The sequence below is a fragment of the Lytechinus pictus genome, chromosome 6 (genome assembly GCF_037042905.1).
Source record: "Lytechinus pictus isolate F3 Inbred chromosome 6, Lp3.0, whole genome shotgun sequence".
Lineage (NCBI taxonomy): Eukaryota > Metazoa > Echinodermata > Echinoidea > Temnopleuroida > Toxopneustidae > Lytechinus > Lytechinus pictus.
In genome coordinates this window covers 9,443,344-9,508,587 of record NC_087250.1, presented here as the reverse complement: position 1 = coordinate 9,508,587, position 65,244 = coordinate 9,443,344, and the positions used below count along the sequence as shown (strand labels likewise).

At 36.5% G+C, this 65,244-nt stretch overlaps 1 protein-coding gene across 5 annotated transcripts; it reads left to right on the top strand.

The window, feature by feature from the left end:
- The first annotated feature begins 8,812 nt into the window (after positions 1–8,812).
- LOC129263400 (sorting nexin-33-like) lies at positions 8,813–64,770 on the top strand. Of its 5 annotated transcripts, none has more exons than XM_064100863.1 (16): positions 8,821–10,005; positions 15,144–15,305; positions 20,717–20,842; positions 23,466–23,495; positions 30,534–30,646; positions 34,299–34,395; positions 35,632–35,757; positions 36,845–36,959; positions 44,287–44,417; positions 46,826–46,929; positions 49,155–49,258; positions 50,881–50,958; positions 51,859–51,888; positions 55,115–55,281; positions 58,323–58,437; positions 60,108–64,770. In XM_064100863.1, exons 1-16 carry the CDS (start codon positions 9,994–9,996, stop codon positions 60,251–60,253), a joined length of 1,656 nt encoding a protein of 551 aa, XP_063956933.1. In that variant the 5' UTR covers positions 8,821–9,993; the 3' UTR covers positions 60,254–64,770. The 5 variants fall into 5 exon arrangements, with proteins under 5 accessions (XP_063956934.1, XP_063956936.1, XP_063956933.1 ...); XM_064100867.1 differs by lacking the exon at positions 23,466–23,495 and adding an exon at positions 21,528–21,872; XM_064100864.1 differs by lacking the exon at positions 23,466–23,495 and having other exon boundaries at positions 8,813–10,005.
- The last annotated feature ends 474 nt before the right edge of the window (positions 64,771–65,244 follow it).

The following is a 65,244-nucleotide window of genomic DNA, read 5'->3' as shown; positions in this document are numbered from 1 at the left end:
AATCAGGAAAGAGCACAGTAAACATAAGAAACACACAACTTAATAAAAATTTTGACACTTTTGGCTTCCCATAATTTTAGCACAGAGTTAGACCATAGTCTATTAAAGTTATTTTTGACTCACACGGTATACATCACACATTATACTGTTGTCCATAGTGACTGCGTAATCACTTCACATTTGTACGTCATCATGCTCCAATTGTTTGTCCATTGACATTTGTGGAGGAAGTTTTTCATTAACTTCAAAATTATTTATTTTTTTCTTCTGTAGTTTGAGCCGTGATGGGGCAGTGCACCCATGGGGTTTTTTCTGCTCGAGGTTGGCCAAGACGTCATTGTGGTATCGTAGTCTTTTTACCATGAAGATGCCCAGACCCTGGTGTATTTTATTGTCAATTTCATGACATTTGCACCTGTGGCTGTTTGTTTACAGTACATGTATGTCAGTAATTAATCACAGGAAAGAAAGAAAGAAAGAAAAAAAGAAAAAAGAAATAATACCTACCCATACATGTAGTTTGATCTGATAAGAAAACCTCTTGTACACGTACCACCCCTAACCCGCAAAGATAGTTGTATAGGCAAAGGCCTATATCATTTGCACTTGGCAGGAAGCCCAATAGTAGTACCTACATGTATCATTCTAATATTATCTTTTATTGGACTATTCAAAAGTTTTATTACGCGTAAAGATACTTTTAAAACTTACAAACTAGAGTGATATTATTAAAAAGGGATTACCGGTATAGATTTGGTTTCCCCCAACTTTCAAAAGCAATTAATTCAAGGTGACGTTTGTTGCTTTAGGTATACATGTGCATGAAAGCATCACACTAACTGATTCCTTCCAATGTTTGAATAATTGATAAATCAGTAACAAACAAACAAACAAGTAAAAAGTAAGTTGCATACACTTGTTAATCAGGTAGAAAGTTATATTCCCTATCAAGAATAAATTGCTTTATCAATATTTTCATATATCTTTGTCAACAAATGAATGAATATACAGTGTACATGTATGTACGTACGTACATCTACCTGCATGTTATTTAGATAAAACAAAAGATACCTTAATGAATAAAATATCTTTTTTAATGAATAAATGGGGAAATGAAAAAAGAGGAAGCGATGAAAAAGTAATGTTAAAACTGGCCAATCCATTTCCTTCAAAGAGCTGTAAACACACAGGAATTATTATAGTGTTTACTGTATTAAAGACTACCAGTACTTGTACTTCAAAACTCTCCAAGAATAAAACTGAACAAGATGCACTACATGTACTTCTCAACCAACTTAAATAACCATAATTACAGGTACTACATACAAATGCACATGACTTCATAGGCTTGATGAAGATGGATTTGTAATAGAATGCTTCCACAAAATCAACTCTTTGCACACTGAATTAATTTTTGGGGATATTAATGACAATTGTTTCCATGTTATTTTCTTTAGTTCAAGATATCCATATTGCACCATTGATTATTATATAGATGTCATAAATCCAAGAACTGTTGTCTTTTGTTAGCTTATCTAATTTGAAGGAAGGGGAGAAAACTAATTACTACAATTGTTGAATTTAATTATACGAATCTACAAATTTGCAACATCAGCGCGGAAAGGGTTAAAGGGGAAGCCCACTCTCTATAAAAGGCCCAGGGCACGGAATCCGCCCCCTTGACATTTTTCGCGATTTTTTTACCGTGTCGCTCGCTGACTTTTTACTTTTAAGTCTCCACAACTTTTGAGACCAAATTTGTGATGCCCGGGTATGCGGTTACGAAATTACGTAACATTATGTAAACTTGTGCATGTCAGACCCCAAATTGCTCAAAAACGTGAATTCATGTACAAATCCAATGCAAATTGTGTATTTAGCCAAAATTTATAAATGTATCATTATTTCGACTTTTAATGATGAGAATTAATTAATTTTGTCTTTTTTATGATCAGAATTAAGTGTACAACATTTTCCATCAAAAAAACAATACAAAACAAAAAGGAAAAAACAAGAAATACATAAGAAATTAAAAAAACAATAAAATACATAAGAAATGATTTGCGTTACAAATTTTTTTTAATGTACATTTGTCAGAATCCTACAAAGAGTCTTTGAATAAAAAATTAGCAATTTTGGGGCCATAATAAGTTAATTAGAGCAAATGTTTTATTTCATGCATAAATTAGCATAATTAATTCATTAAAAAAAATCTTATTTTTTAAGAAACATTAATCATTCAGCCTTGTAGATTTTATCGCACACTAACACTGTGCAAATTTTCGCGGCGCTCGTGCGATCGACGGCCGAGATCTCAGGGGGGGGGGGGCGGCTGTGAGATGGGTCCAAATAACCTGGCTCTTTTAGGGTTTGTACCTCAGTGATCTAATTCAGAAATATCAACCCAGTTGAGATCTTCGTTCACAATCAAAGGATCTTTTTTCTGAAATACGAGTACCGGATATTAAAAGTCCAAAACTTTTGGTGACAGAGCTTTTGTGGAAATGGCACCAACATTGTGGAACAGCCTACATGTACCTCATACAAGATCAATAGCAGATTTCAACAGATTCAAATCAGTGGTAAAAACATACCTTTTTATTTTAGCCCTACAGTATACAAAACAATAATTCTTTCACACGTATAGAGACTATTTGGTATTATCTGTCTCCACGAATTGCTAATTATTAACTACATGGAATTATAAAACCAATAATTTCTTGGTAATGGTTCAGTCAGGCTAATGAATACTTGCATGTATGAACTTGAATTTACTTCTGATTTAGTATCTTGCAATGAGGAAGTTTGATAGAAAAGAAATGAAGAAAACACTGAAACCTGTTGAATGAGTCCTCAAAAAAGTTAAATACTTTTATGACACAATAATCATTTAAAGTGTACTAGAGAATTGCTCAACAGTGCTAATGTTTTTGTAGTCAAAGTTTTGAAACCTTCACTGGGGAAAAATATACATGTAGGCTGTATTCTGAAGTCAGGTTAACTTTATAGACCATGGTCTAACTCTCTGCTGAAATCATGGGAAGCCAAAAGTGTCAAAATTTAAAGTTGTATATTTCTTATATTTACCGTGCTCTTTCCTGATTCATCGATGGTGAAGATAATCATCTATTTATGCTTTCTAGACAATTATGAATGATTTGAAAGCCAAGTGAGCTGAAATATGATATCTCTACTGTCAGTGGTTTATGTAAGAATTGGCTATCCATACTTAAACCACAACTTTTAACCCGAGTTTAATTTAACCCGACTTCAGAATACAAGCCATATTGTGCAAATCTACTGGGAATATCTATGAATTCACTTTTAATTGTCATGGTAGTTATGAAATCTGGATAATCCTGGAAAATTCTGTCACTTTATTACATAGTCACCACACATGGGAAATTTCTATACTCTGATGTTTCTATACAGCCACGGAAGTGTTGAAACTTGTTTAATCCTAAAAAAAAACTGTCAAATTGAACTCCTATGATATATCATTTGAACTGTACATGTATGTACATTCTCCGCACTTCCTTTTTCTTTTTAATAATCAAGGAAGTTTGGAAACCTACAGGTATGTATTTAATCCTAGAAAGAGAACTGTCAAATTTTGATACATGAGTATGACAATGCAATCATTTGAACTGATAGTGTAGGCTTACATACTGTTACAGTACATGCAATGTGGCCACTTCTTTTCATTTCCATGTTATTTTAATAGTCGAGGAAGTTTTGGTTTGTCTTTGTTATTCATTGATATCCTGGTTTATAGGCATGACTCATTCGGTCATGCAAAGTGGTTATTTTATTTTTGGCCATTGTTTTGTATCGATGATTTGGCAGCTCTAGGGTTTAAGTGAAGTGCGACTGTGAATTTATTTCCTGTGGAGAATTTTTATTTGAAATCATTCCACACCAATTTGCATAGAATAGAACTTTCTCATTCTTTCTTTTCTTGTGTTCCTCGGAATATAATATTTCTACATAGATGGTGCTATGTAAATGCCTGTATTATTATTATCATTATTATTATTATTATTGTATGTTTGTGTGGTAGAGAGTGTGGGGTGTGTGGGTGAGTGAAAGATTATTTAACCTCCCTCTTTATAAGGATCATAGAGTTTCATGAAAAAAGTAATTTATTTGATTTGACATAATTTTGATATTTATTAACATGATCAGTATAAATATTGAGGTAATTTTATTCTATATTATGTACTTTTTGGGGGGAAAAAGTTATAAGAGTTTTCATTAAAAAAAAAATATATATATATATATTTTCGGGTTAAAAAAACTTATTGTTTTGAAGAAATTGTACAGTTATATTGATTTGAGATAATTTTGATATGAATTTATACACTGTATGCTCTTATTTTTATTTTTTTTAATATGAGATACTTAGTTTGTGAATAACTTGTTTTGCGATATTTGGAATTGTGTCGATTGATACGGGTTTTATCCCTCTGCTTTCACATTGTTATATGAAGAGAAATTTGGCAGTTTAATTTCATTTGTAATCATTTAAAAAATATTTGTAATCTCATTGATATTGATATATTTATTTGTTTGATTGTTTGTTGATTGTATACATGCAAATAATCTTTATTTATATGAATTGTGATTGTAAACTTATTGATTTGAAAGAGGAAGAAAATAAAATATTATTCAAAACAAAAAAAATTATTAATAGAGGTCATCATGTGCAGAGAGTTGTTGACTGTGTCATCACGATGGGCACTTCAGGCTGAACAAATGTTTTTACATAACTTATATTAAAAGGTTTGAATAGCACAATTGTTATTTACAAACAAGGAAAACAAAGTCATTTGTCAAATTAGTAAGGATGAAATACAATTTGGAAACGATGAAATGAGTTTGAATTCAATAAAATTGAATATAAAAAAAGCTTACAAGTGCATCAAATGACTACGGTAGTGGAAAAAATGATGGTAGAGAATACTTGACTTCTACATGTATTACTGCTAATGATGATGATGGTGGTGATGATGATAGTGATAATAATAATGATAATGATAAGCAATAATAATGATAATAATAATAATAATAATAATAATCATAATGATAATAATAATTATAATAATAATAATTATAATAATAATAATAATAATAATAATAATATAATAATAATAATAATACTTATAATAACAATAACAACAATAACAATAATAAATAATTAATGACTGTCCATCGCATGGTGCACAGGCATTCCAAGAAATAAATATTCCTGCAAGGTACTAACTAGTCTAGATTCTAGACGTCGGTGCATGTACTTGTTATTTCTCTCCCCTTGCTTCATTCTCCCCTGCGCGCCATCCCCAGTGATCGCGCTATCCCCAGTGATCGCGCTATCCCCTCTTTCATCATGAGGGTAGGAAATTGTGGGGCTGTTTTCATTTCGGGCGTAGAGGTCGAGGATTGTGTTATTGATCTACTGGAAAGCAGAACTGGGGTCCGTTGCGGAAAGAGTTGCGTTTGAATGCAAGTAAAAAAAAATCAATCGCAAGTCCCAAATGCGCGCTGTTGATTGGTTGAAAATCAAGTTACGCATGAATTTTAGAGTTGCGATTGATTGCAACTCTTTCTGCAACGGGCCCCAGTCCTAACAAAGGACTAGCAAGGTACCCAAACGTAGATTGAGCACTGCGTAATGTTTATTTTTTGCTGGAGATGATTTGAACCCATGACAAGTATGCTTCTCTTTGCGTTCAAAGAACATTGAACAAATTTCCTGAAGAAAAAAATTATGACATTCATGGATTTCCATATTGAGATTGGATCAATCATAACTCTTTGTGAGACAGGGCCCTGGTCTCCAGCTGGCTCTCGACCTGAACTCGACCCATCGTCCTCGTGACTCAGCGTTAACTAGATACTTGACTACTTCCTAGATCTTGTCATATTGTCTGCTCTTCAATTTGTGCATTGACACCCATTTGAATAAGCAGTATTTGGTATTTTGCCTGTATGAAAGCAAAGTGCCTGTAATATTCCAGAAATTGGATTTCAAAGTTATTCCACTACGATTGCACTGTTTGCAGTTTCAAAGCAAAGTGGGTATATTACATACTGTAACTTGTTAGGCATTTTTGTGTGAAGCAAGAAGATTTTTATGAACTGTTTCTGGCCAGCTTGTAAACTTCATGTACAGTACTTGTAGTCTGCAGGCACATACTGTATCCTGATTGAAACTTTGATCACCAGTTGGGTCTTCACACAAGACTAGTTAACACATAAAAAAACGTGCTGTTTCAATTTCCCCTTTTACTCAAGTGAAGGGTTTGGACAGCAGACTACATACTGATACATGGTACATAAACTACAAAAAATGAGATATATCATTACTGAGCATGTCAGGGGCGGATCCAGGATTTTCCAAGGGGGGGGGGGGCACATTTTTCCGAGGAATAATTTGACAAGCAAAAAAAAAAGAAAAAACTTTTTAACCAAAAAATAAGGAGATTTTGTTTCAGAAAAAAATTGGACAAGCAAAAAAAAAGGTTTTAAACCAAAAATCAAGGAGATTTCATCCAAGAAAATTTTAATTTTGCTTCTCAAATGGGGGGGGGGGGGGGCACAGGCCGGCTGTGCCCCCCTGGATCCACCAGTGGAGCAGGTGTTAATGCGTATAAAGGAAGAAAAACATGTAGTTGTGTTAATCTGACAAAATTTCCTTTAGTTTTGACTGGGGCTGAAAAGTAAAGGTGTCTGATTGTTACTATTGTAAATGTCCCTCAAATCAGGCTTTGTCAGATAAAAAGAAGTCATTGTCAAACATTTAGTGTATCAAAACAGCACCTGGACTCTGGACAAACAACATTTTTGCAAATTTTTGTCAGCTCCGCAACCTAGGACGATATTCTGTTTCTGTTGATGGTAACTCCAGTAGGAACTGGGCAGGACAGCATTTTGCTGGTAAACGCCAAGCTGGTACTGTATAAGCTGTAATTTTCGCGGGGGTTTTATTTTCGCGGATTGCCGATAGGCCGCGAATTTAAAATATTGACACACTTCTTAGTCAGTGCCAATGTCCCCAACAGCAAAGCTTTGCTATTGAAAACATACTGTGTATTGAGAAAGTGGAGATATGCACCTCTATATGTACAAAAAATAAGGCTTAGAAAGTACAGTTAGTGATTCAAAAAGTTAGCTAGAATTTCCCTTTTTTTAATTTCTCAAACAAAATCAGAGCCTAAACTATTTACTAACATTATTTTATCAATATATATACACTCACTGTAATATTAAAATGTATTTTCCATGAAATAATTTGATTTTATTGTCATCTGATTGACTCTATACACACGTATTGGCAGCTATTTGCATACTCATTAATATTCATAAGTCACATGAAGATAGAGGTGAAGATTCTGTTCACAAAATTCCACATTTTTTCACTTTTACCAACCTTTTGAAAAATTAATAGAACAAAACACAAATTCTAAAGATTGCTTAACCCTATAAATTACAGATCAAACTGTGGCATGATGAATTTTCAGATCTAAAGGTAAAAAAATTGAAATTTAAACCACCTTTTTCCACAGTTTGTAACTGTTTTTACAGGGACATACTTTTGTAGAAAAGACACATCAGCACAGGTACTTTGAAGAGTAGTGATTTGCACTAGTTTTACTTCTTTTAAATGCTGTGGAAATGTTTACTACATCTTCCAATCGCGAATTTAACAACCCGCGATTCGCGAAAAATTCTGTACACGAAAATAACGGCTTCTACAGTATATAACCAATTACATGTACCTAGGAAAGCTTTTACGTGTAGGTTAATCAGAGTGGCTGACGTTATAGACGACGGATATCACTCTAAGGCCTTTTTATCAAACCGGAGACGATGGCAGAGTTGGGATTCAAGCTCACAACCAAGCGATTTTGAGTCCAATACTGTAACCACTGGACCACACGACCCGATATTGCTGTTCTGGTTCACTAATTTCGCCAAAGACCTTCCAGCTGTTCATTGTCTCATCTGTCCCACTACTTGAGGAATATAGCCGCATCAAAATTTTAGAAATTATAACCCGTTCTGTCCTAAAACTAGTTAAGTAGTGAAAATGTGTAGGCCTAATGAGAACAGGCGAAACGGTCTTGGAAGCGATCTTCCAAACCGAATGGAAAACCACCTCGGGATGTAGTGTTCAAGATCTCTTTGCATCATTAAACTGCTTGTAGTGTAAATGTGAGGACACAACCGTTCTTTGGGATGGGAAGCGAGCTTCGCACATGTGGTGTGTACAGTAGAATGCCTACACTGCGGTTTCAAATTTTGCGCGAAACTGAGAACGTACCCATTACATCAAGATGAAAACCACTTTCAGGTGATTTAAAGGGAATGCTAGCAAAGCCATCTTCCAAACTGGTCTCCTGAACCGGTTTCTGGTAAACTACATGTACATTTTAGGATTGTAATGAGAACGGTGTCTTGGTCCCATACTCCATGGGCCCGTTGCATAAAACTTTTGCATAAAAAATTCTGGCAATTTTTTGGCCAGAGTTTTTTAATGTGTAATTTTCAATGGCATAATTTTGTTTGCCAGCGTTTTGGTTTATAATAATAATAGTGTATATTTGTAGAGCGCGCACACCGTCAGTAGACGCTCATTTGCCAGACTTTTTTTTTATGGCAAAAGTTTTATGCAACGGGCCCCATGTCTGGCCCCTCTATCTTTTTTAGCTCGTTATGCTACATGTAGTAACTTTCACCACCTTATTTCCTTGACTCAAGTTCAAATGGGAAGAGCCCACTTTGAAGGGAATATGTAGTTCTCTCAATGTGTGACAGTTTAATGTAGACTTCTGCGGATGAGTCATAAACATGGGAGACTGTCTTTGAGGAAAAGCGATTGTCGCTTCTCTGGGAAGCCGAACTGCTTTTAGCCACAGTGACATCATAAGTGAAGGGAAGGCTCTAATCGCGGGATGACTGAGTTCCTTGATTGTTATACATGTGTACTGGACATGGCTTTATATAGAGCTCTCAACTGTACACTGTTAAACATTAACAGCTGTATGAGTTTTTCAAGTCCTCTGCATTGCTCTATATTTGTGACGTGACGTGGGCAGCATTAGAACAAGAATCGTGTGGTCTTGCAAAGTATCCTTGAATGAAGAACTTGCAACATCATCCGCATGTACGCTATTGTGAATCTGAGAGTGATACATGTTTTTCAGGAACTTCTAGAGATATTTTATTTTTTCAGAATTGGAGATGAACATATTGGAGAATAATAGCGAGTAACCTTTACTAATTTGCAAATGTGTCTGAGAGTTATAAAAGAAACTTCAATTTGTTTTTCTCAGAATTGAAGATGCAGGAACTTTTGCTATTATGAGTGATATATCAGGAATTAAGGTTTTTATTTCTCAGAATTGGAGTATCTGCTATTGTAGGTCTGAAACTTTGAAAGGAAGATTTGAGGAACTACCATAGAGGATTTCCCCTCAGAATTGGAGATTCAATACTTCACTTTGTATGATACTAAATAAATAAAAAAAGAACAAAAAAAATAAGTCCAATGTGTTCGAGGGATGTTTCTATAAAAGGAATAATCAAATTCACTTGAGGATGGCATTATTTGGCTGAGTTCTTCACATCCTTTTCTGGCTGGTTCTCAGAAGTTGTGTACCTGATACTGTAGGCCTACATCCTTCCTTGTGTGGGATTCCATACAATGTGTTCTGATCAATTTGGCCATTGACTCCCCTCCCTACATGTACACATCCTACATTGTTTGTTGCTGACATTGTTGATTTCGTATGTAAATGTACATGTACATGCTGTGAGCCCAAGGTTGTAATCAACATCTATTGTACATTTGTGAATTGAAGTGAACATTTCCTTGGAAAGGGACAAATACAATTATGGACTACATGTTTGCTGAATTTTGGTAATCGCAAGTTGGAAAACACTTAAACAAGTTTTAAAAAGTGGAATAGTGTGTACTATAATTCTTTCACCATGATGAAAAAGGTAAGGTCAAGTGCAATTAAAGTTCTTATTTCACTTTTTTTTAATTTGACCAATTTCATTAGTTTTTTTTGCAATGACAACATAATGTTATCTTTAATTTTCTTGGATTCTTTTGGGTTCAGTTTGTCCCAGAATACCACAACAGTTGTGTAGATTTTAACTTTAAAATGCCAAGTCTATCTCAACTCCTTTTAACTTTTACAAGGTTCAAGGGAGTTAAATGCCCTGATATTTTTTCTCCATAATTGGATGTGATATTTTTTTAGAAAGTTTATGGCATTTCTTTCAAGGCTTTGCTCAGTTCACAAAGTTTTTGTGCCCCACACCTGCAAATGAGGCACTAGATGTGTTTCTGTGCGTAATTGGCATTGTCGTAGCTTATGAATTGAATTAACATTTGCACATACATGTATTGCCCGTGTTTATGGGTAACTGTTTAGTGTTTTGTTGCACTTGACAAAGTTTTTCTTAAAAGTTCATTAGATTTTGTGGTGGAATTTCACCTGTTATTCCATTTGATTTTCTAAGTTTATTCAAATCCTCTTTATTGGGGTAGTGTGGCCCTTTAAAAACAAGTTAAATTTGTAATTGTGCACATGAAAGGGAACTATTTAGATCTGCCTTGTGTCTACAATGCATTGTCCAATGCAGGATACTGCCTTTGTTCAAGGAGAAATGATTTATCAGTTTCCTTCCTTTCAAATCTTGCCAAGTACGAGGCATCAATGCATGCATGGTCTGATGCCATTAATATATAATCCCGAGTCGAATCTCGAGTAATAGCAGGATAATTCGTAAATAGTGCGCTATTTTGCAAGTAATCCTATCAAAGTTAGAGATTAATCCAGCGAACTACATCATATCGCGATGATTGCGATTTTTCAAATCGGGATAATTTGCCGGATCAGAAATAGAGCGGTTGTTTGAAAACTCTGGCTGGTGCAGACCGCCCCATGTACCACTTAAGCCCTAATCCTCCTAAAATTTCTCATAATATTCCCTTCATTTAACAACTTTTCTTCATGGCTCATTACTTTTATCGTTAACAAAGTGGCTTGTGACAACAAGTGTAATAGCCAGAACGAAAGAAGACAGAAGGGAAAAAAACTGAAATACTGTACACATTTGTGCTTTATTCGTCCAAGGGTAAATTAATATTTACTCTGTATGCATGGTGTGTAATAATTCTCAGTTGCGTCCATGCGTCCAGACAATTGGTCATGGCGATTAGGTGCATGTGAGAAATGATGCTTACAAAAACATAGAATACAGATGTACATGTAGACGTACACATACTACATGTATCTATACATTTAAATGTAAATGCAAGTAAACAAGTATCAAACAGTTATTTCATCAGAAAGTCTTTATTTAAAATCAAGGTCAATATAGGCCTACTTGTTGATCTGGTACATTGAAATAAACTGATCTTTGTGAATCATGAAATCTTCGCTCAAAACCTATAATTCTGATGATCACTATAAACACAGAAAGGGATATCAGGCAGTGTACTAATATTGCTTGAAAAAATATCCGACATTTGAATTTTTGAGGGAATTCTGTGCTTCACTATATTTCTCAGCAATTACACATTTTCTTCCAGAGTAATTTGGCACATATTTTTTACAAACACTTGGGTGGTCATTTTATTGGATTCTGTTAAATAATTAAAACTGATTTTGAGATCATTACCACAACTGGTATTATATCTTTAATTATGTTTTTTAATTTTTCATTTGTTTATTTATTCATTCATCAATTTGTTATTTTATTGTATTTTCATTTTAATATATATCTAATTCATTATCACGCCTATAATGTAATAATAAATTAATATTACCATTTTTTTTTTGGGGGGGGGTGGCTGGAGGTTGTGCTAGGGATTCATCATACAGCTGACATTCTTGCAAGAGACCCCTGTTCTCCTTTACTTTCTTAAACTAGTTTTGTGGAAACCAGTTTAATGGGAACACTTGAAGCAGTCTTAGAAGTGATCTTAAAACCTTGCGATGCTGTGATTTTAAAGACCGTTTTGCGTTTTGCCTCATTGAACTTTTGCGTTGGTGAGGACACTGTAATGTTCGTCGGGAAGCGATCTTCGAGTGAAAGTGTGAGAGCATGCTACACACTGTAGTCAGAGCTCCATACTAACCCCTTTTTTTACTGGTCCAACCTGTTTATGTCGGACCATTAGATACCCATTATTTTTTTTTCATTTTTTACTGGTCCGAACCTAAAATTTATTGGCCCCCCCAAAAAAAAAAAAAAAAAACCCCTGAAGTTCATTTTACTGTCTTTTCCTGCTTATTGTTAGTTTGGTTACCCCCTCCCCCCCCCCCAAAAAAAAAAACAGTATACACACACAAAACGTAATGCATGAGAGCCATTTCTCAATTTTAGATTTTTTTTAGATGACAGAACCATTTTCATAATTGACAAAAGAGAAGAAAATATCATTTGTATCAGTTCGATATATGTTTTACTGGTCATTTCGTACCAGTAAATCTGGCTATTTCTGAATTGTTTACTGGCCCAACAACAACTTTTACCGGTCTGGGATCATCCGACCAGCGCCGGTGTCGTGTGCTGCTGTATAGTACACGCTGTGTGTATATAGTGGGGAGTGCTTACGCTGTGGTTTCGAATTCCGGGCAAAACATATTTTGACCACATCCCCATACACAAGACCACTTTTAATACCTGAATTGGTTTCGGACACCAGTTCAGGAGTTAGTGAAGTGAAAGTTCTTCAAAACTTGTTTCCTATAGGCACACTGGTTTAAGGGAACTGATTTAGGAAAGATTAGAATAGGGTCTGAAGAAGTGGAAGAAATGGGCGATGGAAGAGGCTACTGTTCAGCTACCTAGAGTAGCGTACGCAGAATTATTTTAACTTTTAAGGGGGGGGGGGGTTCAAGCTGTACATGTATGAAATGTTGACAACCCCCCCAAAAAAAGAACAAGGTCTTCACCACCAATTTTAGGTCATTTCCTACCCCCCCAAAAAAAAGGGTCTTCAACAATTTTTTAGGGGGGGGGGGGTTGGGGTATCAACAAAAATTAAGGGGGGGGGGTTGAACCCGGTTACCACCCACCTGCATACGCCACTGTTCATGAAGGGCCTGTATACTATGGCCCGTATTCTGAAGTCAGGTTTAACTTAAACTCAGGTTTAAAGTTATGGTTTAAGTATGGAAAGCCAATTGTTAAATAAATCACTATTAATGGTAGAGATATCATACTTCAGCTCATTTGGCTCTCAAATCATTCATAATAGTCTAGGAAGTATAAAAAGATTATTGTCTTCACCATCGATGAATCAGGAAAGAGCACAGTAAACATAAGACACATACAACTTAATAAAAAAATTGATACTTTTGGCTTCCCATACTTAAACCACAACTTTAAACCTGAGTTTCAGTTAAACCCGACTTCAGAATACGGGCATATGAGTGTACATTTATCACAGAGAGTCTGGATGGCTAGACTACACTTTGGAATGTTTATGATTTGGGGATGATGAAGGTCATATGGGGGAAATAGTTGAATTTTGCACATTTTTTTTGTTGTTGCTCAAATTCAACAAAGGTGCCTTGGGATCATTAGCATTCTTTCACGTTTGACATCATTTGACATGTTTGCCCCTGTCATCGGGATGAATAGATACACACAATTGTGTTTTTTTTTTCTTCAATCGTTATACTGTACATATGGTTGCACTGTAGTCTCGTGGTTCTGTCTCTTGGCTTTACGAAAGAGAGTCCAGGGCCCCGTCTTACAAAGAGTCACCATTGATCCAATCAATCGTAACTCTATGGAAATCCACCAGGGTCATAATTTTTTCTCCAGGAAATTCGCACAATGTCTTTTGTAACCAAAGAGAAACACAGTGAATTTTCAAGAAAACGATGAATGCATGAATATACATCGTAGCTAGAAAACATTTTGAACAAACATGTATAATAGATGTTGACGTTTCTGGCCATTCATAGTTGCAATTGATTGGATCAATCACAACTCTTTGTAAGACGGGGCCCTGGGTTTGAATCCCAATCACCGTCCCGTAACACAAAGGTTAGGTGATTAATCGTATGCTTGATTTTCACGATTGATTGTACATTGTAGTTCATGCAATCAATCGTAGGGAAATGTTCCACGATCATTGCTAAGCTTTGTGTTACGGGCCCCTGGATATGTTTTCCAATGATAAGCAAGAAATTTATTTACAGGCAGTGGCCACAGAACGGTTTTGAAAGTGGGGGGCTTTATAGCCAAAAGTGGGGTGGAGGGGGGGAGGGTTGCTGACCTTGCACGAAATCAGAATCAGATGGTCATTCTTACGTTTTTGTACACGGTTTTGGAAAAAAAGTGGGAGGGGGCTGAAGCCCACCAGCCCCCCCCCCCCCATTTTCGCTGCCTCTGACAGGGCTGCACTCGACCCCAATCCAAATCAGAATTCTATGTACATGTACAGAGTTCTGGGCCCCATCTTACAAAGAGTTGTGATTGATCCAATCAATCGCAACTATTATGGAAAGCCAGCAAAGTCAACATATAAAATGCATGTTTATTTAAAAATATGAATGTACATACAGTATGTATATCCATAAATTCATTGATTTCTTGACAATTTGGTGTGATCTCCTTTGTTTACAAAGGACATTTCGCAAATTTCCTGTAGAAAAAAATTATGACACTGATGGATTTCCATAGAGTTACGATTGATCGGATCAAACCCAACTCTTTGTAGGACAGGGCCCTGTTATGACTTTGGCAAAGTCATGACAGGGCTGCTATTATTTCAAGCTTTCAGCTTTAAAACGATAGCTGGCCTCTGCATTTAAATTTATTTGTTATTGTTTACATGAATTATGTCTATAAATAATTACTATACAATTGTCACCGTTGTAATTTGATCATTATGTACATGTATGTTTGATGTTATATCATTGTTATAAATTTGTAATTTTTATTTATTAATAAATGCAGAAATACCTGCTTAAAAAAAATCATGCATTTTCACTGTACTACTAAAAAAGTGTTATTTTGCTCTATTTTTCAATAACAGTGCAAAGTCGTTTTTTGGGGACGCACTGTACTACTAAAAAGTGTTATTTTGCTCTATTTTTCAATTACAGTGCAAAGTCCTCTACGACTTCACGGGCGAAGCAGACAACGGGGAGTTGACGATTTACGAGAATGAGGTCCTACAGATTGTCCGTCAGGACGTCGGCGAGGGATGGTGGGAGGCTCGGAACCCCGGCGGCCAGCTTGGCCTGGTACCAGAGGCATACGTTGAGGTGAGAATCGGTACCTGGACCCGGTCCTGGAAACATTGCATGAATATTACATTAACTTTGCTTTATATAGCATAAATGTTCAATTTTATCCTTGATTTTGATTGTTGTTGGTTGTGTTAAATACTTCGATAGTAACTTTAATTATTTATTTCCATTCGTTAAATACTGTAAAGCCAAAACTTCTATAACCAGGGGCCCGTAACACAAAGCTTTATAGCAATGATCGTAGAACATTTTTCTACGATTGATTCCATCGGCTACAATTGTACAATCAAATCGTTAAAATCGAGCATATGATTAATGGCTCACCTTTGTGTTTGGGGACCCCGTTTATTCAGCCAATCAAATTGAATGATTTTTGTAGCATTGAACTGATATTGCAAATTTGTTTGAAGTTAATAATGTGAAATGGACCCCTTGTCGAGTGGGAAGGTACATGACAGTACATGACTTGGTTTTACATGTACATAGTGCATTATCAGAGTCTGGAGTAATTAAACTAGATACACCCATGAAGTTCTACTTTATGATTTAATTTTGACCCCCCCTTGGATTTGGAAAGGGTACAGGTGTGGCCCCCACATCTGGAACCCCATTGAGAATGGAAGAACTTTGCTTGTGAAATGAAGGGGCTTGAACTCTAGCAAGTTAGGTGGCCCTCTGCAAATGGGGGGATGCTTGGGAACTGGAATTCAACATGAAATGATGAAGGGTTTTGAGAGCTGGTGGGTGTTTCATAAAGCTGTTCGTAAGATACGAATGACTTAATGCACGACTGGTGATCCGTTCCTGTGCTGTGGGATATCCCTATGTAATTGATTTATTACCTGAGAACATGTTCCAGTCGTGCGTAAAGTTGTGAGTAACTTTACGAACAGCTTTGTGAAACACCCTCCAGACCCCTGAAATGAGTGGCCTAGGGGAACGGGGGACAGCAGGTCGGTCAATGAAAAAAGAAAGAAAACAAACGCTTGGGAACGGGTGGCAAGACATGAAAAGGGAATCTTAAGAGCTGCTTGTACCCATGCTGCCATTATATTTGAGTGCCCCCCCCCCCTCTGCACATGTATGATACAGACAGGGTGTTTAATAGCATCCTAGTCTCTGTCTACAGTGTAGTCTGCAAGCACTTGTACTCATATTTGACACTTTAACCAATTATACCATGTCTAGATTGGTCTAGAGGGAAGACTAGACTCCAAAGTCTCTGTTTGTGATCAAATAAGGCAGCCACATTACAAAGTGAATCTAGTCTCACTACTTCAGACTCTACATTTAAATATGCACTAGTTATGCGAATTGCGAAAATCAAGGGTCTGTGTCTGGAGACTAACTAGTCTCCACCCTGGATGGTATAATTTGTTAGAGTGTCTTGTTGAGTCTGTGCTTGGAGGAGGCTTGACTTGGTTCTGTAGTTTTGAGGAAATCAACACAGATTGAATTGGAAGTACAATTATTAATGTGTTTTATTATCAAATTAGGGAAGGAAGTTTCACTTCTTGGTCGAGGGATCATTGTCCCATTTTTCCAAGTGAATTTAAAACCAAATTGGATCGATTCCCAGGAGGAATCAGGATTTGTGTTGTTTGGTCGGAAATTGACACAATTAGACTCAGTACCTTTCTACAGTGCAACAAGCAGGAATGCCCATGTATCGCCGTTACAATATTAAAGGTCAAGTCCACCCCATACATTTTTTATTTTATTTGAATCAATAGAGAAAAATCAAGCAAGTGTAATGCTGAAAATTTCAGTGGAATCGGATGTAAAATGAGAAAGTAATGACATTGTAAAGCTTCACTTTAATTTTCACAAAAACAGTGTATGCACAACTCAGTGACATGCAGATGAGGGTTGATGATGTACCTCACTATTTCTTTTGTTTTTTATTGTTTGAATTATACAATATTCTATTTTATACAGATTGGACAATTATGACCAACTTGACTCAATCACGAAATGTAAAATCAATCATAATTCTGCATGTTCAGGGAGGAATGAACTAATATTTTCACATGACAATGAGGAGAAAATTGAATATTTCATATGTCATATAATGGAATACAAAAGTAATAGTTAGTGGATGATGTCATCAGTCCCCTCATTTGCATACCGACCAGGATGTGCATAAAGAAATGAAGCGAAACTTTAAAATGTCATAACTTTCTTATTTTACTTCCGATTTAATGAAATTTTAAGTGAAATGCTTGTTCAATCTTTCTTCATTTATTCAAATCCACCCTTTGCTCGGGTGGACTTGTTCTTTAAATAAATCTATGAATGAATGAAATCAAAACCAGACTGAGTGAAAGCTCTATTATCTGTTCGATATAGGCTATTAATCTCAATTTACTTTAAAACAGGGACCAACTCGAATTGATGGGCTATAAAACTGACAATGAGATAAACAATTTTATTTGATGATTATCATTAACATTCTTTCATTCAGAACCACTGAAGAAAACAAAATGTTCATTATCATTGGTATTTGGCAGTAGCCCAAATAATGGTCAATGTGCCAAACGCAGACAGCAAAAAAATGATATCCAAACTTGATCCCTGACATACGCACATGTAATATAGTCACCAGGGGGGTGTTTCACAAAGATTTCAGTAAAATAGAGTCGCACTTAACCCTTTCCACGCGTACTTCGCACCAATGCACACTCGGTGCCGTGCGAACTACGCATTTCACACTCAACAAACAATGCATTGTTTCCCTCCCTGAAAATAATTCAGTACAGATGGGTTCATGGTCCAGCGCACAAAGAGTTAAATGCGGGCACGTTTATGATATGCAACGCGCAATCTTATTGATCAATACGCATTAATAGTGCTCGTCCTCTTGGCACGATCTGACCAATGCGGTCATGGATATTGCAAATAGGCATTATTTTAAGTGGGACTCTGAGTCATACTTGCATCTTTGTGAAACACCCCCTGGTCTATGCTATGCTTTCCTTTCTTAGAATTCAAATATCATGTGATGCTATGTCAGGAAAGCTACATGTAACTCATGTCTTCATATGAAAGTGTTATATTGCTCATCCTAATCAGAAATGGAAAGGTCATAAAATTGATCCTTTACATGTAAGCTAACTGAAAATTGGCTTTACATTTGAACAGCACCTAGATATAATTTGATTTCTTCCTTTTTCTTTGGGGGGGGGGGGAAGGGAATGATACAGACAGATGATTTTTACAGAAATGCCAGTTCTTCCCAATATACACATACTGTGAACTGTTTGACATCTTTCAGCAGTGGTAATGAACTTAAATTATGAAAAAGCAATTAGCCATGATGACAAGCATACATGTATGTGTGCTTTGCCCATCAGTCGTGCTTAAATTTGGAAATCATATTATTAGAAAGATGATATGGGCTGAACATGTATGCATATTGCATGTACACTGTATATAGGGTAAGTACATGTAGTCTGTAAGCACAGACTCAACTTCGATACTTTAAGAAATTAAATATCATGTCTAGGGTTGCCGCTAGACTCCGCTCCCTCTGCATAGTCTGCTGTCAAAACCCTTCACTTGAGTTGGTCTGAATGTGCATGACTTTTGCACTGAAGGCAAATTGAAACAGTAAGTTTTATGTGCTAGTCTTGTGTGAAGACCCACTTGTTGGTGAAGGTTTATAATCAGGGTCTCGGCCGACTCGTCCTGCAGTGTACCCTCTTTGCGTGTGTCAAGTAGATTTGATACTTAATTGATAGATTAGTATTTAGGCAGCCACAATTAGTGAATCTACTGCCCAGTACTTCAGACTCTGCCAAGATGCAAAAACAAATGGTCTGTGCCCTCACACTACCGGGTACTACCTGCTTTGACTTTGATTAGTCATTTTAGAAGTACCATGAGTTTCAAATAACAGAAGTAAGGATCACTTTCTTTTGATGGCCGCAGTCATCAGAAATTTAAGGGACTCAACAATTCTACAGTGCATCCCCAAAAAAACTATGCACTTTTGAAATGGCTGCCAAATAAAAAATATATCACTTTTGGGGAAAACACTTACATATATGGAAGCTAAAAAGTTAACTTTCAAATGACACCAAAAAGTTGGAAAACTATTCATGCTTGAGTGAGCACTGCCCACTGTAACAGATCTTGACCTTGGATCGTGCTATCTCGAAAAAAAAAAGGGAACGATGTAGAGAATGTTGTATTGTTTGCGGTTGCATATTTGTTTCAGTTGTTACCTATAAATGCTGAGGAAGTTGATTTTATGACTAATAATAGCTTCACACAAATGAACTGATATTAAAGTTGGTTGTCTGTTGCCCATAAATATTGATAAGTCTTTATGATACATAAAGTAGCCTGCACTGGATTTTCATGTGTTTATGAGTCATTTCTTGTTTCTGTATTGAGGAAATGTACAATGTAGAGCACTGTATAAAAATTAAAAGCAAAAAGGTATTGCACAACTGTATGTACCCTATAGACAAGGAAATAAACATGTACATATTTTATCCCATTACATACATGTATACATACTTTTATGTATACAGTCATTCATTACAGTAAACTTATAGCTTAACTTTTGTTATCCTTCCACTTTTCTGCTCCCCACTTTACCCCCCTCCCCTCAATTTCTTTTCTCTCTTGTCCCCCTTTCCGCCCCTCCCTTTTCACCCCCCTTTCCTTCCTGCCTCGTATTCCTATTCTCCCCTCCCCCTTTTTTCACCCTTTCCTTTCCCATTTCCCTATCTTCTCCCCTTTCTCTCTTCTTCATCTGTTCTTTCCTCTTTTCTCCTTTCCTTGTATTTCTTGCATCACTCCCTACCTGACCTACTCTTTCTTCCCTCCCCACTCCCCGACTGCCTACCCGCCCCATATATCCCTCCCCTCCCAAACTCTTTCCTTCCAATCTTCACCTCTTTCTCCTCATTCTCATCCTCCATTCCCACCTCTTTATCTCTTACCCTCTCAACCTGTCCTCCCCCAACCTTGCCTGCTCCCTCGTTCCGATCTCCATCGATTCCCAACCCCCACCCCTTCCCTTCTGTATTCCCGTCATGGTCGCCACCTATACCCTACCCCTTTCCTCTCCTCTATTCCCATCTCTGTTGATCTCCAACCCCAACCTTCTGTCTCCCCCATTCCCGACTGTCTTCCCAACTCCGTCTCTCACCTTCTGAACCTATCTCCCCCCACCCCTTTTTGCTGCCCCTTTCCCATCTCCATCAATTCCCAAACCCATCACTTTCTGCCCTTATTTTCCCCTCTCTTCCCACCCTCTATCTCTGACCCTCTATCTTCACTCCCCATTACCCCCCCCCCCCCACTTTCCATACACCACACCTCTTTCATTTTCACTCCCCTATCTCTCACCTTTTTTCACTTCCTTAAACCTTTCCCCTCTTCCATATTCTTGATTTCTGGACCCGTTTTCACAGATGATTGAGGACAATCAAGGCAGCCCTCCACTCACAACACAGCAAAGTACAGTTTCACAAGAAGACGATTGGGATGACGAATGGGATGATAGAGCTAGCCAATCAAGCTATGATGCTCAGCAGCAGGTAACATGAACTCCTATTAAACATATTGACCATAGACAACACTAATTAGTATAGGAGACATAACTGCTCCCTGTGGAACACCAGAACAAGAGGAATAGAATTAATGATCAATTTCAACTGTTAACTAAAAAAAATATTTACATAGTATTCCCATTTTGTAACTTTCGCTTTTCCTGCTGTTACCTCACCAAAACATGCCAAAAGTTCTTTAATTCAATAATTGAAAATTTTAATTACCTTTTCAGCATTAATTCACAAAATTTTTCTTCAAATCCATGTGGGAAAATGACAAGACATGTTTTACAATCTTAGTTTTTGTTGATATTTAGTTTAAGAAAAATAAATGTATTTGTGGAAATAATCAGTTCCATCATACACTGTACTTGTATTTATCCTTTTCGAATTATGAACTTGAATGAGATACAACTCGTGAAGCTCATGTTCTTCAATCATTAAATATGAGGGCGACAGGAAGAAATTATGATTTGAAAGGTACATGAAGGTGGTGTTTGTATTTTTTTGAAATTCTGTTGGGAACTAAAAAATGCATGATTCAAGTTGACACTAAAATGCCCTATAGTAGGACTACAGGTATGTTTTGATCTATTACTAACGCAATTTGAAGGTGTTGGACAGCTGAATAAGTTTGTCTTAATAACCGATTCCACCCCACTCCCTCTTGCAGCGGAAGAAGACCCTACGTATCAACCTAGCCAACAAGGTCCTTTCCCCCGCCCCCTCCTCCCCCTCTCCCTCCCCCACCTCCCCTGGCATCAAACGCCACCAATCAATCGACACGTCCCCTTCCCCGGAAATAGCCGGTGATAGGCACTTGTCCCCGCTGCAGCGTCGCTTTGCCGCGAGCCTCCGACACAGCATGTACCTCGGCTCGTTGGATAACGGCGACGCTGCCGAGGATCACGATAACGTGCCCGACGCGAGCAACGGCCGTTCGGTAGTGAGGGAGGGGAGGGGTCTTAAGAGGGGGCCTGGGAGGGGGCAGTCACGCACTCTGGATAGATACCAATCTGTGAGTAATTAGATTGCAAAACAGAGAAAAAGAAAGAAAATAATCTCTGAAACCAATGCCTGCCCTTTGGAATGGATTTGCGTTTGAAAAGCCTTGATGCTCGTTCAACAAATGACATCGTTTGTGTAGTTTCACCGGAATCCTCTATGGACTTCTGTTTCGAAAATACCACGCAGTGAAACCCCATTTGTGGTTTATGCTTTTACACAGCATGTAAAGGAAGTGCTGATCTCATCAGGAATGTTTCAACACTCCTTTTCATTTTATCTATAATCAATCTCATTTTATAGTTTTTGTTTTTTCAAAGATATCACCGAGATCAAATTGCAGTGGATTTGATTAACTTTGGGGTGGTATGCATTATGCATGTTATTCACAGTTGTTGTCTCTGCACCGTTGCATGACTGCCTCCCCAAACCTTTATTTTCTTCTAAGTTTTCCTACCAATCATTGTGCTTTCAATGAGTAATTTAATAGGAAATGAAAAGACAATGAAACGTAACATTATCCTCAATGAATTAACATTCATGACCAAATTAATAATATATTGCTTCTCCAATTCCTGTTTGCCAATTGACGTTGGTTTTGAAGACTTCAGAATTTCTTCCAAGGATCCCAACTAAACTCCCCAGTTTACTTCCTTCTTTTTCCATCAGTATTTTAGTACTACCCAACCCCTCTTTTTAACATTCTGATGGGGGGGGGGGGGGGTGACTGAACATGCGCAGGGTTCCCACAGTCTTGGAAAATCCTGGAAAAAATGTGGTCATGGAAAGTCAGGGAATTTGGAAAATTTGTGAAAAGTCATGGATTTGCATTTACCTCTTGGCTATGGCAGCTTTCCAGTTTGCCACGTCTCGCAACTCTCATACTCTGCTACTATAATTGGTGTTCTTGATTTCAATTTTTCCCAGTTTTGTGACTCCCCAAATTCTACATATATTTCTACTCCTGGGACGTCACAGGAAATATGGAAAGCAGCAATTTATTCATGGAAAAGTCATGGAATTCTGTTTTCTAATTTCTGTGGGAACCCTGCATGCGGCTCCTACCATCCAGATCCTTGCTGCCCCATCTACATACATTCGTGTATAATTGGGAATCTAAGTTTTTCCATTAATGAAATATGATATAGCATGTTCAGGTATGGTTTCATGAAATTTGCTCCAGCGACAATTACTGTACTTCAATGGAAAATTTGCACGTTAAGCGGCGTATAAAACCTTTTACCTCCATAACTAAAATAAACCCTTTATCATTATTCTAAAGTTCAGAACCTAAAGCTTTATAATCCTTACTCTAACCATATGCCCTCTGAGATATTATTACAGGAGCAAATATCCTGTCACCTCAGGTACATGCAGTTTCATATCTGAGCCCTTTAGTGTCGTCCTTACACTACTTAGAAAAAAAATGATGGGGGTCAGTTGCCCATGCAAAATTACTACGGATTTGTAGAGCCCCCTGTTGTTGACCCTTGACTTCATGGTATCAGTTTCGTGCTCGCATTTTCCCTCGATGATTCAAAGTGACGTAGAATAAATATGTTCTGTTACTGTTTTGTACCTTTTTTGTCCACTTGGCCAACGATAGCAGGAAGTTACCAATAGCAATAGCACACAGGTAAGAATACCTCCTACTCTTGGCTGTAAACTGTAGCAGGTCGTAAATACCATGCCAATCATGTTTGTTTGTTTGCATTCTACATATGTACAGTGTCTCTGGGTTCAGACTATTCTCCAAGGGGAAGGAACATTCTCTGACCTTTCACATCAGAAGGGAGGTTTTTCCAACTGCAACGGATTCAAGAACACAGTATAAAATGTATTGAAAATATCTGTCAATTGACAATGAACAGCTGGGAGGTCTTTGTTGAAAATTGGTGAACCGAAACAGCAGCTTCGTCCCAAGTTTTGGAGATGACAAACAACTGCAAATATGTCGTTATGTCTGGGGACCTGTGGGGCGTTTCATGAAAGGACTTGTCGGACGTTTTATCCGACAAGTCCTGTTTTATCCGACAGTTACCATAGTAACAGTGCTTCTCAGCCAATCAGAATCAAGGAAAGATGTCAGATCTGACAACTTGTCGGACAAAAATGTTGATGAAACGCTCCCCAGGACGTAACTGCAGCTTCGTTTCACCAGTTTCAAACAGACTTCTTGGTTGTGCCTTGACCTGAAGGGCATTCGACAATACATTTGCTATGTTTTTTAATCCGTTGTGCATTGTGGAGTGAAAAACTCCCCAGTCTCTTTGGCGTAAACGCAGATTCAGAGCCTTAATTTATGCAAATTTTCTGTAAGGGATGATATATATAAGATGGCTGTGTGTGAAAGGCAGGCAAGCCAGTCCCAATTTCAGAAATCATGCACACATTCAGTGAAAACAGCTGCGCCCTATCAATCGTGCACCCATGGTCGCGCTCTCTCCCTATGATTTGTCACTGAACCCCTTAACCAAGACGGGCGAGGGGTGAGAGTTTTCTCTGACCATTCAGATCACAAGATCGGAGAAAACTTTTCCTTGAGATGCAAGGAATTCCTTTCCTCTTGGATGTTTGATGTGAACTCAGCATGTACATTGTACAGTTTTAGGGATGTATGAACAAGCTGTCACATGTAGATACATACATGAAGGCCTACTGTCTGTGTGTAGTCTATTTGTATTATTTTTGTAGTTTTTCTGTACATGTAAGTGTAGGAATTTCATGTAGTTTACCATTGGTGCGAGTGTGCTAAAGTTCATAAGGTGGGTCTTCTGCTGCACACGCAACTTTAAAAGCTAATTTCTCAGTCTTAAAACTAGATATTCAAAACTTTGGTGAAGTTTTATTCAAAGCTTGCATTTTTCTTTCTCATAAAAAACCCATCGCTAACTGCCTAAAAATGGAAGGAAATTAAGGGATGCTAGCATTTCTCAGGCATTACTTTTTTTCTTGGTGGAGGGGATGAAACTAAAAAAAAATTTCGTAGCTGCAACCTGCAAATTGAAAAGCAATTATGGAGCTTTTTTCTATAAAACTACTTTTAATTTTTTTTAAACTTTAATATTAAAGGTTTTGGAAAGTTAACAGCATGAGTTTATGTTACAAAAAAAGCAAAAATAGTGTCATAGCTGCAACCTGCAAATTGTAAAGCAATTATGGAGCTTATTTCTATAAAACTACTTTTATTTATTTTTTACTTTAATATTAAAGGTTTTGGAAAGTTAACAGCATGAGTTTATGTGAATTTCTTTGGGAGCCTTCAGGCAATTATCTTCTTTTTTCTTGGGGGGGGGGGTGTATTTTTCAAACTTTAATAAAGTGAGACTAGTTTAAACTCGTAAAAGCATTAAAACTTGCTAAAAGTAAAGTATCTTATCCACAGCTTGCCTCTTTAATATCAATTGTTTGTCATTTCGAAAATGGACTTTTACATGTATTCAGCAAATTCTTTCCTTGGTAGGGATTCTCACAATCTGAATACAATCATGTGAGTCTGAAAAGTACTTGTGAATTGATGTTGTATTGAAATGTAACTTTGCTTTTTAAACTTGTCCAACTTGTGTTTTCTTTTTTTTTTAGTTTTTTTTTTTATATGATTTTCTTGTGTCAGATGTTTGAAGCTTTGGATTTACATGTACTTGTACTGAGTGGTTGATTTGACATTTATAGTCACAAAATATTTTTTTAGCCTCATATTCCATAGATTTCTTGATTTCTTTTTTATTTGTTTACTTTTGTTTTCTGTTATGTTAAAACTGCTCTTGCATTTCAAATATTTTTTTTTAATTCAAGCTGTGCCACTAGTAAATGACAACCCTGAGGCCACAATGTGCTTCTGGGTGACACCCCCAACCCCCCCCCCATTCCTCGCAATTCAAAGGCATCAGGGTTCATTCATTCATTGTTATATAATTTTGTGGATTGCATACTGTTCTAAATGTACTTCGTGTGAACACACCCTTTTTTCAGGTTTACCCTTGGCATCAAAAGTTACATGCATGTACATTACAATGTCATGAATATTCATTTTATCGTTGATTAGAAACCCCCAACCCCAATAGATTATCTTAACGGTTTACCCCATCAAAAGTGACACACATGATAATGTCATGCATATTATGCAGATTCATTTGTCCAATGTAGGTAGAAATATGTAGGATGTTTTTCTTCAGGTTTACCTTCATGCATATTCATGTTTGATGTCATGCATATTCATAATCAGCCTGTATCCCCAATATAGTGTCATTACATAGAGACGCATTGTAATTATTCAGGTTGAGCCCCCGCCAACTCAAACTGGCCAATGCCACCCCAGGTACATGAACAGATCCAAATCAGTGAGTAAGATAGTAGACAGGTTTTGCACTGCCATGTACTGAAAGGATGAAGCTATGCACTCTGGACTCAAATGCTGTCTATTACCTAGAAGGGATACTTGGAAAAAGTGCATGATCTTTTAGTTTTAACATTTGCGGTGGATTAGTAGGAAACAGGATTTAGCACTGCCATGTAATGAGGAAGTTATGTAGATAAATTCTGTCTATGATTTAGTAGGGGGATGTGGAAAAAAGTGCATGTTTTTTAACTTTGTTTACTTTGAGGCAGATAAGTTGTTTTTGCCTTGTAAGCTATTAAAAATATATTAGAATTAAAATGAGCTTCTATGCAGTTTATTTGCTGTCAACATGTACAGTAAATGTTTTTGTGGTTATTGTCTGCTGTGCCCACATTATACATTATTCATGAACTTTCAGTGTTAATACATATTCATGAAGTGTTTGATAGCCAAACTCTGCATGAATACACACTGTGTTGTAATGTGGTTACAAAATGTAGCTGCGTTTAGTATGTGTGTGGTGTTTGTTTGATGCATTTTCTTCATCTGTAAATATGTATACCCTGTAGAACTCATCAAATTTTGATTATACATGTACCTCTCATTACTAGGGAAGTGGGAAGTTAGAACCATTTATTGAAAAGAGAATAAAACCCTCAAATATAAATGGTTTGACGATTATTAAACGTTGTACCCCCAAAGCATAAATATTGACTTTATTTTTATCTTGTTCATAAACTTGAAACATACTGTATCGGCAATGAAGGAAATTATCAACATACATCTATTTACACACAAGTGAGCACACACACAAATTGTTGTTACATATAGCCTACATGGTCTAAATCGTGTCACAGCTTCTTTTAAAGGTGGGCTGTTAGTGAAATATGCACTGAGAGACATGTTTTGTGATAAGTGCTATAAAAACATATTGTTATTAGATATTATTATTAAATGCTCTGTGTTTACATGTTCATTGTATGTGGTTCCATTTTTTATGTGCCAGCCTTGTTTGTGTTTAATGTGTAGTGTTTTTGTTTTCTGTTTCAATACATGTACATTCTTCCTCTTTTTTTTCATAATGTAGGGGAAATTGGAAAACGAATGACATAAAAGCTTGGTTGCGCATTGTATAAATGGCTATGCAATGGCTAGCAGGCAATTAATCTTGACTAGTGTATTTTAGGCCACAAGTACTGATGGGTATTTCATAAAGCTTTTTGTACCGTTGGAAATGATTTTGCAAATGTCTAGTGACCATTTCTTTTGCAAATAGCCCTACATAATAATTATGTAATAAACTGACAATAGCACCAAAGAATGCATTCCAGTTGTGCCATAAGTTGTACGTAGCTTTACAAACAGCTATATAAAACACCACCCAGGGTGCCATTTCATAAAGCTGCTCGTAAGTGTAAGTTAAAGTGACTTTAAGAACGACTGGTGATCCTTTAATCTTGTGGTAAAAGATATTCACCTTTTAAAATGTAATTATAAATAGCACTTAAGAAAGGTTCACCAGTCGTTCTTAAAGTCGCTCTTTAACTTAATACAAAAACAGGTTTATGAAACACCCACCAGGGAGCCGTTTCATAAAGCTGTTTGTAACTTAAGGGTGACTTTAAGAACGACTGGTGAACCTTTCTTATGCGCTAAACCATCGCCAATTCAATATACTATTTACCACAAGAAAGGATTACCAGGAGTTCTTAAAGTCGCTCTGAATTTACCAACAGCTTAATGAAACACACACCAGGTATTATGTTTTCATGGTTTGAAAAAAGGGATTTTATAAGAAAGATGCATTATATTGAAATACATTTAAAAAGTTTATCTGTTTCAAAATGACTAGGAATCAAATGATAAATGATTAGTTTTCTGCATTATGATATCATTCTGAGGATCTGAAAAAACAGAATGTTTCCCCTGTTCTAACAGTAGTCTTATTTTGCCCTTTCTTTATCATTCCAATGATACTCTCCTGACTAAAATCAGAATTCTGATTTTTTAAATATTTTTTTTCTTCACATTTTTAAAAATTCATTTTTATTATTTTTTTACGTGAAATCCCTTGCCCAAGAACATTTTTACAGCTTTTTAAAAGTCAGATGCTAAAGCTATCATGCAGACTCACCTTGAAAAATCACTGTCGATTTCTTACTATGAAAGAGCTTGTAACCCCAACCGGGGCGTCTCGGACTTCAGCGGGAACCTACATGTAGCCCCCCATGGCTACTTTTCAGATTTTTTTCAGAGGGGAATATCATGTAAAATGTCTCTCCATACTAAAATTCAATACATATCAGTGCCCTCTTGTGTTTATTTGTGTTTTGGTATTGTTTCTTTGTGTCGTGTTGAAAATGGTCTTTTCTTTTTCCATCTTTAAGCTTGAAATTGTCCATATTTGATTTCAATTTGAGTTGATTTATTTTTTTGTTCATTAATCATACAAAAGCAAACAGAAAAATAGTGGTAATGAGTAGGCTCTGGCTGTTTGCATGGGTGATAAAACAAAATGCACGCTGCGTACGTGTGTAAATACTGTACATGTTGCATGGGTCAATTTTTGTGTACTCTTTGTTTTAGAGTTACAATGTATGATGCTTGTACACTGTTCTCAGATATATGTGTATGTGTACAAAATATACATTTTGTTATAATTGAATAAATAAATGTATACTCGTTTATGTACAATAATAAAACCATTTAAAATAGGGGTTTTTAATCTTTAAGGCACGATAATTCTAGTGAGGAAATACCAAAGGTTTTGGTTGGTAAATCACTATCAAAAGAAAATTCTTGATTGAAATTCATTCAGTAATCTACCGTAATCAATTTGATAAGTTGCCAGTCATTCTGTTATCTTAATTTCAAAAGTTTTACTGCACTTGTACTCTCCTATTAATTTAACATTGTTTTTAATAGTTTTTAATACTCTAATATTCATTATTACTGCATATCATCTCTTTTTTTCTTGGTATTGGCGTTGGTCAAATTTTGATTGATGAATGACCTACATGACTTCTTTGATGAAAGTTAGGATGAAGGGCAGCAGTGTTTATAAAGGAAAATCTAGCAAAACGGCGGAGGGGGTTGACGTGAGGGAAAATATGAAGATAGTTGAGAAATGTCCTGCATTTAAACATGAGAGAGGATTTGAAAAAAAACTTAAGTCTGTGATTCCTCTGTGTTATAGTTTGATATTTTGCCCTTTCTTTATTAAAATTAGTTCAAATGTGAATATTGTATCTCCCAATTGAGATCAATTAACCTTGGGTATTTTGGGGCCTTTTTCAATTGTCCTTTCCGTGCTGAAATATAGAGATGTGTTCTATTTAAGATTTTTAAGGGCGTGCGTGAAGTTGAAACCTCAAGATAGAAGTTTATATGAAGAGACAGCATCTGGGCCCCATCTTACAAAGAGGTATGATTGATCCGATCAACTTGAAGTATGGAAACCCATTTATGTTATAATTTCTTCTTTAGGAAATTTATGCAATGTCCTTTGAAAACAAAGAGAAGCACACTGAATTGTCAAGAAAACAGTGAATGTATGAATATATCATATCTAGAAAATATGTTGAACAGAAATGCATTCAAGATGTTGACATTGCTGGCTTTCCATAGTTTCCATAGTTGTGGTTTATTGATTCGATCGTAACTCTTTGTAAAACCCCCGTCACACTAGAGGCGGAATGAGCCGGAATGCCTCGGAATGAAAATTCTTTGTACATTCCTGGATATTCGAAGCACATTCTAAAAATTCTGACTGCATTCTGAGTGCATTCCAGACATTCGGGTCCATTCTTGTGACCGGCCCGAATGTTTTGCTCATGTTCAAAACTTTCGAAGTGCATTCGAAGTGGAGAAATATCGAACGACATTCAAAGTGCATTCTGACCGCTCTCTGACTGCATTCTAAATATTCTTGCTGCATTCTAACAGCATTCTTAATATTCTTCCTGTGTTCCGACTGTATTCGAGCTGCATTCGACAGTCAATACACCCGGAATGTGCAAGAATCATTCGAGGCGGGATCAAAGGACGTTCTAAGTATTCGAACGACATTTTTGCAAAAGTAGTGAAAATTTCAAATTCCCTCCCGACTGTGGCACGAATTTGGAAAGTTCTTCATTCTGGCTGGTTCTGCTCGATTCCTGCTGATTCCGAATAAGTGTGACGGGGGTATAAGACGGGCCCTGAACTGTATCGGTGTCTTTAAAAGAGGTGTGACTCCGACTATGTTGATGATTACATTTTATTTGTTAATATCTTATTGTTTAGTTCATCAACCCGTGTTAATTTCCCTTGCATATTTTGTTTTATTCTCACTAGGATTCAGGTTTAAACGGAAATAATTACGGGCTTTCAGCACCAAACCGACAATTCAAACAGAGGGGCAATGAATCAACGGCCCGGTCGGGAACGGTCAAAAAGAACTTTGCCAGGTGGGTATCAAAGATTATCGCTTGACACGATAGGAGAGTACTAGTACTCTCTGTGTCACCTGGGGGCCGTTTCATATAGCTGTTCGGAAGTTAAGAGCGACTTTGAGAATGACTGGTGATCCTTTCTTACGCACTAAACCATCGGCAATGAATATACCATTACCACAAGAAAGGATCACCAGTCGTTCTTAAAGTCGCTCTTACAAACGGTTTTATGAAACACCCACCAGGCAAAAATAAAAAGCGAATAGAGATATGGTTCCCATACCTACTATGTTTGGGCATATGAAGCAGTATATGACACAGAACTTCACCAGGTGGACAACGAAACTGCTTGACAGAATATGTTCATATAGTTTCTGAGCCACTGGGCTAGTGCAGAGTGCTTTTAGAGACATTGCTTTGATGTATTAAGTGTGACAAATGTGATTGCAGATTGTAAGTATTGTTTGCACATGTACATCTGTTTCTTGTCAAGGAAATTGTCCTGATCACAAAAAACTCAAAGTAATTTGCAAAAAAAAAATTTTATTGGACACTAGCCTGATTATGCTATAACATGGATATCCCACAAGGAAGCATCATAGGGCCATGCCTATTTAATGTACATGTAGTCATCAAGTTTAGGGTTTGACAAATAATAAATCTTGATATTCCATGCTGAAGTTTAAAAGAATCACCCCACCCAGGCTTTATGGAAACAGCATTCATAATAATACCAGGCTTTTCCCTGAAGAAAGCTGATCAGTCTAGAATCGGGGGGGGGGGGGGGGGGGGAGGACCCTGGCTGCTGGAGAACCACCTACTTTTCACTATGTCCACAAGTTAAAATATTAAACTACTTTCTATACACCTTGATTACAGTGTATAACTTGACACCACTATTTTCCTACACGTAATCTATATCTTGGGAAACTCTACCATCAAATGTCAATCTTCTTTTAGAACTACATGTATGTGTGATCTGATGCCCCCTCCCCCTTTCCTTCCCTAGTCCCACATATAGAGCATATCGTCTTCTCTTCTCTGTTTCTCCACCCATATTTAATTGCTAATCCTGTGTGAATCAGCTCATACACTGACACTAGCAAACGTCTTACAGTATTACCAGACGTGAACTGCCCCTGGAAATAGATCTTTATGTACCTTTATGTATCTGGTGGCACATATTATTTGGAAAAGGCTCATTTTTGTCCAAATTTAGAATGTCATGATCCTCCCTTAATTTGATATATCGGGATACATGTAGCAGTAGTTCTGTCTTCTTCATTTGTATGCATGTACTTTGTTTATAAATCAGGATTCGTGACTTGGTAAATGATGCTTCTGTACTTTAAGGTGTGGGAATTTCATTGATTTATAAGTGAGTTGTGCAACAAGAAATATGATTGGCCAAAATGGTAAGACTGTGAACATCAGGACCCAATCAGAAGCACTCTTTCATCAAGCATTGAGGAATCCAGAAGATTTGTGATCATTGATTTGTGTACACTTTTTGAGAAGTCGTTGAAACGTGTTCTTCTTTTGTCAAGTAATCAGTTGAGTTTCTTGAAGTCATTTTTTTGTGACAGTTTAGAAGGAAAAGAAGAAGTATTACCAGATCAAGTGGAATGCTCTTAATGTCAATGATCTTGAAGCTGCATCAATTGCTGATTGCTTCTTTCAACAGTAGCAGATTGCTTCCTGAAGGGAAAAAATATGAGATCTTGTTTCCTTTGGCAAGAGCAGATTAGTTTGATTATTTGGATATGAAACTAAGTATATAGTACTTGAACAGATGATTGCACTTCCTGCACATTCCTTCATCTATAAAGTTGTTTTTATTTATCTTGGCCTGGTTTATGACAACCTGGATGTATTCGCTATATTCTTCCTGCTTCGTGCAATAGAGGATTGAGACGAGAAATACCTTTGAGAGTCTTTGATGTGCTGAAGTTGGAACCACTATTGTTGCGGGCTTCAATATCCTATAGCCTTTGGGAATATCCTCAAGCATTTCTCCATTCAAGCAACTTTCTTTTATTTTATTGCTTGTCCAGGATACCTTAATGTCTGTAGCTTTTGTTACATCCAGATTTGCTGCATACTTCGCCATCAGGGCTGTACTATGTTGGTCAGTTCAACGCAGGCACTTTATCAGAATTTCTTCAAAGGACATTGAGAGTTGTTGATTATTGTATGAAAAGCATTTCTGATGTTTGTTTGTTCACATTCAGGTCTTTGGCAGTTTCGTAAAAAAAAGGAATTGTACATGGTCTATTTGAAGAACACCAAGCAATGAATTGATAGAAGTGCAGCATCTAGTTTACATACAGGCGCATTGGATAGTAGCGAAGAACCATCATCTTTGATACCTGGTAATTTAGAAAACTGGGTTAGACTTTTGTTATGGGCTCTGTCTTTAATCCGGAGATACACGCCAGAATTTGCGTGCGTGGGTGCTTTGTGGATACAGTTTGGATGTTGACTTAAGTGATATTCTTTAAGTAAGTCCTGGTCCACTAGAGCTCTCTGGATTCTTAAGACACTGAGCTTTGGAGTTGGGCGACACACTCGGTCCGCTCCGCTTGGGTTGATTGTTGCTTCCAGGATTCTTGAGCTTTGTCCGAACCTGACGGGGGAAGATGTTTCAAAGACAGCTCGCAATGATTGAGGAGAAGTTGCCATCAAAGTGCGTGGATAGCGTGCACAAGACAACTGCTGCTCTCAAGCTTATGGTGGAAAGGTGCGTTGTGTTCAGGGTTCCCGACCCATCAGGGAAATCAGGGAAAATTATTTTACTCTTTTCCAGTCAGGAAAAAAATCAGGGAATTCGACGAAAAATACCTCAGATCAGGGAAAAATTCTCAAATGAGGGAAAAATCAGGGAATTTTGATCGGCCCAACAGTTGAAAGCACGGTAGTCAGTCAGACTCTGTTATGTTTTGTTACATATCAAAACAACATCCGTTGAATGACTTGTTTTGGTGGTTATTGGGTATGGTGGATGGCTGTATTTGGGGGGGAGGCCATTACATGCCTGTGTAGTAGTACTAATTAGTTTAACATTATTGTTTTTATATACTGAAAATACTTGTAATTCACTGCAACAACTTAAACACATGCGAAACTGGGAATGGGTTTGAATAATTATCAGGGAATTTTTAAACTTCATCAGGGAAAAATCCGGGGAATTTGATTTCTTGAAAAGGTGGGAACCCTGTGTGTTTCATGCTTGTTAGAATATCTCTGGAAGCTGCCATTGTGCAGAAAGCTCTGAGCTGACTGCCGTCATTATATTGTGTATTACATGTTATGGAATTATGTTTGTTAGTAAAAAGAAGTCATTACAGATTCACCATGAATATGATATGGTTTTATTTTGTTACAGGGTTAGCTATTCAACAGATTTAACAGTGTTCAAAGCCCCTCCTCACTCGTTTAAATAAACTCAAATTAAAAAATGCATGCTGCTGAACTGCTGAACTGCTCTTACAGCTATTTCTGTACTGTTATTGGATCATATCCAGTTTGCCCTTGCATCTGAAAAATCTAGGTGGGGTTAAAAACATTTTAATTACAAGGACCTTTCGAGTCATGATCTTTGTAAGCGCGTGTCAAGCTAGATGTAAATTAAATTGTTTATCCTTTGGTGTTATTTTCTGTAATTTAGTCGTTTCTCAGTATTTGCGAAGACGGGAGGAGAAGCATATTTATTGGGAGCAGCATCGAAGAAGGGAGCATCGCCAGATGGAAATATCAGAATAATTGTAAGTAAATTTAATTGATAGAATGCTTGTCTTTATTATTAAGACTTGCGATTGATCCGATCAACTGCAACTATGGACGGCCAGCAACGTCAACATATATATATACAATGCTTGGTTGTTCAGAAAATTTTCTTGATATGAATATAAATCCATAATTCATTGATTTCTTGACAATTTGGTGTGTTCTCCTTTGTTTACGAAGGACATTTTACAAATTTCCTGAAGAAGAAATTCTGTAGAAGAAATTATGACACTGATGGATTTCCATAGAGTTACGATTGATTGAAAAAACTTCCATTATTTCATTTATACTACCCACTCCCCTCAGAAAGCTGTATGTATTGATGAACTGATAGAAATGAAAATGAGGTAATACAGAAAAGAATACTGATGGTGGTGAAGTAATATAATGAGTGAAGGAGCATATATAAAAATTTGGAAAAGAAATAGATGAAAATTTGCATTAAATTATTGAAGAATATGTATTACATTATTAGCTTGATGAAATTATTTAGTACCAAATTAATAATAATTGATATTGAAGAAACCATTATGCTAAACTTCCGTTGATTTAAAATCCTGTCTTAAAATTTTGTAAACACTCTATATGTTAATTGTGCTGGCCTGATTTTGCATTCAAATTTTACCCTCTTCATTTTGTTTTGCTTTACATTTTCTTTGTAAATTCTACTGATGTGATCAGATGTAAGAATATGATTCTCACACAGCATGAGTTTTTGATATATTTAAAAATGTCTCTGACATTACGTTACAATTTTGAGGATGGTTATAATATTCCACATTATGATGAATAAAGGAATGCTTTTTAATTCTCATCACTACTGTTTAAATGGTTTGTATGATCATTTCTGTTTCTGTTTCTGGTAACTCCCGTTGGAACTCGGCAGGACAGCGTTTTGCTGGTACATGTAAACGTCAAGCTTGTATATGATTAACCAATTACCTAGGAAACATTGTACGTCTAGGTTAATCAGTCATAGTGGCTGACCTTATAGATGACAGATATTACTCTCGGGCCTTTTTATCAAAGGGGAGACAATGGCAGAGTGGGGATTCGAATTTGTGAGACAAATGCTCTAACCAGTGGACCACACGACCTGCCATTTGTCTGAGCCTTGAATTATTTGTGCTCTACAGCCCTTTTGTACATTATTATTAATTTGTAAAATAGTAATTTGTTTATTTATTTATTTTTTATTGCTTTTCTGCCAATAGGAAGCAGAGGACGGTCCAAGATGGGAAGAGACAGTGGATAAATACACGTGCGAGATTAAGAATCCCAAAAAAGAAAGTAAACTGAAAGGAATGAAAAGCTTCATCGCCTACCAAGTTACACCATCAGTAAGTCATCTTGAACTAGAGTGATTGATAGAGAGATACTATAGATAGATTAAGAATCTTAAGATAGAAAGTAAACTGAAAGGAATGAAAAGCTTTATTGCCTACCAAGTTACACCATCAGTAAGTCGTCTTAAAATAGAGTGATTGATAGAGAGATAGGCCTACTATAGATAGAGAGAAATACAGAGATAGGGGCTGAGCAGGGGGGGGGGGGCAAAACGGGGGATAAATACACACGTGAGATTAAGAATCTTAAGATAGAAAGTAAACTGAAAGGAATGAAAAGCTTAATTGCCTACCAAGTTACACCATCAAAGTCAACTTAAAAGAGTGATTAATAATAATAATAGTCAGTTCTTGTATAGTGCATAACACATTATGAATAACGTCTCTATGCGCTTCCAAGGGACTTGGATATTATTACCCCGGCTGTAGCTCAAGCAGCCTTTCCAGCGCTCGGCATTTCAGGGAATAAATTCCTGCCAGGTATCCATTCACCTCACTTGGGTTGAGTGCAGCACAGTGTGGATAAATTTCTTGCCGAAGGAAATTACGCCATGGCTGTGATTCGAACCCACAACCCTCTGTTTCAAAGTCAGAAGACTATTCCACCGGGCCACAATGCTCCACAGATGGGGGGAACAGATCAAGGGGGGAGGGGTGAAACAGTGGATTGTGATTACATGTTTGACTGCACAACATTCAATGCAAGATCATTATCAGATTTGAGTTGTTGAAATGAGACTTCATTAGGGTCTTGTGATTGTTCAACCTATCATTGAATGCAAAAGAAGAAACATATAAAGCGTTCACGTATTTTTTCAAAATAGTTAGGCATGTATGCTTTAACAGAGTGATATACATTCGTGGGAAAGGCCTTGCAATGAATTGTAAGTAGATTTAAGCTCCCTGAATTGATTATAAGTCTTGTAATTAGTCTCATATTTGCGATTGATTACTTGTCTGCTTTTTATATCAACAACTATAAATTGGATTTGCTTTAGTTATTCATTGCCCTTTATCACTTGTAATTTTGCAAAGTGCTCTCAGGTTATGGTTATTGTTTTTTTTTTGGTTCCTTTTCAAGAATACTGGCATTCGGGTGAGTCGGAGATATAAACATTTTGACTGGCTGTACGAGAGGCTAGCGGAGAAGTTCACGCTTATCATTGTTCCACCACTCCCAGACAAACAAGTAACAGGTGAGGGAATGCAGTGATTTTGTCCTTTTTATGTGAACGGAACTATAGCTTTTTTGCAATATTTTTTGTCACACCATGATATTACTGTGACCGAATTATGATGTAGGGATGTATCTTCTCCCCAAATGATTGTTGATTTACATACATGTACCATTTAATGTTCCCTCTATTAAAAGCTGATGAAATGTGATTATTTATCTCATAACCAATGATAAAGTGCAAGTACGGGTTTTCAGAATTAAGCCAAAATAAAGCCCACAAAGAGTGACGAGGCCCCCCCCCCACGAAAAAAAGAAGAAAAGAAATGTTTTTATTTCCTTTCATGGATCAGTCATGCATAAATTAGCATAATCAAAGAAATCACATACATGTAATGTGGCAGATGCGTTATTCTCCTCAGGACTGTACTGTCAACAGCCAAGATCTCGGCGGGGGGAGGGGGGGGGGTATTAATCCTGCCTACTTGTAATCTCGTTAGATGTCTTTTGAGGATTTTATACTGAATGGAAACTGAAAATTAAGTGAAGAAGAGATTTCTTGTGCTCCCATCATTGTCTATCCATTGAAAATTTAGGTATTGGTTTTTGAGGTCAAAGGTCAACAGGTGCAGTGGAGGGCAAGGGGGGGGGGTAGTTGTAATAGGGTTCACATCTTAACGACCCTTTCTCCTGCATGGTTAGATGGTTTCAGACCGATTGAAAACCAGAGAATACCAAGAATTATCTGATCCACTCCAATCACAAAATGTGTGTTATTTTGGCAGTGCAAAAGCAAATTGCTTGTGATATTCTTAAAAGGTAATACCTGTTAAATAGTACTTGACCTTGTGAGAGTTGCATGTACAGTACAGTATGTGAATTGTTGCAAAAAGAAAGTACTTGTCGGAATTATGTTTACTTTCGATGGTACATGTATTTTCCCCAATGTCACAGTATTTTTGCAGTGTGAAGCAAATGACAGGAATTGTTTTGAATCGCCCTACCCATCTGTTACCAAGATCAGATTGCGCCTGCTCACAACTTTGAGAACTTGCCCCAAAAGGGTCTGGTCCGTATGGGTATGAATGCAGAAAAATAATTATGGGGTTATTGGGAGGCTTGATCTAGTTCTCTAAAATTTACAATTATTTTGGTAATCCAATCGATTCAAAAGCACCTCTTGTATGTATACTGTACTTGTATGTGTTCTTTAAAAAAATTATACAGGTACAAGCATTTTGTTTAAAATCCAGTCAGTTCAAAAGCACCTCCAATATGTTACGAAAGGTTTTATGTAAAATAATGTTGGGCTTTTACGACCGATTCTCTATGATTTATGGCAGTTGGAGACAGGTTTGTTAGCAGATAATGCAGAGGTGATTTATTGTGTAGCCGATACCTTCTACTCATTCAAAGTTTGATCATAACACACAGCATACTGGAAGGCCTTTGAGAAAGTACATCGTGTAAATACTCGGTTGTATTTGTTAAGATCTCTTTTTTATTTGTTTATATTTGTTGTTGTTTGTATCCAAAGGAACTGTTGCCGGGCTAGCGCCACGAGCGTCTCTGGACGGTGTGTGTGCCCAACAAGATAATACAATAATTATTAATATGAAATAAAGAAAAGTTTTTAAAAGAAGACAATTCCAATTTGATTCTTAATTGAATTGTGACAAACTCATGCCTGTACATGTATTTTCCGAATTTTTCTGCTTTCTTGCAAAACATGAAATTCAAGGATGGTGTTGCCCTAATAAAGTACAGTGAAACCTGAAATAAAGATAGAACTTTGCTAGATGGAGAAACGTGGTTCTGACCCTCGCCTTGTAAACACTGGTCGTGTGTTTGAATCCCCCCATGGTCTGGCGTCCTTTGACAAGGCGTTGATCCACACTTTGCCACTCTTGACCAAGGTGCTAAATTGGTACCCGCTAGGATGTGAAAGTCATTGTAGCTTGTGCAGTACTGTGTGCGCTTCACCGGCGACTGACTGGAATACTCCCTAGGGAGTGGAGGATGTGCACACATTGTGTGCGGGATTGACTGATAGTATCCAATGACGGGTAATAATGTATCTGTATACGCTTTAATAGACACGTTGTTCCGATGTATTAACCCTAAAAAGACTGGGGGGGGGGGCTGATTCAGCCCCCCCCTCGACATTTTTCGCGATAAATCTGTAATGCGAAAAGCTGGCGCCGCGCCGTTCCATGACTTTTTTCTTTCAAGTCTTGCGCAACTTTTGAGACCAAATTTGCGACCCCGGGTATGTGGTTCCGAAATTACGCAACATTTCGTAAGTACATGTCGACCCAAAATTGCTAAAAAACGTGAATTTGTGTACAAATCCAATGCAAATTGTGTTTTCAGCCAAAATTCATAAATGTATTATTATTTTCAAATTTACTAATCAAACTAAATTAATTTCATCTTGTTTATGGTCAGAATAAAGTCACGGATGATTTTCATTGAAAAAACAATAAAAAACAAAAAGTAAAAAAACAAAAAAATACATAAGAAATTTTTAAAACAATAAAATACATAGGAAAAGAATTGTGATGTTGAATTTTTTTTCATGTACATTTGATTAGAATCCTACAAAGAGTCTATGAATAAAAAAAATAGCAGTTTAGAGGCCTTATTTAGTTAATTAGAGCAAATCTTTTACGCATAAATTAGCATAATTAATGAATTTTGAAATTTTTCGGAAAATTTGATCCTACAGTCTTGGAGATTATGCCGTGGGTAATGCACGTGCCAATTTTCGTCGCGATCGCGCGGTCGACGGCCGAGATCATAGGGGGGGGCTGAATCAGCCCCCCCCCCCCAGTCTTCTTAGGCATCAAAATAGCCCAGTCTATTTAGGGTTAAAGGGGAATGAAACCTTTGGAACAAGTAGGCTTGTATCAAAACAGAAAAATCAAAGAATAAAAACAAAGAAAGTTTGAGAAAAATCTAACCAATAATGAGAAAGTTATGAACATTTGAATATTGTAATCACTAATGCCATGGAGATCCTCACATTGGCAATGTGACTAGGATGTGTGATGTCACATGTGAACAACTTTCCCTTTGATGGACTGTAATATACCCCCAAAATGTCTCTTCTTGCTTTTTCTTAAAGGAGAATGAAACCCTTGAAACCAGCTGAATCCATATCAAAGAGAAAAATCAAAGAAACATATTGTTGAAAGTTTGAGGAAGATTGAATGAATAATAAGAAAGTTATGAGCATTTGAAAATTGAGATCACTAATGCCATGTAGATCCTCCCATTGGCAATGCAACCAAGATCTGTGATGTCACACACGTACAACTCCCTCATTACTTTAGTACTTATTTCACTTATATTCTCACTTTTATAGAGTCTATCACAAGGTGAGGTGTTCTCTTTATGAGAGGACAAGTACAGAGGTTTCACAACATTATATCAATGATGAATCGTTTGTCATATGATTAGAATGAGCAAAAAGAGATGTTTTGGGGTACATTTTCAGTGTCCAAAAGGGGAGAGTTGTCCAGTTTTGGACACTGAAAATATACCCCAAAACATCTCTTTTTGCTCATTCTAATCATATGACAAACGATTCATCAATGATATAATGTTGTGAAACCTCTGTACTTGTCCTCTCATAAAGAGAACACCTCACCTTGTGATAGACTCTATAAAAGTGAGAATATAAGTGAAATAAGTACTAAAGTAATGAGGGAGTTGTACGTGTGTGACATCACAGATCTTGGTCGCATTGCCAATTGGAGGATCTACATGGCATTAGTGATCTCAATATTCAAATGCTCATAACTTTCTTATTATTCATTCAATCTTCCTCAAACTTTCAACAACATGTTTCTTTGATTTTTCTCTTTGATATGGATTCAGCTGGTTTCAAGGGTTTCATTCTCCTTTAAGGTGATACAAACTCTTTTAATATCTATGATGTATTCTTTAAAAATCTGTATTACATGCCCTCCTATAGAAAGAACACATGATATACTGATAGATGTGATAAAAGAGGCAGTTTAAGTGAAATATATACTAAAGTGTTAGGGAGAGTTGTTCACAAGTGACATCACACGTCTTTGTCGCATTGCCAATTTGAGGATCTCCATAGCATTAGTGATCGCAATGTTCAAATGCTCATAACTTTCTCGTTATTTGTCCGTTTTTTCTCAAACTTTCGTTGATCTGTTTCTTTGATTTTTCTGTTTTCACACAAGCTATCTTATTCCAAAGGTTTCATTCTCCTTTAAGTGCTATATGAAAGCGGATTATTATTATTATTTTTTTTATTAGCTTTCACATTACACCCATTTACCTACAGGTATTCAGGTTTAACCACTTGAGAAATATCCTTAATCAATTCTAAAGGGCTATATTCGTCCATTTTTTTTTCATAGCAACTTTCACTTTTACAGTTACAAAGCCAGTTATTGCCATTACACATTTATTGATATCTTATAATCATAATTCATATTTTTTTATAGGTCATAATAGTGATCATTTTTATTTCGAAGAGAGTAAACTTCCTTAAAGAGATGAGACTTTCACATACGTTAATGCATTTTACAAAGTCATAATTACCCTCGGTTTGGCTCTTTTTCTTTCTTTACTTTGTATTCTTTTTTGAAACTGATCTCTTTAGATTTAAATATATATACATGTACTTATACTGAGAGTGAATCTGAATTTTGTTGGCTTGTTGTTAATTGTCATAAAGATTGCAAAATTATAATGCATAAATTAGATATTCTACTTCATAACTTCTTGTACATGTAGGTCATCCTGAATATTTTTCTTATCATAAAGAGAATAAGATTGAAAGACAGTTGAAAAATTATCCTCTTGTGAATTTCACTTTAATAAACAGATTTAACCAAATCTTAATATCCTTTCATAAAAGGATATATAACTTGTAAATCCAAAATTTAAATGTAATCTTCTTTATAACTGAAGAGGTTGTTTGTAATTGTATATTTAATGATCTCATGTAATAATTAAGTGTCTTTCCTTTTTTTTTTTTTACCCTAACCTGTCAGATGTTGCCATTTTGCACATACATGTATGTGCAATTCCAATCAAAATAATGATTATTCTCTGCCTCTTGTGAAGATAAAGACGTTATCGATAACAGCCCTGACGGATTCATAGAAATCTTAATATCCTTTCATAAAAGGATATATAACTTGTAAATCCAAAATTTAAATGTAATCTTCTTTATAACTGAAGAGGTTGTTTGTAATTGTATATTTAATGATCTCATGTAATAATTAAGTGTCTTTCCTTTTTTTTTTTTTACCCTAACCTGTCAGATGTTGCCATTTTGCACATACATGTATGTGCAATTCCAATCAAAATAATGATTTTTCTCTGCCTCTTGTGAAGATAAAGACGTTATCGATAACAGCCCTGACGGATTCATAGAAATCTTAATATCCTTTCATTTAAAAGAATAGGCCTATATAACTTTTTGTAAATCCGAAATTTTAAAGTGAAGCAATGAATGTACATATTCTTTAATACCCACATCTGCATGTGGTATCACAGGCCTAATTCATTTCCCATAGACTCGTGTGTTAAAGTGGCACTTAAAAAAAATCATGAAAAATAAGGAGGAAATTCGAGGGTTGAATGTTTACTACCAGTGGACAGGATATATGTCTGAGATTCCATATCTGACCAGAAAAGGGTACCTCGACGGCTCATTTTGAAAATAAATCGGCATTTATGAAGACTACACCTGACAGGATCAAATTCATCGCTTGAGAGAGTAAAATGGCCCTAATTCTTCCTCCAGTAAAAAAAAATGGTTCCAAAGTAGTGATGTATCTTTTCAATTTGGAAAAAGGAAGTTCAGTAGGTACCCTCCCTAGAATCAGTGTTAGATTGTCAATCATATTCATTCATTTTTGTCAATCAGCAATATCAAATTTCAAAATTGAGCAATGGGTTGGCTCGAATGAATATCGTTGGCCTGCCAGTTGTAGTTAGGCCCGTGTGACCATGTACGTTTACATTGTCATACAGTGGTGCCCAACAGTTAGTGAACTCCCACCAAAAAATGAACATATTTGAAGAGTTCAAGTTCTGCCATGTTGAAGATATTTAATTGTGAAGTCGGGCGATATATGACATTCAGTAAAGTTTGTTTCTCTGGGCTCGCCAAACATTGTAGTGTTGTTGTCTACATTCAGCACTCGGCATGAAGGAGTGCATTTTGTGGTGGGGTTCAGTAACTTTAGAGCAAAAATTAAGTATCGATTCTAGATTCATAGAAAATATCATGATTTCAGTTGTCCTTTATCCCTTCAGAATGAAATCAATGTGCAAAGAGTCTAAATTATTTTTGTTTTCTTTGCCTTAAAGTTACTTGTAATCAGGCAGATAAAATATACATGTATATACTTCTGTTTATTTTGGGCGGCTACATGTACTTTTCACAAACTACACGTTTTACATAAATCTTCAACATTGGATAATATTGGATCTACAACATTGCAGTGAATGGGATTTTTTTACTGCTCTTTTTTATTTTCCAGGGCTTTAAAAAAACACTTCCACCCCTTTTGAGCATTTTGGGGCAAACTCGCCCAAGCCCCAATCTCTATTTTCCCCTGCTTGTAATTAATACAAAAGATGACGACCCAATGACTTATATTTTTTCATAAAGAAGGTCATTATGAGGAATGTAAGACTCTCAGTGTCACGTTCTTGTGTCTTATTATTCTCGGTAACGATAATTATTCAATAATATATACTGTAGCATTTGCGAGGCACTGATTATCTAGTTGCTTGTTCAACGGCACACTTAATATTATCCTGGCTATAGCTCCAGCTGCTATGAAATGCGCTTGGTGCATTCAAGGAATTAATCTTGCCGGGTACCCATTCATCTCACCTACAATGTGGCTAAATTTCTTGCTGAAGGGAAACACGCCATGGCTGGGATTCGAACCCACGACCCTCTTGTTTGAAAGGAGAGAGTCAGAAACACTAGACCACGACGCGCCTGGTTATGATGATTATTCAACGCTATAATGCTGTAGCATTTACGAAGCCCCAATTATCTAGTTGTCTATTCAATGGCAAACTACATGTATGTATCATCCTGGCTATAGCTCCATCAGCTAAAGGTGCTTGGTGCATTCAAAATATTAATCTTGCAGAGTACCCATTCACCTCACCTGGGTCGAGTGCAGCACATCGTGGATAAATTTCTTGCTGAAGGAAAACACGCCATGGCTTGGATTCGAACCCACGTCCCTCTGATTGAAAGACAAAAGTCGTGCTGTAACCATTAGACCCGACGCCCCCCTTTCAATGTTTTCCTTTTTATTGCTTCTATGTAGGTCGTTATGAGGAAGCTTTCATTGAGAAGAGAATGGATCAACTACAAAGGTGGATGAACAGAATGACCGCTCATCCGGTGATAGGGCCTAGTGACGTCATGATGCATTTTATATCTTGTACAGACGAAAAGGTAAGTGTCTCCTACCCCTTCTTCCCTCTTCCTATTCCGTCGTCCTTCCTCTTTTGATTTCTTGAGAAAGTCTGTAAAACCTTGGTTTATTGTCACTATATCGTCCAAAAATCCAGATCCGGTTGTACGCGAGCAAATGGGAGACTGAATGTCAAACATTCGTACCGTTGCACACACGACGTACCGTCCAAAATGTACCGTTGCGCGGCTTTGAGTCACAATACGATTGAATTCTTTGCGCTCAGCTCTGTAAAAATGAAGGTGCAATCCGCGTATAGCCCGCTGGCTTAATGCGCAATACTGCCCAAGGTCACGTGCGTTTGTGGGATTTTGCTTTTCGCTTTCAATATTTTTGCTCCCTTTTCATAGATTTCTGCAGGGAAAAACTCTTTGTTTTTTCATATTTCCGCTAGATTCTGAGGCGTTGTACAACACAAATAGCGAATATTCATATTTGTGCAATGGTGCGAGATTTCTCAGTCGGTGAAAGAGAGACGCTCTATTCAATTCGGCTAACGCCTCGTTAACGCCTCGTTGAATGAACTAAATGAACTTAGTAAAATCATAAAATCTAAGCTTAAAAAATAATAACACCTACCCCTTCTTCCCTCTTCCTATTCCTTCGTCCTTCCTCTTCCTATTCTTTCATCCTCCCTCCTTCCTTTTTTCTATTCCTTTGCTTCCTCACCATTTCTCCTTCTTTTCCTCTGCTCCCCCTTCTATACCTTACCTGCCTCTTTCCCCTTCTCATCTTGTGAATGGGACCAGTGATGTCATGATGCAGTTTATTTCTTGTACAGATGAAAAAGTATCGTAGTTTCTATCTTGTACTCCTTCTTCCCTCTTCCTATTCCTTCATCCTTCCTCTTTCTACTCCTTCTTTTCCGCTGCTTCCCCTTCTATACCTTACCTGCCTCTTTTCCCTTCTCATCTTGTGAATGGGACCAGTGATGTCATGATGCAGTTTATTTCTTGTACAGATGAAAAAGTATCGTAGTTTCTATCTTGTACTCCTTCCCTCTTCCTATTCCTTCATCCTTCCTCTTTCTACTCCTTCTTTTCCTCCGCTCCCCCTTCTATACCTTACCTGCCTCTTTCCCCTTCTCATCTTGTGAATGGGACCAGTGATGTCATGATGCAGTTTATTTCTTGTACAGATGAAAAAGTATCGTAGTTTCTATCTTGTACTCCTTCTTCCCTCTTCCTATTCCTTCATCCTTCCTCTTTCTACTCCTTCTTTTCCGCTGCTTCCCCTTCTATACGTTACCTGCCTCTTTCCCCTTCTCATCTTGTGAATGGGACCAGTGACGTCATGATGCAGTTTATTTCTTGTACAGATGAAAAAGTATCGTAGTTTCTATCTTGTACTCCTTCTTCTTCCCTCTTCCTATTCCTTCATCCTTCCTCTTTCTACTCCTTCTTTTCCGCTGCTTTCCCTTCTATACCTTACCTGCCTCTTTCCCCTTCTCATCTTGTGAATGGGACCAGTGATGTCATGATGCAGTTTATTTCTTGTACAGATGAAAAAGTATCGTAGTTTCTATCTTGTACTCCTTCTTCCCTCTTCCTATTCCTTCATCCTTCCTCTTTCTACTCCTTCTTTTCCGCTGCTTTCCCTTCTATACGTTACCTGCCTCTTTCCCCTTCTCATCTTGTGAATGGACCAGTGATGTCATGATGCAGTTTATTTCTTGTACAGATGAAAAAGTATCGTAGTTTCTATCTTGTATTCCTTCTCTCCTCTTCCTATTCCTTCATCCTTCCTCTTTCTACTCCATCTTTCCCGCTGCTTCTCCTTCTATTCCTTTCCTTCATCCCCTTCTCATCCTGTGATCGGGCCTGACGATGTCATGATGCAGTTTATTTCTTGTACAGATGAAAAAGTATCGTATTTTCCATCTTGTACCCCTTCTTCTTCCCTCTTCCTATTCCTTCATCCTTCCTCTTTCTACTCCTACTCCGCTGCTTCTCCTTCTATTCCTTTCCTTCATCCCCTTCTCATCCTGTGAATGGGCCTGGTGACGTCATGATGCATTTTATTTCTTGTACAGACGAAAAGGTTAGATAATTGTTATCTCCTTCCTTCTTTCCCCTCCTCTTCCTTCCACTTCCTCCTTCTCTTCCTCCTTCTTTTCCTCTGCAATTGTCGCCTGAGCAGATGTCATGGAACCCTATTTTCGCCCCTTCGTTCTTTTCTCTTCCTTACTCCGTTTTCTCTTTTCCCCCTTCTTCTATATCATGTATAAAGCTGTCTCTCTTCTTTTTGTGTTTTTCCACTCTATCCTTCTTTTTCTCCCCTTTTTTATCACTTGATCATGAGTCTGAGAGGTGGATGTTGCTGTAATTGTTTAAGGCTTTAATTGTTTTACAATTACCAAGCATATATGTATATTTGTTTTTCTTTGTAGCTCTGGAAACAAGGGAAGAGGAAGGCTGAGAAGGATGAATATTTAGGAGCAGCTTTCTACCAAAATATTGAACCCCCTTCCAATAATCTTGACATAGCAACCATGTGAGTATGAACTGCATCCGTTTACCAAAAAAGTTTTTATGAAATCCAATGACCTCAAATCAATGTTCATTCAAAGATAAATTACTTCATGAGTAAGTCTTTAAAATCAAGATAAGTTGTTATCGTAGATCTAGCACATTAACGTAAACTTACAGTACCTTTGTTAAATCATGATATCTTAGCTAAAAAACAATAAATCTGAAGATTACTTACACAGAAAAGCATAAGTGGGACTGTGTAGAAGTGGTTGTTTTAAGGACACTTGTGAATGGTCGTTCATCCACCCAAGTGGATGTGCAACCCCTTCAGTGAGGGGGGGGGGGTCTCCAAAACGATTCTGGCTCTCTGATTGGATAAAATTGTCCAATCACTCACTCTCCCAAGTGAGTGATGGTAAAATACATGCAAATGAATGAATGGATGGATGGATGGATGGATAAATGGATGAATGAATGAATGAGTGACTGAGTGACTGAGTGACTGAACAAACGAATCAACGAACGAATGATTGAATGAATGAATGAATAAATGAATGATTGAATGAATGAATAAATTAATGATTGAATGAATGAATGAATAAATAAATGAATGAATGAATAAATGAATGATTGAATGAATGAATGAATAAATAAATGAATGAATGAATAAATGAATGATTGAATGAATGAATGAATGAATAAATGAATGAATGATTGAATGAGTGAATGAATGATTGAATGAATGAATAAATGAATAAATGAATGAATGAATGAATGAATAAATTAATGATTGAATGAATGAATAAATAAATGAATGAATGAATAAATGAATGATTGAATGATTGAATGAATGAATGAATGAATGAATGAATGAATGAATGAATGGATGAGTAAATGAATGAGTGAATGAATGATTGAATGAATGATTGAATGAATGATTGAATGAATGAATGAATGATTGAATGAATGAATGGATGAATGAATGAATGAATGAATGAGTAAATGAATGAGTGAATGAATGATTGAATGAATGATTGAATGAATAAATGAATGATTGAATGAATGAATGGATGAATGAATGAATGAATGAATGAATGAGTAAATGAATGAGTGAATGAATGATTGAATGAATGATTGTATGAATGAATGAATGAATAAATGAATGATTGAATGAATGAATGAATAAATGAATGAATGAATGAATGAATGAATGAATAAATGAATGAGTGAATGAATGATTGAATGAGTGAATGAATGGATTAATAAATGAATGAATGAGTGGATGAATGAGTGAATGAACAAATGAATGAATGAATGAACGAATAACAGGTCTAATATGACATGAACAACCAGTCATAGGCTAATATTGCTTGGAAAAAGACCCAACATTTTGATGAATTCTGTGCTTACTTTGCTCATTTCTCAGCAATTACACATTTTCTTCCAAAGCCATTTAGCACATATTTTTAATAAGGAAATATACAAACACCTGGGTAGTAATTTGATTGGATCCTTATGACAACTGGGGGGAGTTTCACAAAGATAACTTAGATTCGCACTTGAATGTCTTAGAGTCGCACTTAAATGTCTAGTTGCACGCGGTATAAAAGGCATGGCCGCATTGGTCAGATCGTGCGAAAAGGACGCGCACTACTGCGTATTAATCAATAAGATTGCACGTTGCATATCATGTATGCGTCGTCATTTAAGTGTGACTCTAAAGTCATACTTCAATCTTTGTGAAACACCCCCTGGTATTTATCTTTGAAAGTTTATTGATCACCACCCCCTATGACTACTTCTCATTTCTCTTCTTTTTATGTGTTAATATGTTTAACGATTGAGTAGAAGATATAACCAGTTGTCTCACGATGTATCAAACGTTGTTTAACGTGTTTAACGATGTTATTGCAACCATTGATATTGTGATGATGACTATTTATATAAGGGCCTTTCTATCTACATGTATTAGGTGACATGACATATGCTCCTGATCTATGAGATATTTGCTCCGGTCTTGATATCTCAGAGGGCATAGTGTTAGAGTTAGGATTGTAAGAGAGTTTTGGGTTCTGAATATTGTAAAGATAAGGAAATTTAGTTTTGGGGATTAGGTTTTCTGTTTGGCTTAAAATGCAGATTTTCCATCAGAGCAATTGTCGCCGGAGCAAATGTCATGGAACCTTCTATTTAAAGGCTACAAGTTAACTTGCGTTTAATTTTCTTTTCTTTTTCTTCTTCCAAAAGTGAGAGGCAGCATGACACATTCACACGGTTTACCAAGAGCTTCGACACCAGTGTGGCACAGATATCACAAGTTATACATGACTACAGCAAGAAACATTTAGGACGTGAGTCACAAGCTTAGTTACACATTAAAAAAAGCAGCGGCAGTAAACACTGATTTCAGGGGCGGATCCAGGATTTTCCAAAAGGGGGGGGGGGCACATTTTTCCAAGGAAAATTTGACAAGCAAAAAAAGAAAATAAATAAATTGAAAAAAAAAAGGTCTTCACTTTCAAAGGGGGGGGGGGGTGCCCCCTCCCCCCTGGATCCGCCAGTGACTGATTTCTGGAGAAAGTCTGTAAAACCTAGGTTTATTGTCACTATATCGTCCAAAAATCCAGATCCGGTTTGTACGCGAGCAAATGGGAGACTGAATGTCAAACATTCGTACCGTTGCACACATGACGTACCGTCCAAAATGTACCGTTGCAAGGCTTTGAGTCACAATACGATTTAATTCTTTGCGCTCAGCTCTGTAAAAATGAAGGTGCAATACGCGTATAGCCCGCTGGCTTAATGCGCAATACTGCCCAAGGTCACGTGCGTTTGTGGGATTTTGCTTTTCGCTTTCAATATTTTTGCTCCCTTTTCATAGATTTCTGCAGGGAAAAACTCTTTGTTTGTTCATATTTTCGCTAGATTCTGAGGCGTTGTACAACACAAATAGCGAATATTCATATTTGTGCAATGGTGCGAGATCTCTCAGTCGGTGAAAGAGAGACGCTCTATTCAATTCGGCTAACGCCTCGTTGAATGAACTAAATGAACTTAGTAAAATCATAAAATCTAAGCTTAAAAAATAATAACACTGGAGATCGCCTACACATGGAACAGTGTATTAGTATTGCATGGAAAAAGACTTGACAATTTGGTGAAATGCCATGCTTATTTCGCTAATTTCTCAGCAATTAAGCAATTTTCTTCCAGAATCATTTTTGGCAAATATCTTTTATTTATACAAACCAACATCTTATTGGATTCTGTATGAACTAATTTTGAAATTGTTACCAGAACTGGTATAAATCTTTAAAGATAATATTCAATTCTGGAACTTGTACATTTGAATAACATCCCAATAAAATTGTCAAAGACTGTTTGTACAGTATGAACCTAGGAAGTAGTATTTGCTATAAAAAGCAATGAAATTGGCATAATGATGATAACAAATTTGTATCAATTCTTCCAAAGGTAACACACAATGTACTAGACACCAATAGTCATGTATGGAACTGTGACCTAAAAAAAAGGTTAAATAGTTTACAATCTTGTATGAAGCAGACATAACCAGAAGTACAATCGGGTTATTCTATGACATTATGGCCCGTATTCTGAAGTCAGGTTTAACTTAGACCATGGTCTAACTCTGCTAAAGTTATGGGAAGCCAAAAGTGTCAAAATTATAATTACATTGTATGTATCTTATGTTTACTTTGCTCTTTCCTGATTCATCGATGGTGAAGACAATCATCTATTTATACTTCCTAGAAAATTACGAATGATTTGAGACCCAAACAAGCTGAAATATGATATCTCTACTGTTAGTGATTTTTGTAACAATTGGCTATTCATACTTAAACCACAACTTTAAACCTGAGTTTAAGTTAAACCCGACTTCAGAATACAGGCCTATGTATCGATACCTATCAACTGAAGATAAGGCTTTACCAATTTTTTTTTCAATTCACAGCTTTCAAGAGAGAATACCAGAAAATCGGCAATTCCTTCACAGAGTTAGCAACGACCTTTAACCTCGATAACAGGCCGAGTGAGTTTTCCTTATCAGTATCTGTATCAAATTTTCAGGCTTGCATCTCTGTATGTCCTCTTATATTCTTTGAGTCTTTTCAACTTTCTTTCTTTTTGCGTTGTTGATTCAAACGACAGATTAGTAAGATACTCATTGTGGCATGGTCGAGAATGTAAAAATAAAATTTCAAATATATGCGTACTATATTATAATTTTTTTGGGTGGAAGTATTATAGTAATACATGTATATAGAGAATTGTCTGCATTCGCACTTTGCATGTGAAAAAGCATGAACAGTTGTTAGTCATTTACTTAAATTTGATTATGATGACAATACAGAGATGCCAACTAGAATTTTGATAAAAAGCGCCACTAAGTTTCCTTTCCATTTTATGATAGAGATGATTTGATGTCTACACTTTTATATGAACTCAATGAATTTATATACATTATTATGGCATGTAAAATGATAGAAGTATGTTTTTTATAAGAAAAAAAGAGTTCTTGCATGATTTCAATGTCTTTCTTTACTGCTGCTGCTGATGATGATGATGACATTGATGATGATGATGGTGATGATGACATTGATGATGATGATGTTGATGATGATGGTGATGATGATGATGATGATGATGCTAGCAACAGTGATGATGTTCCTTATTATTGTGATGATGATGGTGGTGGTAATACTTCACATGTGAACTGCAACCACTTTCCTGGATGAATATTATTTGTGAATGAAATAAATATGCATGATGTAATAATTATCTTTTTCTGTTCCCCCCTCCAATACATGGTAATATCCTGTTTTCACAGAACCACAAGGTATTATTTTGTGAACGATTTGAATATGCATGATGTAATAACCGTCTTTGTCTCCTCCCCCTTCCCTTATACGGTAATGCCCCGTTTTCACAGACCCTCAAGGAACTGATGATCCGCCACAAGGTAGAGAAATATCCAAGCTTTTATTTTCAGTTTGTTTTTTTATTCATTTCTGCATTTGATTTTGTCACTTCTGTTTCCATCCCTCTTCATTTGCAAATTTCTTCCTCTTATAATTTCATTATATTTGTTCATCTAATCACTTTGGGTGGGAATATGGTCACCTATCAACAATCATGCCTATAATTGAAAATACATTTTGTCAAGCGAGCACTATAAACTGACTTATCATTTCTTTAAAACACTCATGAATATCCACATTCATATAATTGGAATTATATTCACTGAATTCATCATCTGTCCCCCTTTTCATTATTTTCTCGTATGATAAATCAAGCAATCAGGTGATGAAAATACTGTATGTACATTATTTGAACATTTTAATTTGAAAATAAGTATATGTTTTCCACAAATCTGTCTAATAGATATCTAAAGAGTTGAAATCATGTATGCCAATGCCTGATTGCTTTTTTGTTTTCATGTCTTTATTCAAATAACAATAAGTTGGGGGATATAAATTGCCATAGTTTTTAATTGTCTCAATTCTTGCAATAATTGTATCATTCTTGCTTACAGTATGAACATGTACTAGGCAGCATCATCTAAAACACTTGATTCATTTTATTATAGAACTTTTAAAGAATTGTATAACAAATATTTTCCCCAGTTAAAGTAGCAACATTAAAATGGGGGGGGGGGGGGGGGGGGTCTTTAACCTAGGTCTGAACAATGATTTAAGAAGAACAGTTTTTTTAGGTGCTATATTTGTACTTAGCATCTCCTCATCTGTGTGACTAATCTTTACTGAAATTGCCCTTTTCATATTGTCATTTTTGTATTTCTAGTTTTTGAAAATTTTCTTTATTTTTTCCTTAAATGGTTTTGGAATTTTACTTCTCATGTTTATTCATTTCTACTTTGTTTCATGTGAACACCTACCATGGCTTGTGTATTAAGTTTTATGCTCTTTAATTCATCATCATTTCATTTTTTTCTGGTGTTTACATTTATTTTTTGGGTGCAATAATTTCTTCTATCTTTGTCTAAGCTTGATTTTTTATACTTATGATTTTCTAATTTTTGTTTTGTTTTATTTGGATATTTCTCAGTCAGTTAAATTCGTAATCAAGGTTTGAAATCGATGGACAACTTTTTTTATTGTGTGCAATAAGTTGCTGGACGCATGGCCCAACGGTGACACGACATTTGCTCCTGCGACATTTGCTATGGTCATAACATCTCAGAGGGCATAGGGTTAAAGTTAGGATTCTATTAGAGTTTTTGGTTCAGAAGGTTAGATTTTATGTTTGGCTTTAAAATTCAGATTTTCCATCGCAGCAATTGTCGCCAGAGCAAATGTCATGGAACTGACCAAATACACATGGGCCAGGGTATGTAGGTCTGTAGAATCTCACACAACCAAGATCTTAATCAATTCAGAACCTTTGTTATACCATTGCAAAGTTCTACCTAATGACCTAACACATACAGTAGCACAACACCATTCAGGTACAGTGTGTTTAAAAAAATATGAACCTTTGAAATGGCTGCCAAATAGATAAAATATATACACACACACACGCATATCACTATTGGGATGGGAGAAGGATTTTACTCTACATGTATACTACATGGAAAGGTACATGTAAGAAACTTAACTTTCAAATGAGACTAAAAGGTTTATCGGCTTTCAGTATATATTAAGCCTCCTCCCCCACCCACTTAGTAATATATTTTATTTTGTTGGCAGCTACATGTATTTCAACAGTTTTTTTTATTTTTTTTATTGAGATGCACTGTATACTTAGACAGTTTGCCAACTTGGTCACAGCATAGTAAAGTAATAACATTACACAGACCTGCCAACGAGTACGTTTTAGCCGTATTTAGTACGTTTTTGCAACGAAAATACGGCAGTACGTTTTTTCTTTGAAAAATAAGTTTTTTTGAAAAAAAAAAATATATATATTTTTATTTATTTATTTATTTTTTAATCAATCGTAATTTATTGAGAAAAATAATCTCTATATGTCTCTATTTCATAAAACGTACACAAATATGGTTATTAGATCAATGTGATTTAAGGTAACTTTAAAAAAAAAAATCATTTTGTTAAAACCAGGGTGAAGATATACACATGTTTTAATGTTTTTTGTTTCATCTGCAAGAGCAGTGCGCATTTTAGCTTGCATGCAGCTTTAGCGCCGCGATGAGCGAGTGCGCCAAGCATTTTATTAAGAAATACACTTTTTTTGGGAAAAATACAGTTTTTTTTATCACAGAATACAGTTTTTCATTCCCAGAGGTTGGCAGGTCTGATTACATTGAATTTCTGCTCTGCTCTTACCAGACACAGGAAATATGATGTTGTTATCCACTAACAAAATCGGTTTAACCATACAAGAAAAAATACCAAAATGGACTGACACATTGCAATATACTAAAATCTGGCGCAAACGTGGGTTGTTTTGCCCCATTTTGTTTGCCATAAACGTAACTGGATTGGCCAGAAGCTATAGATATCCTCCACCATTGATTAGTTGAATAGCGCCATCTTGTGTTAAGATTTGAAATATATAGCCCCCATTAAAGAGACTTCTCCTTTGCAAGTTTAAGATATTGCTATCCAATCAAAATGAAGGATTGGCTAAAGTTTATTCCTTCAAATCATGAAGGCATTTTTCTTTTTCTAAACTAATAAAAATATCCTGCTATTTCAACCTCTTTATGCCCCCGCAGACGAAGTCCGGATATTGGTTTCTGCACGATATTAAGTTCAATCATATTGAATGAATTTCTGATCGCGTTACGCGGGGGCATCTGTGTCCTTTGGACACGTCAATTTTTTTTTCTTTCTCAAAGCTAGTTTTCTGTGCATAGGAATATGTACATGTACATGTATATGCATACCTCTGAAAAATGTTGCACATTGATACTGCAAAATAACGAAAATAACAAAAAAGCAAGTATTAAACTAGTATGCCACATTGGCAACATTGCCAACTGGTGAAGAAAATTGAGGAAACAATTATTGCAAGATGTCTTTTTTTTCCATTGCCGCTTCTGAATCAATGCAAAATGCTGCCATTTGTACCTTCTTTTTTTGCCCCAACCAATTTGTTTTTCTCTGTGTATTAAGTTGATTAAACAAAACTGGCCAGATATTCTTTTTCCTATTACTGCTTCTCATTGCCCCAAACTACATGTACTTCCACATTTTCATTTTTAGGATCAGTTCAACTGACGGAAGCGCTCAACTTCACCGGAAAGACGTATGAGGAGATCGGACAGCTGTTCTACGAGCAACCGAAGTACGACCTGCATCCGTTTGAGGATTTCTTGAAGGAATACGGCGGAATGATGTCGTGCTTTCCCGACATGATACACTTTCACAAGGTTTGAATTTGTAATATTTTGTCAAAATTAGAAATAACATTGCTTCCAATTTGGCCATTTTCACTGGTCTTTCTATGGTAATTTGGTGACTTTGGATTCGGAAATTAATTGACGTGAGGGGTTATAGCCTCTCTGAAGATTTCTTGAAGGAATACGACGGAATGATGTCGTGCTTTCCCGACATGATACACTTTCACAAGGTTTGAATTTTTAATATTTTGTCAAAATTAGAAATAACATTGAGCTCCAATTTGGCCATTTTCATTGGTCTTTCTATGGTTATTTGGTGACCTTGGATTCGGAAATTAATTGACGTGAGGGGTTATAGCCTCTCTAAAGATTTCTTGAAGGAATACGACGGAATGATGTCGTGCTTTCCCGACATGATACACTTTCACAAGGTTTGAATTTTTAATATTTTGTCAAAATTAGAAATAACATTGAGCTCCAATTTGGCCATTTTTATTGGTCTTTCTATGGTTATTTGGTGACCTTGGATTCGGAAATTAATTGACGTGAGGGGTTATAGCCTCTCTAAAGATTTCTTGAAGGAATACGGCGGAATGATGTCATGCTTTCCCGACATGATACACTTTCACAAGGTTTGAATTTTTAATATTTTGTCAAAATTAGAAATAACATTTGCTTCCAATTTGGCCATTTTCATTGGTCTTTCTATGGTTATTTGGTGACTTTGGAATCGGAAATTAATTGACGTGAGGGTTTATAGCCTCTCTGTGATTGAACCAATCTCTTAAAGGAGAATGAAACTCTTGGAGCAAGTTAGATTTTGTGAAAGCAGAAAAATCAAAGAATGAGATCAACAAAAGTTTGAGTAAAATAGGACTAGCAATAGAAGAGTTATGAGCATTTGAATGTCGAGATCACTAATGCTATGGAGATCCTCCCATTGGCAATGCGACCAAGATCTATGATGTCACCGATGAACAACTCTCCCCTTTTGGACACTGAAGATATACCCCAAAATATCTCTTTTTGCTCATTCTAATCATATGACAAACGATTCATCAATGATATCATGTTGTGAAACCTCTGTACTTGTCCTCTCATAAAGAGAACACCTCAACTTGCGATAGACTCTATAAAAGTGAGAATATAAGTGAAATAAGTACTAAAGTAATGAGGGAGTTTTACATGTGTGACATCACAGATCTTGGTCGCGTTGCCAATGGGAGGATCTAAATGGCATTAGTGATCTCAATATTCAAATGCTCATAACTTTCTTATTATTCATTCAATCTTCCTCAAACTTTCAACAATATGTTTCTTTGATTTTTCTCTTTGATATGGATTCAGCTGGTTTCAAGGGTTTCTTTCTCCTTTAATGATTGTCATGTGCTTAGTAAAGATTATTGAAGGTAGCCTGTGTTAAAGCTAAATGAAAGTAGTTGCAGTAAAACACTAATTTCGTGAGAAAGTCTGTAAAACCAAGGTTAAGTATGACTATATCATCGTGGATCTAGATCTGGTACAATTACATAAACTGAACTCTGTGAAATCATAAAATCTAAGCTGAAATACGATCACACTGAAGATCGCCAACACAGATAGGCACACGCGGGACAGTGTATTATTATTGCTGGAATAAAGACCCGACGGAAGTGACCGAATCCGCGCTTATTTTGCTTATTTCTCAGCAATTACACAATTTCTTCCAGAATCCTTTGGCACATATTTTTTATTCATACAAACAGACACTTGGGTGGTCATTATATGAGATTCTGTAAAAAGTCATTTTGAGATCGTTACCACAACTGGAATTTACCTTTAAGTTACTGTTCATTATGACCCAGTCTCCTTTGTGCAGTGCCCTTGTAAAGGTTTGATCAGTTTCTTCTGGTACTCGGTTTATTTATTTTGTACGTTTTTAATAATATTCCGCATTTATATAGCGCTTAACACATCGGAACGACGTCTCTAAGCGCTTTACAGATATATTATTACCCCGGTCATCGGATCCTTGCATGCCCGCATACAATGTATGCACCTTCTCCACTCCCTGGGGAGCATTCCAACAAGAGTTTAAGACTCAATTGCTAGGCATACTACATAGGCTTTCGCATCCTACCGGGTACCCATTTAACACCTGGGTGGAGAGTGGCAAATTGTGGATTGACGCCTTGCCATAGGACGCTAGGCCATGGTGGGATTCGAACACACGACCCTCTGATTACAAGGCGAGAGTCAGAACCGCTACACCACGGCGCTTCCACCGTTTTTCATAACTACTTTCTAAAAAAAGAGGATTTGGCCTTCTCTACACTCATTTTCAGACCAACTTATACCACCTAATGTTTATCATGATTTTCCTTTTTTTTTAAGTATTCATTGTGATTTTCTTTATGTTAACACATTATTTTCTAGATGCAATGATTTTTTTTTCTCAAAATTTTGACTAGCAGTGATTGCAATTGACTTAATTTGTTTATGTTACTTTTACTATCTTCTGTTTATTTTGTGTAGAAATGTTTGTAATTCTATGTGTTTTTATGTTATGCGGGGTCCCCATGTAAAACGTTATTTGAATTACTGATGGGGCTACCCTGTTGAAATTAAACTAAATCAATCAATAAATGAATGAATGAATAAATAATTATAAAGATATAAATGAATAAATAAATGAATAAATAAATACATGAATAAATAAATAAATAAATAAATAAATAAATAGATAAATAAATAAATGAATAAATAAATGAAAGAAAGGATAAACAATTAAATAAATAAATGAATGAATGAATAAATGAATAAATAAATTAATAAAAAAATAAATACATACATACATAAATGAATAAATGAATGAATGAATGAATGAATGAATGAATGAATGAATGAATGAATACATACATACATACATACATACATACGTGAGTGAGTGAGTGAGTGAGTGAGTGAGTGAGTGAGTGAGTGAGTGAGTGAGTGAGTGAGTGAGTGAGTGAGTGAATGAATGAATGAATGAATGAATGAATGAATGAATGAATGAATAAATGAATAAATAAATATGTCTTTTGATGCAACAGCACACGATGCAGACGGTGAAAGAATGTCAGAAACAGCGAGAAGAACAGAAGATGGATTTTGAGGAAGCCGAGGCCGTCAAGCGACGAGCTGATGTCATCTCTTATGCAATGATGGGTAAGATATTTCTCATTCACAGGAATTGGGGACCTTTAAATTTCACGGCTCAGCCCATGATGTAGAGTTTTTTTTCTCCCTGAACAGCAAAAAATATTCCTGGTATAGCATCCCCAGGGGTGTGAGAGTTCAGATTTTTATCTGATTTCAGATTTTTTTCGTTTTGATTTTCAGCTTAATTTCAGCGTATTTTTGTCTTTCCTCTGTACAAAAAGTATGGGAGCTCTTTCTATTTCAGCCTTTTTCTACAAGTTTCAGCTTTTTTCACATCTTTTTATTTGTGACCACTCACACCCCTGCATCCCAATTTTCTTCACGTTTTTTAAGACTACTTAAACATTTTGTGTAGCAATGGGTAAAAATGACTACTACTCTTGTAATATTGTTAGGTTTGATGATACTTGTATATTTCATCTAACTAACCCTTTACCAAATGCTTAGACATGCTTAAAACCATTTCTGACCAACCACCCCAAAACCACTAATAAGTTGCCAGGGAATGTTCTTTGTTAATAGCCAAAATAGTAAACTGGTCTTCAAAAAGCCAAAATTCAAAACTTAGTTTGTCTGAAGGAGATTTTCTTCATCTTTATACTGTAAAACCTTCGAGTTGTAAAGTTGAATTATAGAAAACAAGATAAAAGAGTTTCTTTGACACAAGTTTTTGTGGACTGCTTGGAAGTTTCATTGAAATCGCACAGTGTGCACATGTCATGCTTGAGCGAACACAAACTTAAGACGTTGTTTTCTCCTTATTTTCTGGAGCTCTTGCATTGTTTTCTCTGCATTCAATCAAGTATTTGAGTGACATATTGTTGATCAAGTTTGACAAATCATGTATCATTCTAAAGCTTAGGATGTGCTTGTTCAGACTCAATAAAAATCTCAAAATTAGTTGGGTTTGGGATGCCTTGTCACATACATGTATATAAATGGTCCAAGATTATAACGATAAATGTCAGATATCACAAGAATATCATGTCTTAAAACAAATACAGTCCCAGACCGGTAAAAATCACTGTCAGGCCAGTAACTTGTTGCATGAAAAGAACAAATTCTTGTCTACGAGCAGATGTTTAAAAGGGTGAATTATCAAGTTTTCAAGTAGAGTCATTTCACATGTTTTTTTGTCGATCTTGTTCCTTCGAAGAATACTTTTTTTTTTTTTTTTAGAAGGTTGGCAGGTCTGCTTTAACCCTATCTAGGCCGGGGTATTTTGAGAGTTCATATGGCTGGGGGGGGGGGGGGGGGGGGGTGGCCTCCCAGGCCCCCCCCCCTGGCATGGATAGGGTTAAAGCAGATACGAACCAATAGCGCCACCGCAAGTCCTCAACTACTCAACCTGGCCAGTTTCCTGACCCATAATGCTAGTGTAGTCTAGTAATATAGACCCACTTGAATGATAACATGCTAATCAACTACTCAATACATTTATACCGCAATAATTATGTTACCAAGTAGCAAAATATTACTTTCCCTCTAAAAAACAATTGATTTTCTCTCTATACAAATGCAATGATAGGTCAATTTATTCTCAGAAATATTAGTAGATATCTGAAAACGTACATTTTAAGACTATGTATTTAGAACACACAGTCAATGAGAGACCACACACAGTTCACTCCCCCCTTTAAACCATTTACATGTATCTCTTGTTTTGTTTTCTACAGCGGAGGTAAACCACTTTCATCGGGAGCGAGTGGAAGACTTCAAATGGATGATGCAAATCTACCTAAAGGAACAAATCAAATTTTACAAGAGCCTCACGATCAAGCTCGAAGAGGCGCTTCAAAAGTACGACGAACTCGATCGGTAAAACCATCTCAAATCTCTCGCGCAAGAAAAGAATGAACTACATGTACATGTATAGTGCCAGACCCGGAGTGCTTCGGTCTGTGGTGAAACTCGCTCGCTCGCTCGCTCGCATGCAATGGTGTTAACTCTTCATGCTTCTCATCTATCATTCAATCATTAAACAGACGACTCATCAGAGGATGCACTGATTGGGTCAGGATGGAGGGATGGGCTGACTTGTGCAACTTGGACAGAACCAGATGAGGAACCGTGCCATTAAGCCCAGAGGGATGTTTCACAAAGATTTAAGTATGACTCGGAGCCGCGCTTCAATGCCGACGTGTACTCGATATGAAACGCGCAATCTTCTTGATCGATTCGCAGAAATGCACATTCTCATGGCATCATCTGACCAATGTGGTGATATCTTGTATACCGCACGTAACTAGGCATTTAAGTCATACTTAACTCTTTGTGAATCTCCCCCCCCCCCCCCAGAGTTATGAAATCTGGGCCCCATTGCATAAAAAATTACTATTGTAAGTGTGCCATTCTATGGTAACTACCATGGTAACACCGATAAACAGCAAATCAAAATCAAGGATTCCATGAAAGGCAAAGCTACATTTACCGTTATGGTAACCTTTGTGTAGAAGGATGCCAGGACAGGGGCCCGTTGCAGAAAGAGTTGCAGTCAATCACAACTCTAAAAATCATGCGCAACTTGATTTTCAACCAATCAACAGCGCGCATTAGGGACTTGCGATTGATTTTTGGACTTGCGTTTAAACGCAACTCTTTCTGCAACGGACCCCAGTTCTTTGAGTTATCTGTAAAGTTATGAATGACTCTGCGCAAAACTGATTATTCGTGCTTTTACAAAGACATGCATAACTTGATGACCAGCTTCATGAAAAGCTGGCAGCCTGAAAATATTGACTATTATAATTGACATTTGATATTTTTAGTTTAAGTATATTGGAGAAGATATATATATATTTCAGTACAACTGGATATTGTATACAATTTTCATGATAGCGCTGTCGCAGTAACTTCACCAGATGAATCTAAGCTCTTGATTCGCTATCTTCTCAGTTTTCTTTAATCACTGATTCATGGCTTTTCAGTGTTTGAAATGTTTTTTGAGGAACCATCGTTCCGAACATTTGAAGGTGCCATGTGAAAGCATGGGCAGGATTTAACCCCTACCCCCCCCCCAAAAAAAAAGTGATGGTTATGAATTTTTCTACGTAAGTAACTTCTGTAGGAACTCAGCGGCACAGCTTTCAACTACATTAAGGCCAATCTCGTACAACAAATTACGTAAGGAACATTTTATTTCTAACTCAATCAGTCATGCCGTTACAGCTGCTGACCATATGGACAGTAATTACTCTCGGCTTTCTACCACGTTAACGCCAATCTCGTACAACAAATTACTTAAGGAACATTTTATTTTTAAGTTAATTAGTCATGCCGTAGTTGCTGACCTTATAGACAGTAATTACTCTCGGGTCCTTTTGTGGTTAAAGTTTAGGCAATTGCCGAGTGGGGATTTGAACTACGAACCTCGTAATCATGAGTCAGATGCTCTAACCACTAGACCACTCGACCATCATCTTGGTTTACTGTAAATCCCTGTTATTTCACAAGAATCTGTTGAAACATCCAAACACTGCCATGATGTAATAGTCACCAGAGTACTTAAACCACTCCAATGCATTCAATTCTAGATTAAATTCTAATTCTATTTCAATCTAGAATTCAATTTTTGATTGATTTTTAATTCTCAAGAATTAAATTGTAATCCGCGGAACAAGTATGACTCATTTCGGAGGAGCTGATTTTCTCATTTTTTTACTTTATGAATACCAAATTAGTATCTAGGCCTTTTGCAGAGAACATTCTCCGACAACTTTAAGTTTGGTTTAGGGATGGTTGCGACCCGTAACACAAAGGTTAGCGATTAATTGTACGGTTGATTTTTATGATTGATTGTTCATTTTAGGCCATTCAATCAGTTGTAAAAAAATGTGCTACGATCATTGCTGCACTTTATGTTAACGGGTAATAGGTCACATATTTGACACAATCTAGAAAATGATGCTGAGCTTTGCAGCGTTATTGTCCTGTTTTGTGAAATTGGTTCCATGTACAATTTCTATAACACATTTACTAACAGCCAATCGCATTGAATCATTTCAGTAGCTTTGAACTGGTATAACAAATTTATAATCATGACATGTTTCATGGAAACCGGGCCTCATTTGTGAACTAGGAGGTTTCATACCAGTAATTTCAATTCCACTTCAGGTTTTTTACGGCATCAACGAGCTTTCAATTTTCTACGATTGTAGATATAAATTTCTACAGGCAAAAACAAACTACCTTTTTTCTTATAAAAAAATTAATTGTAGATTAAATGTATCGTCTGATTGGTGTTTTATAACCGTTACACTGGAATTGTCAGTTTGGTGTGGTATACAGTAACCTAATTGGTAAAGGCTGTCCTTTGAAGGCTTAAATGTGGCTTAAAATTTAACTTAAATTCTCCGTAAGGTGCGATATATATACACATCAGCATACATATATATCAAAGATCATTGTCAGGATATATGCCCTGAGTTAGTTGGCGAGATTGCACTGCCATGCAATCGATCACCCTTTAACACGACTTAAATTACCAGATACCGTTTGTACGTTGGCACTTGAAAGTGACTTAAATCACACTTAACCCTTTGTGAAACAGCTCCCCCGATAGGTATCCACTTTTACAAATATCAGGGTTGATATTTATGGAGCATGCCAATAAATCAAAGATTTTAATTTCAAGGTCTGAATTATCTGTTGATTGGAAGAAATTTGATATAAGGTCCTTGTAAACATGACAAGTACTGTTGAAATAAAAAATATATACAGGCCTGCCAACTACTTGTACTCCTTTTTTCCAGGAGTTACCCCGTTTTTGAGATATTTTATCAACCAAAAAGAGGAGCACTCCCTTTTTCCATTAATTTAAATCAGCCCATTCGTGGTGGGGTTTTGGTGTGTGTATGTGTGTATGAGTGTAAGATTAATATGGTTTTTGAACACTTGTAATTTCTCAATATTGAAATATAATAATGCGAAACAGGTTTTAAAAATTGAAAATAAACGAGGGAGACACACCTGACATCGAGCAGAAAAATTCATGCCTTTTTTCCGTTTTCAGATGTTTGCAGGCCTGATATATATATTTTTGTTTTCATTCTTCCATCTGTTCATCAACACCACAAGATATCGATACATGTACATATTAACATTAACTCCTGTCTCGTACCCCGTTCATGTATGTCAATACCGCAAAATTGTGATATTGCCAATGCACACCAGTTTAAGCCCTTGTCAATCCCCGTTCATAAACTCCACAGAATACCACTCCGTAATATTACTTCAGTATTGCTGTACATGTATTTTGACTAAGGTTTTTATAAAAAGGGGCACAACCCAATAATAGCTGTAATCTATACAGCCAATTCAGGGTATCTACCTAATGCTGAATAGGCCTATCCGTATACATTACAACCAAAATTATAGCTTATTTGGTATTGATCACATGGGTGATTGTTTAACATGTTAAACATTTGGGGGCGCCGTAGTCTAGTGGTTAAGACCCAGCGTGTATGCAAATTTTCATGGCAATCGCACAATCAGCGGCCGAGAACTGAAGGGGGAGGGTCAAATTACCCCCCCCCCCCCCCGCTGTATATCCAGGGTTCTGCAACACAAAGGTTAGCGATTGATCGTACGCTTGATTTTCACGATTGATAGTACATTGTAGTCAATGCAATCAATCGTAGAAAAATGCTCTACGATCATTGCTAAGTTTTGGTTCACGGGCCCCTGGTCTGAAATAGCCCAGTTAAATTAGGGGTAAAAGATGAGAAACTATAAATCAACCCACTATATTCATGAGCATACGCAGTGTTGGAGTGGATTATATTACATTATTCATTATCGAAGAAAAAAAATAATTGTATGAGTACATAAAGTTATTAAAGTGATTCAAATATTGAAATGATATAGATATTATATTTTTACAATGAAATCTTTAACATGATATATTAATTGTTTATGTAGATTAGAGCATGTGTACAAAAGGCATAGGTTTTCATTTCCAGTGTTGTTTTAGTGTTTAGACAGATTACTTCTCGGAGTGTTAGTGTTAGTGCATTAATTGCCCCCTTTGTATTGTCTGTTACACCTGGTGCTATGTTTAACACCCAACACCAAATCCTATGTTACAGGTAAACCTGTATGTGCTTCTGCAGTGTTAGACTTTAAGTGTTAGACTTTAAGTGTTAATTCAGCAATCTCCCTTTGTATTATCTGTTAACACCTGATACGATGCTAACACCCAACACCAAATGAATGGATACAAATGTTGTCTTAGTTTTTTCCTCCTATGTGGGACGCTAATTTGAAAGGGGAATTACATTTCTATATGAAATTTAGGAAATACATCTTTATTTCTTGAAGCTTCATGAAATATTTCTTTTTTGTTAACCTTGTATTTAAATCGTTTAACCAGCTCCGGGCCACTACCAATGTCAATGAAATGCGCAAAAGTGTCTACAAAATATAAATTCATTTTGGTTTCCCCTGAAATATTGCACATTTGTCATGAAATGAGCGAAATTTCATTGGCCAGATCATTGTTTGCATGAATATTTTTTGTAACTCGAAAGTCTAAAGTAAGATACATACAGATTTCTATTTATAATCAATTCTAGGGTGAATTTCATTTCCTAACATAAGTAAAAATCAGAACATGGGAGCCTAATTACAAAGCATTTGCTGACACACACACACAAGCTATTACCCAATATTGTTTTCACATGAATAGAGACAATGCACTCATGACTGTTCTGGCATTAATTAAAGTAGTGTCTCTTCTAATACTGATTTAATAGTATATTTGGTTTGTATTGCTTTCAGTATATGTGACCTACCACCCCAAAACCACCAACAAGT

Coding starts and splice junctions, on each gene's coding strand:
- LOC129263400 (XM_064100867.1), top strand. Junction 20,843..21,527: donor GCTATGATGCTCAGCAGCAG/GTAACATGAACT, acceptor TCCCTCTTGCAG/CGGAAGAAGACCCTACGTAT. Junction 21,873..30,533: donor CTCTGGATAGATACCAATCT/GTGAGTAATTAG, acceptor TATTCTCACTAG/GATTCAGGTTTAAACGGAAA.